At 34.0% G+C, this 72,089-nt stretch overlaps 2 protein-coding genes and 1 pseudogene across 2 annotated transcripts; 1 reads left to right on the top strand and 2 right to left on the bottom strand.

The window, feature by feature from the left end:
- Positions 1 to 7,208: 7,208 nt before the first annotated feature.
- Positions 7,209 to 7,919, bottom strand: LOC149567270 (pectinesterase inhibitor 4-like). The gene has a single exon (XM_089816623.1). The coding sequence runs from the start codon at positions 7,917 to 7,919 to the stop codon at positions 7,209 to 7,211; it is 711 nt and encodes a 236-aa protein (XP_089672749.1).
- A 26,796-nt stretch (positions 7,920 to 34,715) lies between these two features.
- Positions 34,716 to 35,246, bottom strand: LOC149567269 (pectinesterase inhibitor 10-like). The gene has a single exon (XM_089816622.1). The coding sequence runs from the start codon at positions 35,244 to 35,246 to the stop codon at positions 34,716 to 34,718; it is 531 nt and encodes a 176-aa protein (XP_089672748.1).
- A 191-nt stretch (positions 35,247 to 35,437) lies between these two features.
- On the top strand, positions 35,438 to 60,654 carry LOC149567268 (beta-galactosidase-like; annotated as a pseudogene).
- Positions 60,655 to 72,089: the final 11,435 nt, after the last annotated feature.

Raw genomic sequence — 72,089 nt, 5'->3', positions numbered from 1 at the left:
AGAAAAAAATTAAAATTAAGTGTGCTAACCCTACTCCATTTAAGAGTATTATGACCATATTTTTCAAAAATGCTAGGTAGGAGATAAAAGAAAAATCAGTTAGCATCTATGGTGGAAAGAAGTAGAGAACTAGAGGGGATGACAACTAAAATTGGGAAGAAGGGCATCGGCATTAGTAGGAGGAGTTGGAGGCAACTTCATAGTTTGGGGAGCACATCATTCTCAGGTTCTTTCATTTTTAGAGCCATTAAATTTTCTATTATTCCTACTGCAACACAAAATAAAATGATATTGTTCAAATGTGATTGAACTATGATGAAACTTCAATTAAATTATACATTAGCTTCTCTTTTATTTTGTATACTATGGCTGGGTATTGTTGTTCCGACTCCTCACTACTCATTTGCCATAACTTTCAGCCAAGGGATGACTTTTCCTTAGGGTGTGGTACCATGAGGGGGGTTGGAGGATCTATTTTGTGGAGTGGGTGAGCTTATGAAGCCAAAAAAAAGTTAGCTAGGAAATTAATGTAATGATCCCATCTTTTAGCAGTTGACCAAGTGTGTGTGCGTTAGCCTTGTTCTACATGGTCCCGAGGGCTAACGAAGGGTTTAATGGGATCCTGGAGTGTTTTGACCTAGTCATTTCCAGTTTGGGCCAAAATGAAGTTGATTTACTCAGTTTTAGGCATACTTACTATTTTTAGTAAGTCGGCAGGACACAGTGCAGGTCAATTTTGGTGATTGGATTAGATACTCCTCGATGAGAGCTTTCCAATGAGCTATCACTCGCATTATTCGGAGTCCGATTGCTAATACATTTTAATGCCTGAAGTTTTATTAAAGTATTGTCTAATTTAATTATAAAATATTAAAGTGTTACTTTAATATTTATTTTATGGGGATGTGTACCCAAGGGAGACATAAGGGGTATTTTAATATATGTTTTATATAATACACATCTTTTATCCCACATTGCCCATATGAGTTGAGTGGACCCTTGGAAATAGAATAAAAGGAAGCATTTGTGGCTTCATTAGACAGGTTGAATATGAGAAGAAATTGGTGTGTGAGTTGCAGCTTTGTTCTTGGCATTTGAGGACGTCTATCCTCTCTTGTAACATTTTAAACGTCATTCCCTTGGGGTTTGGCCTTTGGAATTCTTTCTTATTTGCTTCATTATCAGGCAATTTAGTTGCATTTTCGGCTACAGGTAGAATTGATATTTTGCTCATATCTTCTTCACTACTTGTCCGACGCTTATGCCACTTGGAGGGAATGGTATTATGAAGGTAGTGGATTGATTAGAGGACAAAGTATTGTAGCAGCAAGTTCGTAAGCATGGGCTGGAGTATTATGACAATATTGCTGAAGTAATTAGTGAGTTGATAAATCTGCCATGTATTTGGTTTTATGAATTCTGAAAATAACATTTTATTAGCAGCAGTTCATTTCCACTTTGCATATTATTGTAGTTTCTTTCTTGTTTATGTTGTATGATACCAATTCCATGCACGAAACACATAAACGTTTGATTTCCAGAGTTATAAGGGGTTTTAAGAAGTTGAATGCAAACTGTTTGACATAATTCCTTTCAGCAATTTGGTTTAGTTAGTTGGGACATCCAAGGGTGTCCATTACAATTAATTAGAATCTTCTCCTCAAAAGTAGCAAACCCTAACTGTTAGGGTGTAGATACAAATGGATGGAAAAGATGAGGGCTAGAAATTGTCCCACCAACTTAGGCTTTTCTTGTGCCACTTGTCAATCATAACCAATTTTCAATTTTTATCAATAATTTTTATAAACATTTTATTTATTCAGTAAGTGAATTGAATATTTTAGAATAAAATAAAATGATGAGACCACTATCTTCCATAGATTATGGGACTTAAATATTTTAAGAATAACCCCACTACAAAATTCATGGGACCTCCCACTTTAAAATAGTCCTAAAAACCTCTAGAGTACCTGTTGAATTCTTTTAGGAAAACCCCCTCCATGAGACCATACCCTTAGTGCACTTGTTAATATTCATTTTACTCAACCATCAATAGGAAGAGAAGGTAGTGTGGCACCCAAAAACAACTATGAGTTTGATTCCAAAACATGGCCTTTATGACTCGAACCAAGGCTTGACTAAATGGGTAATCCATTCCTTTCTAATTGATGCTAAGTAGTGTTTTGACAAAGAGCATGGCATCTTATTTTTTGTGTTATTTAAACCTTTAAGTCGGGTCTTTTTTGAAGGTGGAAATGTGAGAACAATTTGTGATAATAATTCTAAGTCTAATTTCTTAGGAACCATATAGTAAATCTAGTCAACACACCCGGTTGTGCATGACGTTCAACCCAAAGATGTGAATAAGGATTAGCTTAGAAGTATTTAATTTCACTTTATTTATTATTATTATTTTTATTTCTATTTCTTTATGTATGATAGAAATAAGTAAGTTAGGACAAAGGTAACTATATGTCAAATTTTTTAGTAGTGCTAGCTAGAAATTCTTTTGATTAAATTAGACTCTCTGTAGACCCTTTTCAATTCTATTTATAGCCAAAGAAATAATATCTCTACTCTAAATTATGTGAGAATATGGCAACTTGGTGAAAGGAGTTAATGGTAAAACATCACCCTCAACACTGATTTATTTTAACAAGTATGATGAAGAAAATGATGTAAAGTAATTGATCATGAATGTTGTAGCCATTTTTAATTTATTTTTCAATGATTTCATGATGTGACTCAAGCATTTTACTCCAATTGTATTAAAATTCTAGCTCATTTACTCTTGTAACTTCTTGGAATTTACCGGTAGAGTGCTTGTTAACAAAGAACCCTAAAAGCTTGTAGATACTAGGAGTACAAACTAAAATTTCTCTTGCCCAAGAAAAACACACAATTCTAGATTTTTGTAGAAGCTCATTTTGAGCCCTTGTCTCAATATAACTCATAAATGAAGTCTATTGCTGAATAAGAATTTGACACTGTTATGTTCATTGCTGTATAAATTGTCTGAGTTGTGAACAAAGTGTTGATTTTTGTTGAATATGAACTCTAAGATACAATGTTGTTTATTGTTGATTACAAATTCAAAGATAGATGGTTAATACTTATTGATGGCCTAAGTGTTGATGTTTAATTCCTTATGGGAGTGTGTAATGTGACATTGGGAGGGTGGGGATGGATGCATTATGTTCTTCTTCTCTCAACCTGTCAGATCATGAAAGTAGGATTCATCATGTTTTGTCTCTTCTTTCCAGTGATGCTGATGAATGTTGTACTTGGCCAAGCCATTATTTATTTCATTCAAGAATGTTGTTCTAACAATTAACATATGTGTGTGACTATGCTTATTTCATCCTGGATATGTGTTGATATGCTTAATTAAAGAAATGTACATGTGGGTAGATATGTTACAGTTTTTCTTTCATTGCATGTGAGTAGAATTTGTAGCATTCTTTTCTTTTTCTTGCCACATTTCATGATTAGGCTTCTAGGCACATAGATTTCATGTATTATGTTTCATGATTGCACCAAATCCATTCAATCCATCTTGTTCTGGGAAGCTAGGCTTCTTGTGCCAAGGTCGGGGTATTCTTCATATTAGGAAGAATCCTGGGGAAGTAAACACTCTATTTTTGGCGAGGTAAAAGTTCCTGGGCCACACTCCCATCTCAAATAGCAAATGGATGATGTTTGATGGCTTGAAGACTGGATACACTTTTAGGAATTGTATCTTCATCTTAACGATGATGTTCAATAACAATCATGATTATTGTATAATGTAAACTTAGAGATAGTAATAGCTCTTGTATATGATGAGCATGTGATATATATACATGGTATTTTTAGTGCCATAGCTCATATGATGCAATGTTCTTGCAACATAATCATCGAGTTTATTTTATGCTAATTTACTTATTAACTAATTGTACTCTTTTACAAACAACATTGTAATGTGAGTTTGTAGTTTGAGTTAACAACTTGTTAACCTTGATTAATTTTTATACACAAATATGCTTCACTTATCATATTTTAGTATTGTATGATGTGGCAATTTTATTTCGCATTTTTAGCCTTTTTTTGTGTGTTTTGGCAATCTTGTTGCAAGTCTAGTCTTTGCAACAGTTGATTTCTACACCCCAAAGGTGGTCTACTAAAAGAACACATTACATCATCAGGAGCAAGATTGGCAATGATAAGAAAGAGTGATAAAAAATCTTGCATATGATAAAAAGGTGGTGTTATGTTTGAACATATTATTATATTTAAAAATAATTATGATAGATTACAAATGGTGATAAAAAAATCTTTTGAATTGTGAAAAATGGTTCTTTCTCTTTTCTCTATTTTATTTTTCTTAATGGTAACTCTCTATGTTTGACATACATTGATTAAGACATGGGCTCTGGATTTGAGTTTCATTGTGAAATGGGTTATGTATTTCATGGAAGATTTTACCATCTCTATGTTTGAGTTACATGAGTTACATTGGCTAATAGATGAGTTTTGATTTTGGGATAAAGAGATAGAGCTTTATTATGAAATGGTTTATAATTTTTACTGACTAGATCTATACACATATATTGTGTTAGAGGTTTTAATTATTAGTTCTATATTATCATATGTTAGTCACATTTGTCAATAGATAAATTCTAGGCTTAGGGTTATGTGTGGAGTTTGATCATTCATGGATAGGCTTTGGACTCAATATAAAATATGTAGAGCTTTATAGAAATAGTTTATGACTTTACTAAAGGGAAGCTTTGTTTTATAAGAACATTTAGATTTTGACTCTTAGACTTAATTCTTTTTATTTTATATGGGAGGTCATCTCATGTGCCAGTTATATTCATCTATTTGTTGGAGGCTGAGTAACATTCCTAGAGAAGAGGGACCTAAACTTAGGATGAAGAGATAGAGCTTTAAAAATATGGTTTATACTTTTAATAAAATATCTTATTATCATTTTTTAAAATTAGATTATGAGATAAGGATAGTGGACTATCTATTTTTCAATATCAATCTCATCTATTATTATTATTTCCAAGGATAAAATATGTTCAAGTTTAATTATATATTTATTAGTATAGATAATTTAATACATTTATATAAAAGATGCTAAGTGATATAGTTGAAAGATGTTTACATGAAATCTATAATTTAATATAACATTTATTCAAAGGAAGCTAAAATATATCAATTAAAGGTACTTACATTGAGTTTTGACTTAAAATCTAAATTTATATCTCTTGACAAATATTTCAAGATAAATGCATGTATTCTTTTAGATAAATATATTTAAGAAATCAAAATTATTTCATGACTATATATATATATATGTATATATATATATATGTATATATATATATATATGTATGTATATATATGTATGTATATATATATATATGTATGTATATATATATATGTATATATATATATATATATGTATATATATATATATACATATATATATATATACATATATATATATACATACATATATATATATATACATACATATATATACATACATACATATATATACATATATATATATATATACATATATATGTATATATACATATATATGTATATATATATATGTATATATATATATATATGTATATATATATCTATATGTATATATATATCTATATGTATATATCTATATGTATATATATATATATGTATATATATATATATATGTATATATATATATATATATATATATATATATATATATATATGTACATATATATCTATATACATATATATATATATACATATACATATATATGTACATATATATATATATGTACATATATATATATATGTACATATATATATATATATATATATATATATATATATATATATATACATATATATATACACACTACAATAAATAATACATATTATTACTTATTCATTATTAGAGTGTTCAAATTATTATTCATATAAATAAAATAATCTATTTTCTTACTTTTTTACATATTTGTATACAATGTCAAATATATTTATATTTTAATTTAAGAACTTCTAAATAAGTATATACTTCACATAAGATAGATTGGATTATTCTTTGGCCTTGATAATTAAGTATATTGTGATGATGTATTGGAGTGATTGAAAACTATAATGCAATTAAAAAATCTTCACAATAAAATCTAGGAGCAAAGTAGTATTTGATTTTACAAAGAAAATAGCTACAAGAAGTAGCTAAGTGTAAGAAAATATTTCTTACATTCATGTAGAACTTCATGACTTCTAGATGCCACTAAGTCAATTGAAGAAAAATTCAAAGAAGCATCATAAAATACCATAAACCTTATATACCAAAAAATGACATTATCCATTTAGAAACCAAATCCTTAATAGGACTAAAAAAGAAAAAAAGAAAAAGCTTGATCATTTTAAAGCAATTGAAGAAACACCCAATTTAACCACCAAAGTTAAGGAAGCCAATCCATGTAACTCCACTTATCAACATTATTGAGAGTCCATCTTCAATCCACATCATTCCACATATAATATTAAATTAGAATCCCATTTAACAAAATAAAATGGTCTAAACTACTTAACAACATTATGAGTATGTGACAAAACAATTAACTACCATATTCCATTCATAAAATTATACAGCCAATGTTACCTAGTCTGCTTTAAAAATGTCCAATATACCCTAATAATTCAAAGAGAGCAAAACCCTAATTGAACCACCATTTCAACTTGCAATGAAGCATTCAAAAAAGGAGAAAACCCAAAAAAAAAAAAAAGGCTCTTATTTCGATGGAAAAGATTCTAAATAATCCTTTAGTCTCCAAGAAAAAATCTCATGGGACCTCTATTTCCTAAGCCCCTCTCATAAGACCTTTGCCTTATCAATAATATTATAGACACGGTTAATAAAGCAACCAAAACTCATCCATCCTAATTAACAACATTATTAGTATATGAGGGAAGCATATTACAATCATAAAAAAGACATCCAATATCACCTAATCCACTTTTAAAATTCCCAATATACCCTAATTTGAACCGCCAATTCAAAGAGACCAAAACCCTAATTGAACCACCATTTTAGCTCGCAATGAGGCATTTAAAAATGCAGAAAACCGAACAAAATCATTGTCATTTATTCATTCTTGAAACCTAAACCGTTCAAAACATCCAAAGCATGACACCATACACCAATAACGATCTTATGGGTTATATTCATCAGCAAGCTTGGCAGTAACAGCAAGTGCGTCGCTCATCAACTTAGAGAGATAGAGTGATCTTTTCTGAATGCGGCCATTGATACGAGGCTGACCAGACAATCCATTAAGGCAAGTGCCAGGGTTTGTGTCTGCTACAGTGAGCCAAAGCCTGACATCATCTACATCTATACTATCATCACCACCATTCATGGTCAACCCCTTCAACTCTGACAACGCTGTTTCCAGCTCATACACTGTGTCTTGAAAAAGCTCCACGCAGACCTTAAGCGCACCATTAGAACAAGAACTATTCTCCACTTTCTTCATATTCACAACATAGAGAGAAACAACTTTGGCTTCTATCAGGCTCAAATTCACTGCTATCACAGAGAGATTCTTCATGTCTGCCTTCAATGCCCCTTGAGCAGACGACAAAGACCCAATACAAAAGTGTTTGTCTTCGGCAGTGCTACAGGCCTTTACTATGGTGGGAGATGGAGAAGGAGGAGGAGGCGATAGCCTGCCTGCATTTGCCGCCATGATTGTGCAAGCGAGGACGATCGTAAGAACAAAGGGAGATCTCGAAGAGGAAGCCATCTTCTTCTTCTTGACCGTAATGTAATGTAGTGTGCCATTATAGTGCTTGTGTAGGGTTTTTATAGATGGAAGCAGACCAGCCTTTAAGCGTGGAGATGTATGGCGGTGTTTCCTCATATTAAATGATTGTCACGTAATCCCAATGTGAGCGTGTGAGTGGGGTCTGTTTTTAGGTTTTTGCAGGTATGAGTAAGTGTTCAGATGTGTGTGAAGGTATCATGTGTTGTTGGGATGTGTGTCATCAAAATCGGTAACGAAAAACTTTCGGACAATCAAACTTAAGAAGGGGATAAAAAGGAGGCGGCTATCCTCCCTATAAATAGCACTATTGACGGAATTTCAAAAAATTGAAAATATAATGAATTTTTTAAAAAATTTTAGCATTTGAGAAAATTGTGTTGTATTTTGGTTAATAAAAATAATGATGTTTGAATTTTATTTTTAATCTTATTTTGTATGGGAAAAAAGCTTTTGCAAGTTGAGAACAAAATGTTTGAGGATGTGCACGTAATATGCATTGGGATTAGCTTTCAAATCAATGGATTAAATTGTTTTTTAATATACAATAGAAACTGTTGTTTTTAGGGTTGAGCGACAACTATGCATTTGGGTTCTTTCCACATTAATTAATTGATATATTTTTTAACAATTTAATAATGAATCATAGAGTGTGAAAAAGGGTAACAAATCATTAATACAATCAATTTTTTTAAAAAATAACAAATTCTTTTATACTCTTAATTCTGAAGATAACAAGTAAAAATATGATAATGTTAACCTATTATTTTTTATTTCATTTGTGAGGATGAGATGTTAGTATAATTATCTATGGAAAAGTTACTTTTCAAGTATGAATCACATTTGTGATAACCTATAGATATGAATAATAAGGTCCATAGAACATAACATAAAACATAATAAAACAAATGCTTAAACTACACACTTTTCGTTTCCTTTTTTGGCCTAAAACTTTGGCCCTATCATCAACAAGGAACATATGTAATTTGTTTGAGTCCTCCATGCCAAAACCTTCATCTTCACTTTCCTAGTGTAGCACTTGGAGAGTAATAGTAGCAACATGGGTTGCCCTAAGAGCAATTTTAGAGAGAGTCCTAAAACTCTCACTATGAGTAGTGAGTTAGGTATTGAGGGCCTCCATCTCCTATTTAGTGTCACCAACCAAATCACATAGCTCCTAGTGGCCATCATACTTTCCTTTAGGAACCTCTACTTCCTATCCTACATCTCGTTAGGGTTACCAGAAAATATGTCCTTATCATTTTCTCCATCCTAATAGGGGAGGTAGCCCTCATTATTGAGGTATCCTTGGTAGTGCAGGGAAGAGGGATAGTAGTGGAGGCAAAGTTGATAGTGTTCACTATGAGACTAATAGACACATGGGTGGTGTCTTGGCTTACCTTCTCACTTTTCTTAATTTTTGCATCATCTGAGTTAGAGGTATTTTCTTCTATTTCCACCTCGGTACCCTCTTCCTTCTTCCCCATTTTCATTTTTTCACTCACCTCCTTCTCACTAGTCCCTGACCTTGAATCAACCTTATTAACATCCAAATTTCTTTAATCCTTCTCTTTCTATCTACCCTTACTTTTGGCCAACCTACCCAACCTCCTACTATCACCATCATTCTCTTCTTCAAAAGTAAGAAGATCGATTTCCATTGAATTATCTACTATACATTTTTTTTGTACTTTGGGACCCATCCAAAAACTTCTTTATATTTTCTGGACTTACTAGAAGGGGTGGGCAAAGGGAATGAACAACCCCACCACTAGTCTTAGTAGGATTTTGTGGGCCTTGGTTATTAGGTAAAGAAACACAATGGGGAGGACACATGGGTATATAAAAATTATAGAGGTAGAGGATAAGGCCTTGGTGTAGAATAGTGAAGCTTTTACTTTTTTCCTTCTAACTCTAACCTACATATTAGTGACTTTTAGATCATGTAAAAGGAAAAATAGAATGGAAACCTTGTCATGATGCCTAAAATGGTTCAAAAGTGAGAACTCTAAATAATTTCTTATGGTTAGGGCTGGAAGATAGGAAAATGATGCCTTTCATTGCATTGGACCAATTATGTAGACCTGTGAAGGTGGGAGGTCTAGGCATCCAATCTATCAAAAGTACAATAAAGCTCTATTAACCAAGTAGGTCTAGAAATTTTTTTTCCAAGGAAAGAGAATGTAATCTCATTTTGAAGAGAAAATACTTATTTTCTTACCCATCCTTAGGCAATTTTTCGAATGGTCAAAATATTGAAGGTGGTTCCTATATTTGGAGATCCATTAAGGGCTGTAAATATGTTACAAAAAGGGGGCTAGGTGGAAGTTGGGATATGGAAGAAGGATTCAAATTTTGGAGGATAGCTAGTTGATGAATGAATCATTAAAGAGATGATAGATAATATAGAAATCATAGCATAAGAAATTTGAAATGTGCTCTACAAATTTTGAGTGGGAGTTTGCTAGTGGAGGATTCAAAGAGATTTCAGTGCATCGATCAAAGAATGGGGGTTCTTGTGCTATAACATCAAGTTTAGGAGGATTATTGTAGGATGTTGGAAAGAAGTCTATTGGTAAGTTTTTGATGGAGTACAAGGCAAGAGAATCCCCAAAAAAGATTCCCTAACCCTAAAGTATTAACCACATAGTGGAATATAAATAATAATATAGATATTTAGATCCATAATAATACCAATTTTCATAATAGAATCATTAGATTTACATCCAATATGCCCGGTTGTAATGCCTTCTGAGTTATGACCAAATACAGAGCAATTATAGTATTAATTCTACAATACCTCACAAGATCTAAACCCTAGCTAGCCTAGACCTGTAATTTGATAGAAAGTCCAAGAAGAATCTAAATTTGTGCTTGCAAGCCACCAAGAAACCTCCTTGTTTCCCAAGATGCAGCTACTAGCTCTTCTCAACTTTTCTCTCTCATGTACTCCTTGTTGAATGATAACAATTCAAGACTCCACAAGTCCATCTACTTATACCCAACTAAACCACAAGTCAACCTAGTAAGCTACACATTAAATAAACCATTACATCAAATAATACTTGAGCCACAAGTCAGCCTACAACAGATACTAAATACAAAATGTCTTGGTCAGCTTACAACACCCATTAAATGCACATAAGAAAGATCAACAAGACTAAAATAGGTCCTCACACATCCTTGCAATCACTCCATGTCGCGATCACACTCCACATGCATTAAATGTACCAATTTAGTTGATCTAATCCACAAAAACACCATTTGTAAAACTACACTATTGACCATCAAGAAAACCTCTAGCCAAGCACTTCCAAGTTCCTTCAGGTGTCGAGTACCTTCAAGTGTGAAGAAAATTAAATGACCAAGTTCCTTTAGGGTCCAAGCATCCTAGACATTATCGAGCACTAGTTTACACCAAGCTCCTTAAGAGACTGAGCCCCTCATCCAACACTACAACCAAGAACTGCTCAGTAGAGACCAAGTATCAACCCACCTATGATCAAGTCCTCAAATGCCAAGGTCAAAATAACTCCAACATACAAGATTTCCAACATCCCTAGGATGCTTCTAAATTAATTTTGATTTCCTATATATCTTCTTTCTTATCTCTTCTTATCCCTAAAATCGATGTAGATTTAGATGGGAAGACCCTAAAGCTGCCCCCTTAGCCAATGGTCTTCAATACTATCCCCCTGGGAGACTAGAAATATATTTTTGGTTTGGTACCTAACCTACCCTAAGGAGGTGTTTTGGTTTCTAAATTAGTGGACAGGATGTGCATCTATCTCTAGAATTCTTCCTTAGATAAGAATCTGGCCAGGTTCACAACCTCGCTTGTTGGTAAATTTGGTGAGAGGACACCAGATATTGTTTTTGTTAGGAAATAGGCTCTCTCCTCTTGGGCTTTGAAAGGTTCGATAGTGTTTTTTGTACTAACCAAAGGATGCTTCTATTTATCTTCTGCCCTTAAGGAAGAATTCTTCTGTATCCTAGAAGGAGGCCTATGGTTTTTTAGTAAATTGCCCCTATAACTTTGTGAATGGCACCCAAAATCTGATCTTGTGGCCTGTCTTTCCAATGTAGTTTCTACCTGGATCTGCCTTCGTGGGCTTCCCCTTAAATATTGGGATGAAGACTTGTTAGAAAGTATTGATATCTTATTTGGGGAGTTCTTGGGTGTTGATGTTGTGACTTATAATCAAACCCTCTTTGCATATGCTAGGTTTTGCATGCTAGTGGTCCCTAGGACTATGCTACTAGTTTCTATGGACCTCAAATCTAGGTTGGGCTCAATTTCCCAACCTTTGAAGTATGAAAATTCTATGTCATTCTGATAACTGTATTCTTTGGCTACCCACCTTTTTAATGATTTCCCTAAGGTTCTTCCTACAAAGTCTTCTCCTAAGGTAGTTGCAATGGGTTCTGGTGTCCCTCCCTAGGTTTGTTGGTTGTCCTCCTCTTGGTGTCCCTTTCCCTTTACTTCCCCCTCATGTTTCGTTGTTAGTGACTCCCCTTACCCTTTTTCCTCCCTTTTTTCCTCCTATTATCTAGTGCCCCCTTGCCTACCTTTTTCCTTTTACCCCCTCTCAACTCCCTCTTCCCCTTGTTTCCCTTTTGAAGCCCCAAAATTTTGTTGATGTAGGTTTGTCCTAAAAGACTAGGAGGATTTTGGGAAAATATTTGAGAAATTAGTTTGTAGAGAAGGACATCACCAATGGGAGCCAAAGCACTCTTGAGCAATTGTGCTCCAAAAGATCTCAATTATTATAGGCTCATGGAATATAAGAGGCCTTGATAGTCTGCAAAAGTAGATGCTTAATAAGAATCATATCAAATATCTTAGCCTAGATATTGTCTTGTTATAGAAAAAAAAAATTTGCTAATTTTTTATCCATGGTTAGCAAGTATATTACGCCTGAGTCACTCAGTTTTTTCATAGACTCTGATGGTGCTTTAGGTGGACTATCCATTCTTTGGAAGTCAAGCCTCTTGTTTGGCTTTTCTTTTCGCCAAGGCAAGGAGGTCCAACATATGATATTCTCTCACAATAATATAGACTTGGTGTGGAATCAAATTAATGTGTATGACCCAAGTACCGTGGAAGCAAAGAAAACTTATTGGGAGAAAATCTTTTTGTTCAACATAGACAATATGTTTGACCATTGAATGGTGATGGAATATTTCAACACCCCTCTTTTCTCTTCTAAAATAATGGTGGTATCATTGATTTTTCTAACTCAATGCTATATCTACATTATTTCATATCATAGGGGAAACTCTTGGATCTAAACATGCAAAGTGGGAGTTTCGCTTGCTTCAACATGTAAATTGGAAATAATCCAATCTAGGTCAAGTTAGATAGATGCCTTCTATCCGTAAATTTTAACATCATTCATGATTGCTCACCAACATTTACGTATGCATTTTGTTAAGACCTCTTTTATTCTAGGAGAGAATAATAATTGTACTAATAAATTTGAGCAAAGATGCTCAAGAGTGCAGTGGCCCCCTGTTGTAACATTCATGTTTGCAATTCTTTGATGCATATCCTACCTAGAAAGACTTCCAATTATCTATGAAATATCAGTTAAAAGGAGAAGGAAAAGATATAGGTTACTAGAAACATCACGAATTGCTAAGGGGAGCTCTACCAAATAATCAAGGATAGGAATAACATAAAAAATGTTTAGTCTCTCTTTCAGTTTTAGTTTTAGGTTCACTTCTTGTAGAGGTGTTAAGACTTTTATTAGTTTTAAGTCTAAAATGCTTTATATTTTTATGAACTTATGCTACTTTAATACCTCTAAGTTTTTGGTTGCTAAAAACTTATGGAGTACTAAGACTTTTATGTTGTTACAGCTATGTTAGTGGTAGACAGTTAATTGGGTTCTACTTTTTGGATAGATTTTTGTGGTTGCAAGATATTCCTTTTCCTTTTAGTTTGATGCAATCTTCAATCAATATAATTGTTTCCACTCCCCAACCTGCATCAATACATAAACCAGGTTAGCTATCACTTATTCGAGGTGCACATGTGCACACTTCTACTCATAACATAAAAAGATAACCTAAACCTAAAACAAAGATCTAAGACCTAAAACCTAAAAAAATAAGACTCTATACACCATGGAGCACACATGCATACCTCCATAAGGTGCACATGTGCACACCTTTTCTTACACTTAAATAATTGTAACAAAAATAATACACAAACATTCAAAAGACACCATGAAGGTGCACACATGCACAACTCCATAAGGTGTGCATGTGTGCACCTTCATGCTTTTAAAAAGCTAAGTTAAGTCTGCAATCCTCAGTTGTTGTGCACATATGAATATGCACACCTCACATAGGTGTGCATGTGTGCAACTGTGCACAAAAGACCATTTATAGGCTAAACGAGCATATATGTGCACCTCTAAAGGTGTGTTGAAGTGTACAATAGTGCATTTTGGAGGGATTTGATTGTTTTGATCTTGTTTTGCCTAATTTTGACCTATTATGGAGTCAATTAGGGTTTGTCTTAAGTCAAATTTCAAATTTCTAACTAATGTTTGTTTTTCTTGTGTAGATAACACGGCATCATCATCCTCTTCAATGGAAGAGAAAATAGCTCCTAAACTAGTAGCATTCAAGTACCAACTAGCACCTAGAAAGTCAAGACTTCAAGATGGACATGCTGAGATCAAAGATACAAAACTTGGGCATATAGACAGGAATATGTTCCTCACAATTTGCAAAAAGTGTAAAGATATCAACACTTATGCCCTTAGGCCTTGTGAATGTAGCATCTCACCCAACATCAGGGTATGTGTAGGATCATGGTCAACCAAACTATGCTCTTAAGTAGCAATATAAAATCAACAAATCAGAGTTATGTCAACTTGATGTGCAATTTTCTACTTGTTGTAGACTTTGTATCAAAAAGTTGAGAGAAAAGAATCTCTAGGAAATTGAATTTAGATTCTAAACTACTATGCCTTATCTGAAATTTTTTCAATTGATTGGTCAACATTTTAAATTTTAATGCAATAATACAAAAAAATTTAGGACAAGAATAAGAAGTAGATGTATGTCTAACCACCTTAACCAAAATCAAATGATACACTCATGCCTGGAGGTGACACATATAAATTTGGATAATTCTATTTTAAATAAATAATTAATTATTAATTTTCTACTTTATTACTTTTGAAACGAAAAAACTCTCATGTTTGACCACCTTAACTAATTCAAAACTCTACAGAATTTAACTTTTTTTTCCCTTATGATAGAAGAAACATAGAATGTGATGCATCTTTTGGATTTCAAAAATGTTGTACCATTTGAAAGTTATAGTTATTTTTCAAGTAGTGTGTTAATCAACACTTTATATGTAACTCGATTAGAAAATAAATAATAAATAGTTACTGAACTCATAATTTGACAAACCTTACATTTATGGAAAGCTAAGAACATTCTTAAGGAACTCTTTTCATTTCATCAAATTTTGGTGAAAAAAAGTTGTTAGCTACACATTTGAAGTAAAACACACACAAGAATAGGTGAAAAATAAAAATTTTGGGATGTTTTTGAAGTTGACCATATAGGATTGGTATTGAAAGATATAGTGGGCCTTATAAATGTATTAATTATTTTTGTTTAGTATCAAGATGGGTGTGAAAAAAGTTGTAATAGATTTTGAAATGCTTTGAGGCACTTCAAAACTACATATTTTTTTGATTGCCACTTTTTGGCACACCATGATCCTGTACATACTCATCAATCCAGTCCTCAGAACTCATAATGACCCTTACAGAACTCTATGTCTCTGAAGAAATGGTTGTCAAGAGTGTCATATGAGAGATAGTCTTGGACCTCCAACCTCAAAAAATTGAGAAAGTATCCCATCTCACAAGGGTGGATCACTATTTAAAGATAACATATGATAGAGTAGAACGATGGTACAAGTAAAATCTCAAAGAAGCATAAGAAATAATGGAATCTTCCTTCTTGATTGACAAAACACAAGTGGGTTGCCGAGTAGGCAAAGTTGATATGATAAGGGGGTATATGAAGGATGACATCAGATATACAATTATATTATTGAGTGAAGCTATGGGATTTCCTACAATAGGACACCTTCAAACGTAGGTGGTCCACTTTATAGCAACTATCAGGACAATAAAGATGCCAAGTGACTGGGATACCATCCTAAGTGATAACTTGGATAAGAAACTTGTAATGACCAAATTTGATCCATAATTCTACATGACATCATACATGGTGTAGTTATTGGTGGCTCAAACTATAGATTACAATTGGTGAAGAAGAAGCTTCCACTACAAAGTGTAGAATACAGGGTGGTGAAAGATGGGTTCATCTTTGCAATCATCAAGTTCATAGAGGGTGATTATGCCAAAAGAATATCACTAGAAGCAATGGCTAAGATCATAGAGAATGAAACTTACTACATTTAGTTTAAAACATTCACCTATCTTAGGGTAGCCAATGCTCTAGAAAACCCAAGTGTAAAAGCACAAACCTATGTGCAATATCCTCCCCTGATTTGAACTTTGACTTGTAGAAATTTAACTTAAGGAATATTGTCAAACACTTTGTATGAAAACTCATAAAGCTGATTTCCTCAATAAATTGCTTTTCAATGAGTAGATTTACGAACAACTATGAAGTGACATTAAAATGCATAATACACATCATAACATTTTCACAAACACTTGGCACACATTCAACAGTATATGAAAAATCTGGAAACTCTTTCAATCTGCTGATAAAAGGGTGATTTTTAAATGTAGATGTGCACTTATAGCTGTCTTAAAGGCTGCGACAACTATTCAGACTTGTATTCAACAATTATTATGCAAAGTATCAAAATTTGACAGAAGAAACCTGGAATTAGTTGTCGTAGTATTTTGCAGATGTAGTCGGCAGCCCTCCAAACTTCTAATCAGCCAGAAAAACAAGTAAACTTGATACCAACACTGTTCAAGCCGTACTGTAGCAAAATACTGTTCATGCCGACTGTAGCAAAATACTATTCATGCGGCACTATAGCAATAACTAACTTCAGATCTGCACCTCAAACCCTTGTAAATTTCTTTATGCGAACGCCCCAAATGAAACCCAGTGTATTTCCTAAAGTGAAAACACCCTTGATCCTCCTGACTGTGTCTTCCAACAGCGAAGAGAATGCTAGCAAAGAGGGATTCCGTCCTCCAAGCCCGATAATCAGATATCTAGCAACATAACATTAATCTTCATCCAAGCATACAAAAAAAAAAACTCTTCCATTTCTTTTATAGTGTTCTCACAAGAGCGCAATCCTTCGTTTTCTCAATGTGGGATAAAACATAACTCCCTTTATGTACCTTATGTCTCCAATGTGTTATAAAAATAAAGGGAACTCTTTTAATTTAAATATTTCCCACAAACTATAGTCTATGCATTAATAAAGTTAAATATTTAAATTTAACTTTATAAAATGGCTTTATCAATGCATAACAAATCTTATCAATGATAAATAAGTCTTCTTGTCAATTTTAAACAACTACCATCGACATACCACTATGATTGAATGTCCGGCCATGTCCAAGATGACTTACTATAAATAGTAAGTATGCCCAAAGTTGCCTCAGAACCCCTCAAAAAGACCTACAACTGAAACTGTCTAGCCAAATGGCCTCTAAGCCCCTTTAATGTCCTAATTAGCCTATGGGACTATGGGGAAATAGGCTAACGACAACATCATGCTATGAATGCTAGAAAGGGGACATTACACTATGTCACCTTTTATAAAGAAATGAGATATCAAAATGTGACAGTTCAACATTAATGACCAAAAAAATGGTATGTGTTTAGAATATGAAGATGATGTAAACTAATGAAATGTGTAGAATTTGATGAATTTTATGCCTATAATTTTTATAATTTTTTTTGAGTAAGAATTTATTCATTTTATTTTATTTTGAATTCCCTTTTTTAACTGTATAAAATATAGGATGTAGTTCTCGTCAAACAAATATATGAAAATCATCTTTTTTTGTTTTGATTTGAAAATATCTTATAGATGACATGTATAGCTAGGAAACCAAAAAAGAAATAAGTATTTTTTATGTATATTTTCTTTGTTATAAGTACTCAAGTCTGACCTTATCAGAATCCAATAGTTTTTTCCTCCTGTCAAAACTTCCCTATCAAATCTATACCTTCTTGAAAAAAAATTACATATTCATGAAGAGGATTCTTTCCTATAGAGATCAATATGATTTTTTAATTTTCTTGATACGATTTACTATTTTTTTTCCTTTTCTGAGGGAGCATCTTTTGAAATGTTAAAATATCAACCTATAATATTTTGAGATTATAACATATTATAACTAATCAAGAGACTCAAAAATTTATATAATGATGATATTGAATCTGAGATCTATAAAAGGGTATTTTTAGTTTTTGAAAAAAATTGAGTTTTGATAGAGAAATGGGATTTGACCAAAATAGATTTTGGTATCCTAAATGGTGATATAGATCTGTGCTTTTACCACCAAAGAAGTTCCCAAGATACCCATCTAATAGGCTAATCCTACTAGAGATTGCATGCCAACTCACTTCTACATACGACAAAGTAAGAAGACAACATAAGAAGATATGAGTCTGGCTAGAACAAAAGAAAGATATTATAACCTTTGATTCTAAGTGGGGTAAATATCCCTTGGAAGAGTACAACTCCCCTCACACCTACTTTGAAAACATTGGGATGGTATAGCACTAGGTAGGGAAAGAGTTCGTACATGAGGATGCATTAGAAGACCACCGGATGAATGCAACAAATGACTATGATATCCAAATAAAGGAATATTGTAGGTTGACTCTATATATAGTAGAAAAGGTGTTGAAGATGAAGATTCATCTTAAATTCATGGAAAATTAAACCAAAGATATCATGGATCCTTTATACAAGAGGGAAAAGATCTATGACTGGCTAATAATCAATGTAGAAATAGGGAGAGATGAGAATGCAGATATAAATCACCAAACTAGGCATATAGTCCAATTGACAAAAGAATGGATCAAGAAACCTTTGAGAATGGATCTAGTTCCTGAGCCTATTCCACTACAAGCCACAAAAAGGCCAATCAAAGGAAAATGTGTGTTAATCACTAGGCCAACCTTCCCTGCTTAATGCCTAGCAAAGCCAAAAATGGTGCACCAGCATGAGAGGGAGGTTGAGTACTTTGGAGTTGATATGGGAACAAAAAGGAAAAGAGTGCCTTCTAAGACTAGGAAAGTAGCTCAATCCCAAGTGCCTCAACAAGAAAAGGTATGGCCTAAACAATCAGAGCCTCAAATTGACCCTCAAGCTCAAGAACCTGCATAAGAGCCACAAGCATCTCCATAACTAAAATAGGTAGAGGAAGAGTAGGTAGAGGAGCAGAGGATACCACTAGTGGAAACACAAGAGGAAGAAGCCTCCCCCTTGGCTCCCAAAAAGGAAAGGGTTGCATCAATTGTGACAGGAACATAGAGGAGGAGATTAAAGAATAAAAACACTTCATTCGGGCCACAAGTGCCTTAAACAATCCCAAAAGTGGAGGTAGAAGAAGAATAAGGGGGGGAAATTTAATTTATCCCCTTAAGACAAAGAACCCACTTGGCTAGGGCCACAAAGGAAGAGAGGAGGAAAAGTTCCACAGTGACACCTCCATCTCCTCCAAGGGAGCCTATCTAGGTATCGACATCAAAAGATGAGGAACAATAATGGATAGATGATATTGGAAGGGCAAGAGACTAATGTCTTTGACCTCTCTAACTTTGACTTCATGCTAGTGGATACTGAGATGATGGGGGAGAAAATAAGAGATACTCCCATGAGTGAACCCTTAGGAGAGGACTAGAATCATATGCTGCCTCTACCTCAAGGACCTCTGGGTATTCCACCATGACCATCTCAAGAGTTGGAATTTTTGGATAAGGAATTAGTGACTCTACTTCCTCAAACTACAAAATAAGAAGAAAAAGTGACAAAGGAAAGAGATCCCCAACTATTAGATTGTGGTGACTAATCAGGAAAGTACTATACATCATAAATTCTTTGTGGCTTAGGGCATCGCCCTAAAAAAAAATAAAAAATTGGGCCCTATTTTATTTGGATTTTGGGCCGACATGTAATTATTAATTATAACCCTAAAGCATTAAAAATACTTGTATAAAAGAGCTTAGGGTTAGGGATTGTTTCATAGTTGTGATGCAAAATTGGTTATTGTGGCGGTATTGAATTGTAAGGGATTACAGATTGTAATTAGGTTATAATCACTGGATCATAATAATATCAGACTTGTTGTTTGGTGGATGTAGCTTAGGGATTGAGTGAACTACATTAAATCTTGGTGTCTTGTGTTATTTTCTATGTGATCTATTATTTTCTATTATTGGTTATATTTGCATGTAATTGTTATTTATGTTCATGGTTTAATCCTAACACCAACAATTGCATGTCGATGAAGTATTTGAGAAAGGGAAAGTACTTGAAGAGCCTCAAAAAACTCCTTAGAATAGAGAGGCTAGGACCTTAGCCAAACTAGATATAGAGACTCAAACTATAGATCTTTCTCAACAAGAAAAGACTCTAGAGGAGATTGATAAAGGGAAGTAACCTATAGTAGAAACAACTTTTTTAATGAAATACATGTCTCCTATGGGCACCACATAGGCATGGCTAAAGAGGGAAATCATTTTTTGCCAAAAAAGACAACTAGACTATTAGCTAAGGAGGAAATGAAGGAATTAGTGAAAGTAGTCAAGAAGCTTGAGCCACTTATGAGTGATGCACAAACACTAGCCTTCATAATGAAGAACCAAGATTAGGACTTTTTTTTACACATAGTCATTCCTCCTCAGTACGCTAACACCAAACAACTACCTCCTAAAGACTACCAATTCAATGAGGTCATGTTGGGAAGACCCATAGTAGACACAACCAAAGTGATGATCACTACAGGTATGAAAGAGGTGTTCAAGAATATGGATTAGGATGAGTCTGAGTTGATAGAACTATGAAAGAAAAATGAGATATTAAGAGGCTATTTGTATGAGGTTTTGGGCCTAATTGACCCAAATAATATAGAGATCACTCTTGTGGCAACATTACAGAGAAAAGGAATAGGGTCAACATAATTAGATCCATTTTTGGAAGCATGTCAGTGATGGCATGACAATTTTCAAGAAAAAGGTGTGCAAATCATATAGAGAAATTTAAGTCTATTACACCAAATCCAATTGAGTGCCAAAAAGCTGGTATCCATAGTGACCCAAGATTTTGGGTTAATGGATGAAGTTCATAGCTAGGAAAATGACCTATATGCTTTGTAATCAATCAAAGGTCAAAGGTATCTAATGTTAATGGAGGTATATGTAGCTAAGGAGATTGATAAGTTAGATGATTAGATAGAGAAAATATCAGCAGGCAATAAGGTTATGGAGGGATTGCACATAGAAATCCAGTGGATTAAAGATAAGGCTCAAGAGCATTTTTTGGAAGTGGAGAGATACTACAATGCCACTAGCCTTGAGAATTTTGGGATGAGTCAAAGACCAAGATTTTTGTGGTGCAATCAGTTATTCAATAGTTTAGAGGTACATTTGGAGAAGCTTCATCAGAAGATAACATTAAACAAGAGTTCAAGACCGAAGAAGCACTATTAGATCTAGACACCAAGCTTGAGGATTTTATGGAAGCAAGGATTGAAATGAGTAATTACCAGAAAGTAGTGAAGAATAAGTATAAGAATCTTGATTTGTGAGAGGCTACCCAAGTGGTAGAAATAATAGCTCAAAGCTTAAAAGAAAGTATCTAGACATCATTTTGGTCTAAAGGGGAAGAAAACCTAAATGCTAAAAATTTAGTTTGACACTTAGAAGAATTTTTTATTTTTGGAACTTGTCACCAAGATGCACAGGTGTGTAGATACACTTTTCATAGAGGTGCACTGCTAATTAACTACTAGTTCCTAATTTAGAGCAATCCATGCACTAGAAATGCATTTTGACTATAATTTAACTCCTAGAAATTCCTAGGGAAGGTCAAACTTCTAGAGACTCCTAGATCATCTTGGAGTTGCATTCTTCTTATCTTCTCATTATTTTATTCTTTTGTGTCATGTAAAGGCTCATTAATGAATACAAACAGGGGTATAGACCTACTTAGCACCATTTAGAGAGTCAATTTGTATATAATTAGATTTATTTTATTAGTTTTTAGCATATGTTTTCATTTTAAGAAGTCTGACTCCTAACACAAAGGGAGGAGATGATTTCTTATAAATACATGGATGTAATATGTACTCTAGGCCATTATTTTGATGTAATAATATATTCTATTGGTGCTCTCATTCTAAGTGTAGTTACTCTTGTCGGAGTGTGTTATTTTTATGAATTCATGTTGATGAATAATAATTGAGCCAATGGTTTTATTGTGTTATTATGATTGTGTGACCTTTTAGTTCTAGTGTTTGCCTTATGTTAACAAATTCCACTAATGTAACAAATAGGAGAAAATATCACATATTGTTCTTACATAGTGTTTTGTCTTGCATGAACACACTTTCCATGGCCTTGTGATTTGATGAAAGGTGAAACATCTTTTAGTTATTATTGAGTTCCCATAAATGATTTCATCATTGGAGTGGAGGAATCACTACTCCTAATTTCATTGGTTTTCTACCCAATCTTTTTAACAATTTAATTCGTGGATGTCTTGTTACCATAGTTTATGCCCATTAGGAATTTCCCTTTGAAGTTATTTGCTTTAATATCTCATTACATTGTCTTTGTTATTTTCTTTTCTAACACTTGGTTAAAATAGGAATTCATATAGTTGCATTGATGAATTGCATTCATCATGAAATATAAAATATCAAAAATATATCTCTTTTGTGGTTACTTTTCAAACAACAATAGATCAAATAGATTATCCAAAATAGTTCAGAACTAGAAAAGGCCTCCTCATGAACATACACATTTATCTTCAATTGAGAAAATTTTAGCAGGTCCCAATATCACCAAGAACCTTGGAATTGATACTCGATTAGCTTTTCAAGAGAGGAGTTTGAAAGGATTCATGTCATTTAGTATTTTGCAAAATGACATCTCAACACAAGTCCCACTCCGTGTACAATATCTAACCTAGTACATAACATGGAATACATTAATCTCCCTACAACTAAAGAATAAGGTACCTTGGACATCTTATTATCCTCTTCTTGTGTCTTTGGATGTGCATCTCATTAGTCAATTTCAAAAGACCAGGAAATTGTGTGCTCACAACTTTGGCATTCACTATAGAAAAGCATTACAAAACCTTCTCAATATAATCATCATGGGATAATATCAATTTTATATTCTTCATATATCCACAAATTTCATTTCAAGGATTTTTTTCTTTTCCCAAATATTTCATAGAAAATGAATGTGCTAACTATTCTTCTAACCCTTAATGTGATTTATGTATGACCTAGTAAAAGCATATCATCAACATATAATCATAAAATAATATAGTTGTTATCTTCTAAGCTCTTAAAATAAACTCAATTATCTGAATGACACTAAGCATAACCATGCTCATGCATAAAATTGTCAAATTTAAGATACCATTTTTTAGGTGCTTGCTTCAAGCTATATACATTATTCTTTAATCTGTACACTAAATTCTTGTTACTTTTGACCTCAAATCCATGTGGTTGTAGCATATTTATTTCTTTATCCAAATCACCATGAAGAAAAGCTATTTTAAATCAAGTTGTTCTAAATGCAAGTCTTTAGTAGCTACAATACTTAAAATAGTGCAAATAGAAGTCATTTTAACAACATAAGAATATTTATATCATCAAAATCAATGACCTTTTTTAGTGCAAATCCTTTTACAACTAAACTAGATTTAAATCTTTTCTTACCTCAATTGTCTTATTTAAACCTATAAACCCATTTATCTTATAAGGCCATTTTATCTATAGGTAACTTACATACATCTCAAGTCTAATTTTTCAGCAAGGAGTCCATTTCTTCTGTCATTGCAAAATCCCACTAAATCTTAGTATATACCTACATAGCTTCATCATAACATTCATGTTCATCAACATCTGTTAATAAAATAGAATACAAAGAGGGTGAAAATATTTCTAGAGTTCTACTTAGCCTTGTTCACCATTTAACATTCCTTGGGGTGTGTGACAATTTTTTTGTGGAGTATGAGGGACCACTTGAACATGATCCTTTTGACTATCATTCAACACTACATAATCATTTTCTTTCTTTTCATGCTACTAGAATAGATCTTTGTACTATAGTTTCTCATTGAATATGACATCCATACTTCTTATAATTTTATGATTTTCAAAATCCCAAAGCCTATAACCAAATTCATCAATATTGTATCCAAAAAATATACATTTCTAAGATTTACTTCTAGCTTGGTTATGTTTTCAAAATCTATATGTGTAAATGGTTCACAACCAAAGGATTTGAGAAAATGATAACTCACCTCCTTACCAATCCATGCTTCCTTTGGAATACCACAACCCAAAGGAGTAGAGGGACCTCTATTAATAAAATATACAATAGTATGGAAAGCCTCCATCCACATGTTTGAGGGTAGCCTATCATGCAACCTCATTCTCCTTGCACACTTCATTATTGACCTGTTCATGTGTTCAGCCACTCCATTTTCATGTGGAGTCCTTGGAATAGCTTTATGCCTATGAATACCAACAGTGGAAAAATAATCTTCAAATTAATTGCTACAATACTTACCACCATTAATTAGATCTGAGACATTTTAATCTTTTACTAGTCTCATTTTCAACCGAGCATTTCCATTTATTATAAGTATTAAATCATCATTTTTTTTCTAAGAAAATAAATCCATATTTTTATAGTCTCATCATCAATGAATGTAACATAATAATGAAAGCCACCAAGGGAATATACTTGACCTAGACCCCACACATCTCTATGGACAAGCTCTAATTTCTCATTTTTAATTTCCTTCCCATTATTCACAAAACTAACTCTCTTTTGTTTTCTTTACACACAAATATCATAGAAATCCATATTAAAACATTTTAGACCCAGTAAAACTATCTTTAAATGAAGAAATTTCAGACCTTTCTCACTCATGTGCTCAAGTTTGTTGTACCAAAGTGCTATATCCAAATCTTTGCCATCTATTTGTTCTCCTTGCTCACTACAGCAACTATTCTGAACATTAATTTTTCTCTGAAACAATTAAAGTAGAAGGAACAGTATGACATGTACAAAGACATAAGGTGCCTACTTTCACACATTTTTCTACTACTAAGGAACCTTTTGAAACCATCCATTTTTTATCATTAAAACTAACTATGCAACCCTCATCACCCAGTTGCCGTGCTAAAATTAAATTCCTACTCATCCTTGGACTATATCTTACCTCTTGTAGTAGCGAATGATTACCATTCTTCAACTTAATCTTAATTCTATCCTTTCCAACAATCTAACAAGTTTCATTATCCCCCAAATAAACAATCCTAAAATTCACTTGGACATAATCAATAAAATAATTTCTGTGGGGTATAGTACAAAATGAAGCCCCTAAATCTAAAACCCATGAATTATCAACATTTTCTAAGGAAAGAAGCAAAACATCCTCTTTGGATTTATTAATTACCACATTCACCTCCTTATTTCCATCTTTTTTGTATCCTTCATTATTCTTTCGAGTCTAGAATATTTCTTCTTATTCCTTGGTTTTTCACAGTATTAAAAATTTCTTTGTCCTCTAGATTGAGTACTCTTTCCCTTTGACTTTCTTCTTGATTTCTTATGATTTATAGAATTTTTTTCTCTATCATTCATTCTACCTCTACTTTGGGCATTTAAATCATTTCCTAATGTAGATCCACCTAAGGTTTTCCTACAAGTTTCCTCACTAAGAATAACACTAAGCACATCATTAAATTTTAGAGTATTAGGTCTAGAAACAAAATTACTCACAGTCATTCTAGCTTTTAGGCAAAGAACTCAAAATCAAGAGAGCCCTAGTTTCATCATCAAAATTAATATTTATAGAAGATAATTGACTAGTAACTATATTAATCACATTAAAATAATCTACAAAAGATCCACCTTCTTCCATATTCATAGTAAAAAAGTGCTTCATGAGAAATACCTTATTTGAAGTGAAGGGATTTTCATACAACCTTGCGAGAGTTTGCATCAACTCTTTTGTCATCTTTGCTTTTGTAATACTAAATGTTATTGATTGTGTTAGGCATAAACATGTTAGAGTAATAAGATATTTCCTTATTAATTAAACCATTTTAATTTAATTATTAAGTCACTTATTATCTCTAGTTTACTTAAGCTAAACTTTAGGCATATAATAATTAACTCTTTTATTAATTGTTATTATACAACCTAGGTGTTACCTATTAGGGTTTTGATCTGCTTTATATAGATGATCCTATAATTTATTTATTCAGTGCTTCACTTTTGATAATAGTAATTTCTATTTTTGCTCATCAAGAATGTCTCATCTATGGACCTCAAAATTCCAACCTCCATAGTTTTTCGCTTCACTCTTGCTCTATGACAGGTATTTGCATGCAGGTGATTCTTGGGAGGTGTGGGGTTGATCTTTCATCAACTTCAACATGGTATCAGAGCTCCAGATCTTCATGCCCCTATTTTGTTTATGAGAATTTTGACTTGTCTTTCAAATCTATGCTTTCTATTCAAAAGATTTAATTTTTAGAGTTTATTTGTATTGAATCATGGGGTCACAAATTTTTGGTGCATTTCAGCCCAAACAAACCTCATTGTTGAGCTCAAAGCACCCAAAAACTCTTATTTTAATATAAAATTTGTCAAATTTAGAAACAGTTGGAATTTGAGGCTAAAAATTATTGCTCCTAGATTGAGCACATTTCCTGAGGCAATGATTTTCAAATATTGTATGTAAATCAAGATTTTTGTTTCTAAAATTGATATTTTGGCACATTTCCTAAGTGGTAGTTTTCAAAAATTTGGCACAGAAATCAAGATTTTTGGCATGTTTCCTGAGGTAGGGCTTTTGTGCTTTTTGGCATGAAAATTAAGATTTTTTGAGCACGTAAATTAAGATTTTTGGACATGCAAATCAATGTAGAATTGGTATGGATCTATCATGCTTCTCGAGGTAGTTTCTAGTAATGGTGGGCACAGTTTTTGAGACATTTTGGCCCGTATCCCGAGGCAATGATTTTTTGCTTTTCGATCTATTTTTTGGACATACACATGGTTTTTTGGCCATAACTTGCTCATTAAAACTCTATTTTTTAATCTAAAAGAAGTGCCAAAAAGATGATTTCAAGCCCGTCATAATGGTGCAATTTATTTAGATTTTTGATGTTGTTTAGTGGCCTATTTTTTCTGTCAAAGTTAGAAGTTATTTTTTTCACTCTAAGAAATATATTTTGAGACATTCTATTTTCAAGATTTTGCTCCAGGCACATCCCATTCAATTTTTTTATTTTTTTGCATTCTGATGGATATCTTGGTTGTTTAGGTTCGGAGATCAATTTTATTGTTTTAGATAATTTTTCATGTGTTTTACTATCTATTGTATCAATCTTATATCTCTTTTGATCTTTGTTGACATCATTTTATAGTATTTTTGCAAACACACTAAGATAAAGTGTCATTCTATTACATTTTGGGATCTTGGACATCTTTGTATTTTGTTATACTTGCACTACATTATAAAGTGTCTTAGGGGGTTTTATGTTGGCCATATTCACCATCTTTCTTTGTCAAGCAAGTGTTCTTTCCATGACATTAGCCTCATGATGTGTCAATGACACATGCCAATATAGGTATTTATACTTCTTTTGCACTCTTGATGTTCCTAGTACTTCTTTCAACATGAGATATTGCATTCAGTTTTACTATTCATGTCTTACCTCTCAACATTAGAGGGGGGTTATGTTGGTTCTATTTATTTCTTAGTTTTATGGAGGGAGCTATGTATTTAGTATTTGATCCTATGTACTAGGCGATTGCAGTGGCTAGATACCTATGCATTTTGGTGAGATGGGTCATTTATCATAGAGACATTCTTTCATTTCTATTTTTGGAGGCCATGAGGATACCTTCCATCTTTGATTGATCAGCTCTTCAAACTTATTCTTCTCTTCCTATTCATGTTCTATATAGTGGTGGAGATTCTTTAGATCAATAGTTAGGTAGTGTTTGCAGCTTCATGCTTTAGTGGTGTTATTCATGATCATCTTTTGTTCCTATAGAACATTCTTTCCATCTCGTTTTGGAGTGGGGTTTTTCCCATGTGATTTTCTCTATTTCTCCTCTTTACAAAGATTTGGTTGTGCTTGGGTACCTCATTAGGCCTTGTTGATGAGACCCAATTTTCTTTCAACAGTAGTTTCTAGGTTTTTAGCTACTCCCTAAGTTTATCTTAAGGGAGGGTGTTAGAGTAATAAGATATTGCCTTATTAATTAAATTATTTTGATTTAATTATTAAGTCAAGTTTATTATCTCTAATTTACTTAAGCTAAACTTGAGGTATATAATAAGTAATTCTTTTATTAATTATTATCATGCAACCTAGGTTTTACCTATTAGGGTTTTGATCTCTTTTTTAAGTATGATCTTTCTTTGTAATTTATTTATTAACTTTTGATAATAGTAATTTCTCTTTTTTCTCATCGAGAATGTCTCATCTATGGATCTAGAAATTCCAACCTCCATAGTTTTTTGCTTCTCTCTTTCTCTATGATAGGTATTTGCATGCATGTGATTCTTAGCAATTGTGGGGTTGATCTTTTATCAACAAAACAAAACAAATACTTCTAAGTGCCTTTCTATCCAGCATATCTTAGCCCTCATCTATCATAACAGTCAATTTCTTGGATTTTCCTTCCAGTGGCCACCATAAATCCTTCTGATAAAGATAGTCCTCCATTTTCATTTTCCATTACTTAAAGTTTTGCCAATTAAACTTTTCAACTTTCATCTTACCCTCGTCTATCATGACTCCCACCCAACCATGAGACTCTCACTCAACCATGAGACCTTCCTTCAAAGCATAACTAAAAAAAAACTTGATCTTATACCACTTATTAGGATTAATGATATAGAAATCATAATTACATGCAAACATAACCAATATTAGAAACTAATAAATCACACAGAAGAGCACACAAGACACAAAGATTTAATGTGGTTCACCAAATCCTTGGGCTATGTCCACCAAACAACGCACCCAATATTCCTATTATCTAGTGATTGCAACCTAATTACAATTTGTAATCTCTTATAGTTCAATATTGTCACATGAAACTACAATATCATCATGCATTATTAAATCCCTAACCCTAAGCCTTTTATATAAGGCTTTTTATCTTACAAAATTATGGCTAGAATAAGCAAACCAATAAAAATAATTAACTCCTAATGCCTAGGGTCGCTTACCCTAGGACTCTACATAGGACTCTGCAAGGGGCTCTTCCCCTTGTCTCCACTTAGGGTGCTACCCTAGGAACCTGCAAGGGGCATTTCCCTGATCCCTAGAGCTTGGGGGTGTTGCCCCCAAAGCTGCATAGTAAAATATAGAAGGAAATTACACCAAATAAAATGGAGAAAAATTAGCATCTGAGTCTTAATAGGCTCTACATCATAACATCCTTGACATCCTTCTTGAACAGGTCTTCCTTGATCTCCTTTATGCTCACACTAACCTCTAGTACTATATTCCTTTGCAAACATTTGAAACCTCCAATCTCTCACTTAGAAGTTGCAAAGCACATTTCAAAAATATTAGTTCTTCTTAAATTGATGTCATGCATTGTTGAGTGTCGACTATGAACATATATTCCTAATCTAAACTAAAATTCTATTGAAAGTAAACTTCCTTGTTTTAAAATATAAAAATTATAAAAAAGGATAATTAATCTTGATGGGTGTCTTTCGTGTTTTATAGACTATTGTAAAGAAGGAGAAATAAAAGCACATATAAGATCAATTTGATTTTAATTAATAGGTTCTTTGAATACTTTTAAATGTAAATTACATCATTATTTTACTTCTACATCCTACATACTTTTACACAAGGCATATATTCTAATTAAATTCATTAAAAAATTTACACAAAATGTCTAAATAATAACACATACACCATGAAAACATCATAGAGATGAAATGAATGAAGCTTTCTCTTATTATACTATAAATATCTTGAGTAGAATATTTTGGAAATTTTTTATTGTTAAATTTTATATTTGAGCATTGATTGGTCCAAATTCTTCAACAAATCTAGACAATAAAAAATTATTATCATCGTTTAGTCGATTTGTAGCTTTGTGGAGTTATTTTGACCAATCTATCAAACACAAAATTTTAGCTATAAAGAAAGGTTGAGATAGTATTTTTCTAATATTCTCTCACTTGTTAATACTCTAAAGAGAAAATAGTGTATCTATATTGTAATTGAATTCCTGGGAGTTATCGATGGGTACACCAAAATAGTGTTAAAAAAAATGTTTATCCACCTAAAAGAAAGTAAACACCCTTAGTACAATTGAATTACTTTAAGTTCAAAGAATTCAATTAGGCTTAGGGGACAAGGCTTGTTAATAGGACAGAATAACAAGACTAGGCTAAGGTTTCAATCACTATGGAATCCAACAATGGCGATGGTGGGGAATCAGAAGATGAGGAGCCAAATCGAAGGAGGGATCTCCCTATGCCTACCCCTCATTGACTTGTTGTGTTTTATAACAATCTTTGTGTGGTTTTCATTTCTAAGGGAGGGGTCTGGGTGTTGTTTCCCTACAGGTTTTTTGGGCCATGGGAAGTTTGCTTCTCAAGGGCATTTCTTTTTCAAGGGAGCTCCATTTTTGAAGTGGTTGGGGTTCCCTCATATCAATGAAGCACCTTCCTTAGTGGTTCCATCTCTACTTGTGCACTTGGGACACCCATTTTATGCCTCACCATGATGCATCTACGGGTGTTTTATTATTGGGTTTGCCGGATTTGGGAGCCCTATTTTGTTGTAGTGATATGTAGTTTTGAGTATCTTCATTCTTTCTTTTTAGCAGTTTTTTATGGAGTTGTTGGTTTTCCCTTGGAATAGTGGTGGATCTTTCACGAATGATTTTTTTTTCTTTTGGAAAACCATATGTTTGTCCCTTCTTGTTATGTCTTGGGGTGTTTAGCTTATGGGTTTGCCTGATTTGGGGGCTTTATCATGTTTGAGTGGTTGGCAGTTATCGATCTCTCCATTTTTTCTTCTTATCAAGCTTTGTTTCTTCTTTCATGATTTTGCAGGTGTGTATCATCTAGTTTATTAAGTGGGCTCTATTTTTTGGCCTACTTTTTGGTTGCTAAGTGGTTAATAGAAAGTTTCAAGGGCCATCTTTGGCTCCTTTTTCTTGGTTAAATGTTGATCTTTTTTGGGGGTTTCTTTCCTGCAATAAAATTTGGTGCTTTCTTTTTCTGATTATCTAGTGGTCTCTATGCTCTCTTGCATTCCTCTTGGAGATTTTTATAGAAATAAAGTTTCACCTTTGGTTTCAAAGGCACCTTCAACTAGGATTTTGATTTGAGGTTTGGTTCATGCTTCTATCCATTGGGCACACAACTCTTATTGAGGTGGACATATTACCTATTAATGTGGTGATATGATGTGTGGGTTTTGTCGATAGTGGGTTAGACAAACCTCCTCATAAGGTAGATTTTTTAAAGGTGGGGTAGATTTAGAAGAATGTTTTTTAGGGGATTATCTTTATCCCCATTATCCCTATTGAGGTGGGTTCCATTTTTAATTAAGGTGGAAGGAAGCTTGGCTAGGAGGTCAATTTATGTCTTTCTTCCTTTGTGGGTTGGGGTATTCCTTCAAAGTGGACTTGAAGTTTGTTGGTTGGTTCCTCCATGAGTTTGACTGTAAGATTGACTCCTATAGAGGTGGAGTTTACTCTTGTGATTTTGGTGGTGGAGGTGATCTTTATGGAAGGGGAAGGTATCTAAGATTCCATTAGAGATAGTGTTGATGCTTGTATGTTTCTCTCCCCGACCATTAGTTTTGTGATCCTTCCTCCCCCTTATTCTATTGAGGTGGATCCCTTTGTTATGGAGGTGGAGAGGGAGTATGTAGGGGGGTCAAAGATTTTTTTTTAATATTCACCTAAATTGGTGGTTATGTTGGCTATGGACCTATGGCTACGAGGGCGAAAGAAAAATATTGACCTATTTCCTATGATTACTTTTAGGGCCTTTTGAGGATGTCATTGTCTGCCTCTCTTTGTTTCTTTTCTTCCTGTGATCAATTGGTTGTTGTTAATTTTAAAAGGTTCACATGGATTTTTTGTTCTTGTTTTTTGTTTAAGAATGTAGCTTGTATGGGGTTTTGTACCATGCTGGTCCTTAGCAATACATACCATTGTTGGTAGGTTTTTTGCATTCAAACCTTTGTTTTTTTATCGAGGTAGACGTTAGTTGATGGTTTTCTAAATGTTAGGCACTAGGTGTTGTTAATATGTTGTTTAACAGTGTCTAGTGTCTATTGTTTGTACCTTAGGCCATTTCCCTATTGTTGCTTTTCTTAATAAAAAACAAGACTAACACTTAAGCTTTATTTACCTCAATTTCCCCTTTTCACATGCTTTTATTTTCAAAATAGATTTTAAAACTTTTATCTCTTTTTTAAAAAAAAATGTACTTAAACTTATATTACAATTCTAATTTTGTCTCACCTTATAAATTTTGATAGATGAAAAAATATTATTTAGTAAGGAATCATATTGAGTGACAAGCCATACCAAACTCATTTTTTTCTCAACATATACTTTGATAAATTTAATTTGTGTTGTATATTTTAAAGTCTTTGTATGGTAGTGTATTAAATTATAAGAAGGGGCACATGCTTCATGAAGGGCCCATCTTCCTATTTTTGAAGTAATATAAGGCCCATTCCCCAAACCAACAAGGAAAAGCATTAAGAAGGGAGAGCACATTCATGCAGTGGGTCTAAAAGAAAATCTGTTAGGCAGGGGTCACATGGGAGGGGCTTGGGCTCTATTTTTGTGGAGCGGGTGGCTTCATGGTAATATTTTAGAGGGGGCTAAAGCTTTAATTGGAATCTTCCCTACAAAATAGGAGCCCCAAATTTTTAACTCTCTCAATTTAGCCCATTTCTACCATTTGTCAATCCTACTCTTCATTTTCCCACCAAAAATGAAATAATCTCACTAAACAAATTTTTATTTTCAAAATTGATGAGACAATTATCTTCCTTGAATTTAAGGGCTAATTTTTAAAGCAAATTCACAAATAAATCCGGACCACTTCCCTTTTTAAATAAGCCTAAAAAATCTCAGCAGCGCCCACTCTAATTTTAAGGAAGTAGGTGCCCATAAGACCCCAGCCCCCAGCCTTACTGGGATGGAAACTAGCGACAAGGCTGAAGATTTATTTGAGGACCTAAAATGGGGACGAGGCTGGAGATATATTTGAGCATATGCAGGAAGATAGGGATACAAAGGACATCATGGAAGACAAGCTGGAGGGTATGCAAACTGATGATGACTCCCCTAAATCTAAGAATAAGACCGTCACTCTATCCTCTGGTAAGAAAATAAATAAAAGGAAAATATAAATAGGAGGGGAATATAAAGGAGATTTGTAACAAAAAGAGGCCTCTACTATTATCAACAATATTGATTATCCTGTCAGTCAGGAGAGATCCAATTTGTGCATGAAAAGGAATACTCGGTGCTTTTGGAAGCTAATACTGTCCCTGCCTCACTGGAATTTCTCAGTAAAGCCAAGGACAAAGTTGATATGTCCTTCATTATGGACAAGTAGATCTACGATGAGATCCATTCTCTGAGAAATAATACAAACAGTTTGGAGAAGCACCTAGAGGAGAGTTATTAGGAAGAAGATGGAAGGGAAATATGATGATATATCTGATCAGCTCAAGGTGTTCGAGGAAGGATTAATAATAACCTTAAGGACAACCATGACAGGATCAATGCTTCCATGTATGACCGATTTGTAGATTTGATTGTTTATCACCGTTTGTAAAAGTTGTATGGTATAATCTAATCATAAATGTTTGTTTGTAAATGATAATCCCAAGACAAGTCCCAACGCATGCACATTATCTGTACAACCCTAAAAATACATTTATCGTATTACAGATTTTTCGTCAAACTATTTTAAATTTCATTGTGTGTCACATTTTCTAACCACACTAGAATCCATGATCACAAGAACAGATACCTCCACAACCCCAAAAACATGAGACGCAATGCATGCCTACATTGGGATTACTTGCAGAAGCAATGGTGAACGCGACAGTCACCAAACACCGCCTTAGATCTCCACAGTCTATATCCATCTATAAAAACCAGTACTAAGACAAGACATTACATTATCACCAGCAAGCTTGGCAGTAACAGTAAGTGCATCGTTCATTAAATTAGAATATGAATGACGGACTTATCTCAGTGCAGGTGACACTACAAAATAAAGAACCCCATTTAACAAAACAAGATAATATGGTAAAAAAACGCAGAAATTAGACGTGATAACGATAGAATATTTGAAAAAGCAATATAGATTTAGCCAAGGATAAAGAAGTTTTATTAAACAATCAACTACCATATCTCATTTATATATAAAAATACACCCATTATACCCTAATCTACTTTCCAAGTAAAATCCAATAAACCCTAATTGAGCTGCAATTTCAAAGAAAAGAAAAGAGATTTGCACTGAACAAAAGAGAAGAACAAACAAAAGCATTGGCATTTATTCATTCATGATTAAACCAAAGCCACACATAACATCCAGAGGAACAGAATACATCAATAACCATCTGATGGATCGTCATGATCACCAGCAAGCTTGGCAGTGACAGCGAGTGCATCTTCTATCAACTTAGAGAGGTTAAGTGATCTTTTCTGAATGCGGCCATTGATGTCTGGCTGATCAGACAATCCATCAAAACAAGTATCAGTGTTGGTGTATGCCGCACTGAGATAAGCCCTGGCATCATCTACATCGTCCTCCACATAATCATCATCGTCTTTCAATTCTGACAACGCCGTTTTCAGATCAGCCACCGCGTCTTTGTAAAGCTCCACGCAGTCCTTCAGCGCTCCATTAGAACTACTCACCAATTTCTCCATATTCACAACATAGCGAGAAACAGCTTTGGCTTCTTTGAGGCTCAACTTCACTGCTATCACAGCCAGCTTTGTCATGTTCGCTTTCAATGCGCCTGGAGCAGATGACAAAGACCCAATACAGAACTCTTTGTCTTTGACACTGCTGCAAGCCTTTACTATGGCGGAAGATGGAGGAGGAGGGGATTTCCTGCCTGCATTTGCCGCCATGATTGCACAGGCAAGGAAGATCGTAAGAACAAGGGCAGATTTGGAATAGGGAGCCATCTTCTTCTTCTTGATTGTAATGTAATGTGTTCATCGAGTGCCTGTGTTGGATTTTAATAGTGGAAGTAAATCAGGTTTAGGTGTAGAAATTAAATGTGGAGATATAAGCCGGTTTTTAATGATGATAATAATAAATGGTTGTCACGCCCACCGTTGCTTCTGCAAGTAATCCCAATGTGAGCGTCTATTGGGGTCTGTTTTTGGGCAAAGCAAAACTAAAACGCGTATCTTACAAGGGGGGCACTAAATTTCTTTTGTCTACAATCGTCTATATATAGTTAAACTTTTTGTCTACTAAGCAACTATCCTGTTTTTAGGGTTGTGCATGTATCATGTGTTGGGATATGCGTGTGATCTAAATCGTGAATCAAAAGTCTTCTAACACAATCAAATTTAACAACTTCTGACTATAAGTCTCTCGTGCACATAATCTGCATTGGATTAGGTTTCAGATTAACTTGGATAATCTAATAAATAGTTTAATCTAATCTTTTTCTTCCTTTTTCTTTCAATTGTAAGGATTGAATAGCTATGTAGTTCTTTAATGTGTGAGTCAGTAGATTGGTCAATAAATGAGTGGATTTGGAATAACCAAGTAGATCTTCATTATAAAGATTTTAAGATGATGTGGAATGTCATATTTTATGTACTAATCATATTTGTTAGCCTCTAGACTTAAGATAAAGAGATGGGTTAATAGAAAAGATTCATGTTTTCATTCAAGGAGAACTTTATAGAACACTTTATGTTCTTACTAAGAGATTTGTTATCATCCTTTTCAATTTAATATAAGAAGTCATCTTCTAGTGTATGAGTGACACTTCTAGTGTATGAGTTACATTTGTTACTTCCAGACTTAGAAGAAGGAGGTGGAATGTCATGGTCCATGGGTAAGCTTTGGACTTACGATAAAAGAAAGTTTTATAGAAATTGGTTTGACATTTACTAAGGAAGGTTTCTCTAAAGAGTTTATATATTTATTCTAGATCCTTATCATCCTTTTGGTTTGATATAAAAAGATATCATCTCATGTATGACTTACATTTGTCAAAATATTAGCTCTAGACTTAAGATTAAGAGGTAGAGTTTCATTTTTATTTGATATGAGAATCTATCTTATGTGTGTACTATATTTGTATATTTATGGATAAGATTTGAGGTTAGAAGATGTACATAGCTTTACATGTTTAAATTAGAGGATTGAGTCACATTCTTAGATTAAGAGGTGGATCCTCAAAAAGATTAATATTTTAAATGGAGGATTTTACTATCCTTTCCATTTGATATTAGAATACAAGCTAAGAAAAGTCAAGAATCTCTTTCACTTATATGTTATTTACTATATTATTGTGAGACATATATTTAAAATATGTTTACTAATATTAAGTTGGATATGCTTGCATTGAATTTTTAATATATGATGATAACATTGATTTAAAGAATGCTAAGAAGTATCAAGGTGAAGAGATTACATTGAATTTGTTATTTAAGATATAGATATAAAAAATTGATATATTTTTATAGTTTCTTTAATATAGACATTTCAATATGAGTATCATTTTTATTTTAGATAAATATATTTAAGATGACTATATTAATAGTTTATTTATTTCTATATAAGTATATTTCATTTATTGAAAATTTATACTAAAATATAAATATATATAACAACCATCTAAAATATATATAATATGCTTTTTATAGGCATTTAATTTAATAATGGAATAAAATTCGTGATGTTAAAGTGATCTAAAGTATCATCTAAATGTGTTTATTAGAATAAACATTTAGATACATATATTTTAAAAATATTTAAATATTTTGGGAGTATATTTCTTTTGTTTTGATTGGGTAGTATTTTTTTGATGAATAGTTCCTTATCTATTATTAAACTATTAAGGTTACATATTCACAAAAAAAGGGTTGTGGGATATAAGGATCACCCCGTGAGAGTTCACATGACAAAGTTAAAAAATTAATAACTATTCATAAAATTTTAAAAACTACCTTCAAGTAGCTAATATAGTGCCAAAAGAGGGATGTGGATCATGATGGTCATTAAAACCCCACCCACCATTAGGAACATCTTTTTCTTTTTCTTCTTCTCCCTCCACCCTGGGAGGCAAAATCACTAGGTCCAAGCAAGGGAATGACCACTTCGGATCTCGATTGGAAGAAGGCCAACCAAAGCAAACAAAATTAGCAAGAGGAGCAAGTAGGGACCAGCTAGAACCCCATGGAAAAGAGGCAGAATGGAGACACGAGTCATCAAAGCCACCACTAGCAGAGTGAGAGGTAGCCTAAGAGTTTCATGTCTATGAGTGGCAAGTAGAAGAACTATGACCTAGATGATAGCCACAGGTCAGAGTCTGGTCCATGGAAGTAAAATTTAGTAGAACTCAGGAAACTATGCATGACATGTTGCCACAATGATTGAGAAACTCCTATAGGTGGGCCCTTAAGGGACACCTTGTTGGTTTGTACTTGCATCTTCATCATTACATATACAAGGTTTAGTATACATAGAAACATTTATATCTAGAAAGTTGTGAATAAAAAGAATAGCATTTCTATCCTTCCAAAGAGTGACCAAAATCTTTGTCCTAAAAGCATACCAAATTTGGGTATACTTGAATAGGATTCTAGGAGAATCTTCTAGCAAGATCATGTGCCAAAAAAATGGCTCCATCCTAAAAGGCTTGAAAAAGTCAAGAATCTAGAGCCAATAATATTGGGCTTTATAGAAAAACCAAAAAATATGTAGGAAAGACTTAGGTTTCCCCAAAAGTGGACAATGAAGGTAAGGAATACCTAAGTGCTTGAGCTAAGGACCTAGAGGCAATCCCTAAAACAAAGCACACCAAGAAAAGTGTACAATCTTCAACTCGATGATGGCATTCTAAATAGTTTTAAACCTATTTCTCAAATTCTTTTGTGAAGAGTAGAGGTGCCAATGTTGGTTGAGAGTATGAACCATAGGAAAATGTGGCACTAGTCAAAGGTATCCCATCTTGGGCTTGTAATTGACAAGAGGAGTACATGGATACCACTTTTAGTCCTTCCATCATGTCTTAACTAGCTAGATACCCAGCTTGTCGAGCAAATGAGAAGGAAAAGAAGAGACTAGTAGGTCAAAAATATGATGATCTAGTCAAGTTAAACAAAATTGGAATTGCATATATTCCCATGTTTTGAGGCTCATGGTGATTTTGGAGAATAGATCTTTGGGAGTTTTACTGCCACATTTTTAAAAATGTAGTGCACTAGCACCTTAAGTTTTGACTAGTGGAACTCCTTATTCAAGAAATAGGGAATACCACCAAATTGTGTATTGGTTCATAGATAGCCCATCCCCAAAACCATCACTAGCCCAATGAAGCCAAGGTTTGATGGCTTACTTGGCTCCCCAGATACTTTTAACATGAAAAGTGTCCTGGATTTTCACTAGTTTGCCATGATGAGAAGGGTTTGAAACCCAATGCCCTTTCAAGAAAGCCTATGGACTAGGAATTTGGAAGAAATACAATGACTATGAAGAATTTTCTAGGCTTCACCTCTAATGAGGGCACGAATGATCCATTTAACACATAAGGCAATACCCTATTTCTAAGTGGACAAAAGGCCAAGGTCTCTAGACTTATTGGGTATTTAACAATACTCCCTATTAGGATAAACCACGGACAGAAATAAAAACTACATGTAAATATAACCAATAACAGAAAATAATAGAACACACAGAAGTGAACACAAGGCACCAAGATTTAACGTGGTTCACCCAATCCCTGGGCTACGTCCACCAAACAGCAAGTCCGATCTTATTACAATCCAGTGATTACAACCTGATTACAATCCGTAATCCCTTACAGCTCAATACCGCTGCAAGAACCAATTTTGTATCACAACATTATGAAAAATACCCAACCCTAAGCCCTTTTATACAAGTATTAAACCGCTTTAGGGTTATAACATGTCGGCCATATGTCGACCATAATATGTCGGCTACCATGTCGGCTACTGCCCAAAAAAATGAACCCCACTATTTATGAAGTATGTACAGTACTTTCCTGATTAGTCACCACAATCTAACACTCCCAAGTGACTATGTGAAAACCATGTTGGTCAGATCCTAAAGCCTAGAGGAAATTTTTGGTAAGCTTCCCTAACTTAAGATAAGAGGCTTTAGAAGGAGCCCAACAAGATCAGTAATAAACATTGGTAGCTGTCAAGATCTTGAACAAATCTAGAATTTTCTAGCCAAAGATAGAGGCTTGGTGAACCAATAATCTAGCTTTTTGGAAATCTTGGCAAGTAAAAAATTCCAAAGGTCGACAATCAAAGCTTGAAAGGAAAAAGGGATGTTGAAGATGAAAAATATCTCTTTGTGTTGAATCCATGTCCAACTATTTGAGAAAGCCATGGTAGACAAGGAAGAAATGACTTCCTATAGCACAAAGTTTTGTGCCATTGAATTGTAGAACAAAAGCCAAACAAAAAGTGTAAAGACATAGGAGAGAATTTAAAAAAATTTCCTCATCCTCAATGAGAGTGAAAAATGAGTCATAAGAAAAGTATCCATTGACAAGCTGAGTAGGAAACTCAAAAAGGGAAACTCCTTTGACATGGCCAAAGGAGATAGCATTGGTAAGAAAATACCCAAAACCTTCAATAGAAAGAACATAAAAAGCTGAAGCTAGAGAACTTCCCTAGTGGATGGACTTGAAGAGATCAAAGGCCTTAGATTGCCTTTAATTGATGGTAATGCAACATGAAGTATCCCTAAAGAGCATTTCCATCAGCTAAAGAAAATAAAGACCAAATCCTAAGGCTCAAAGCATAGCAAGAATGAAAGGTCATTTGATGTAATCTAAAGCCTTGGCAAAATCAATTTTGAGAAAAAGGGTTTTCTTATTATACCTACCAACCCATTCCATACCTTCCCAAATAGAAATGATGTTATCAAGGATATATCTGGATTTGACGAATCTAAATTCCTCTAGGCTCACAATCAAAGGCAAAAAAAGGTGAATCTCTAGAGCCGTGGATTTCGCTATGATCTTGTAAAAGACACTGAAAAAGGTGATAGATCTCCAATTGGAAATATCTAAAGGATCTTTGACTTTAGGTATGAATTTAATATTTCCTTTGTTGATAATATTACCAAGGGATTTAGAATGAAATTATTCAAAGTATATTTTGTGTAGATCAGGCCCAATGGAATCCCATAAAGCTTTATAAAATTTATAGGAGAAGCCATCACACCCAGGAACCTTGTCATCCACCATAGAGAAGATAGATTCCTTGAGGTTACTAAGGGTAAGAATTTTCTCACAAAAATCACATTGCTCAATTGTAAGCCAATTTGGAGTCACAATAGTGCATTCCTTCAAGGCTTGGGCCTTGTTAGGTAAATTTCCTTACACTTTGAACACATTCTCGTAGTGTCAAACAAAATCTTGAAGAATGTCAGGAAGTGCACAGAAACTTTGTTTGCCTTCCTTAATTCTTTTGATCCCCATAGAGGTATGATGAGCTCTAAGAACTTGGAAGAATTTCTTAGAACCCTGGTCTCCAACTTCAAGAAAGTGGAAATGAGCCTTTATCTAAGTACCCCTAGTAGCATAATTATTAACAATCTTCCTTTGGTGGTAGAGATTTGCAAGCCAAATTTGTAGGTCTAAAACAAATAGATTCAAGGATAGTACCTTAGAATCAACACACAGATCTTTGGCGGTGGATTCATAGGATCGTGTGCAATAAAAAGTAAGTTTCCTACCATAGATGCACATAAATATTGTCATAAAGGAAATGGCATCATTCCCCCATTGAATCCATCCAATGTGGGTATGTGTTGAGGTTTTAAATTCTAGACACACAAAATATGTGTCGTAGTAGGTTCATGATTCAACAATGAAGTGTTGAGAAAAAAATGCATTTTACAAGGACACCTCTAAGTTGTTTTTCAAGTGATAGTAAATAGGATGGGATAGTAGTCTGGAAAAGTCACATCATGTAGAGGAATGACAAGAAATTCCCTTTAGAAAATGAGAAAAAAATATTGTGTTGGAAACTAAAATTGGAGCAATTATTATGTTGTCATTGATGTCAAACCTATTGGTAAGACAGAGTGTCAAACCTACTAGAGAGGCATTTTACTAATAGTGTAGAGTGCCATATTATTATTTTTATGAAGAGGATATGAAAATAAGAGATTATGAGATGACCTATTGAAAGGTTGAGTTGAGATGTGTTAAGTATCATGGAAATACAATGGGCACTTGATAAGTTAGTAATTGACAAGATAATGTGTTGTTCAATCAATACCTAAAGTAAAGAAGATAGCTAGATGGAGCTAAGAGTTAAAACAAGTCAAAAGGGTAATCTTGATCGAGTATCAGTATTCATTGGTCAATGAAGGAGTTGAAGTAAAAGATTAAGGAACTTAAGTAGAAGCCAAACAAAATAGTTCAAGCCAAGAGTTAGTTATTATCAAGCACATATATGAAGAAGTGTTGTAGTGATCAAGCATAGTTATGGCCGAGAGAGTCCAGTGATGCTAAGTGGGACAATATAGTATGTGTCAAGCTACACAATGATGACCAAGCTAAAGAACACAGTGATTGCTGAGTGACAATAAAATTTATAATTTGAGAAAGATTTGAATTTGAGGCTAACACAGTTGGAATTTTGAGTTATTCAAAGTGTGTGGAAGATAAGGATTGATGAGATAGCATATTTAATGCATGAGGAGAATTTTTTTAAGCAATCAAAGATAATGATTTGACTAGAAGTTTCTATAAGAGGAAAACAAACAAAAAGATTCAAGGTTTTAATGAATTTGACCTTACCCTAAGATCAATGGTGATGTTTAAGCTGCAAAAGATCAAAGCTACCTATTTAAGGAGGCATAAGGAGTGAATTTGAAGGTTAGCTCATGGTTGATTGGTGATTTTAAGGAGAAGATATGAAGAGAAGAACAATAGAGGTGAAGTGTGATGAGAAGGGTGAAGAAGGGATTTCTTTAGTAGATGCCAAGAATATCAGTGATGGAGATGATAATGAAGGCTAGTCAATGAACTAGCATATGAGAAGATGTTGTAAAGTGAGTTGTACTTTATAGATCAAACCTACTCACTAGTACATTTGACCCTATTTTTTGACCAAAATTTTTGACCATCTATTAAAATGGTTTAGATTGATTGCACTACGCAAGGAAAAATATGTTTGTTTTAAAATCCATGCCATTGTTGGTCGAAATTTCGACCAACATGGGCTTCATATTGTTTTGAAAATGAAAAAGGTCGATTGCCTATTTCATTGTCAATGTGGTTGTTTGATGTTTTACTGTTGGGGTTTCAAGGTTCAGAGAATAACATTTTGATTGTTTCCCTCGTAAGATCCAACGATGATAGAAATCTTGGATATCTAGCTAAGCAAAATAGGCTATGCATTTCTGTATCGCGAGCAAGAGGAGCACTATATTTCTGTGGCAATCACAACTTGTTGTTAGATTTCAAAGAACGGGATTGTTTGAGTGAGGAAATATATTTTTGTTTGAAATGTACCTTTTCTGATTTTATATGATATTTCAAGCCTCAAATCAGATCTTTAAAATCAAGCAACCAATATTTCAAAGATCCACCAATTTCTCAAAAAAAAACCCCAAATTGGGTATGCCAGAAATAGTGCCAAAAGCTTCACAGCTTCACCTATTATTAATAAATCTGAAAGTGGAAATTTTTACATAAATTTGAGCAGCATAACAGCCTATAAAATGATATTTCCATATCTGTATAACATGCACACAATAGCTCCCAAACGGAGGACAAAAACAATGCTCATCGAGCTCCCGAAAATAGCACAAAATAGCCCGAAATTACCACAAAAGCTTAATAATCTATCACAGAAGTATAATCATATCCAAATACATATATTTAACTCTATTTTAACATTTTAAAGTCTGATATACAGAAGCAACCCAAACTGATATGAAATACTCAACCAGAAACACCAAACTTTTACAAAAAACACACTCGAAAAACCACAAATCTGCACTGTTCAGCACAAAGAAAAACTTTGTATGAGCATGCGCATGGAATGGCTTCAAAATCCCATCCTTAGCCTTCCTGGAAACCTAAAAACTCCCATTCTTGGGTCTCCTTCTCCATAGGTTTGGCAGCCTCTGAAGAATAACAAAGAAATGAGCAAAGATCAAGTTCTAGAATGAGCCCAAAATGCCTCCAAACTCTTTAAAAGAGGGCATAACCCTAACTCACGTCCAAGAGGGGTTAATAAAACATATTTTAATAATAATTTTCATTTATTAGTCCATTAGCTTCCAAAGATTATCCCCTTTTTGCTGAAACTTCACCTTTTTGGGCCTGCCTGCCTTAGAAACTTGATTATTATTTTTAATTATTTGAAAAGGGGACATGATAAGTCCTCCCCTCCCAAATATTTCTTGTCCTCAAGCAATGGCTGAACAATAAAACAATCAATCCACCTGGATCCCAGATGTAGTCATGAACTATACTACTGCCAATTAACACAGGCTTCTGCAATATCCTCTGCAATATGACCAAGAGGAATCCATAATCAAACTAACAATTACAACTCAACTAGACTCCAAAATCACCACTGCCACAGTCAAAAACCCACGAGATACAAACTCTTAGAACATCAGAACCCAAGTAAAGTGGACAAATCAAACTTCCAACATAGTAAATACCATCAACGCATCCCACTGGCCTATACAGAATGTACAATCCAACTCTGCAACAATGGTGAACACTCTCGAATGAAATTGTACCAAGTATGGAGAATCCACACACTGTACAACTCCTGTAGTCAACACAACTCTGTAGATCACTGACCACTGTCTCATAACCATAACTCCCATGCACCCCTGATGGTGAAAAGCCATCACAAGATAAACAACAAGAATTGGAACCCAAACCAAATTTTCCTGCCATCAACTCCTCAACACAAGGATCAAATGCTAACTGATGTACATACCTTGCAATATAATGTTGATAAAAAAAACCAACCTCAATCAATAGCTCACCATGAACAAGTGATACAACCCACTGTGACTGATCACCAACTAAGTCAGGAGATGTCATAGCCAAAGGAGTAGAATCAATAACAACACCCGCTGAAGCATCACTCCAAAACTCCTGCTCTAAGTCATGTATTATCAAGCTGTCAATTGTAGAACCTATCACCATGTCGTGCCCATCACAACTCTCATCTCGAGGCATTAAACTATCCCATAATTGATGATAAGCACTAGGAACCAAAGTACATCTCTGTATCATCATCTCATCAACATGGTCATCAAAGGTAAATTGATGAGCATACCTCACAATGTAATGCTGATAGAATGCGCCAATCTCAGTCAGTGGCTCAGACTGCAATCCAGATGTAGCTAACTACAATCGATCACTAACCAAGTTGGAACTGACTTCTACCTCTAAAGACATCACCAAGGGAGTAGTATTACTAGCAGGAACCATGCCAACTATCGGCTCACCAACATCACACATGGTCTTTGATACAGCATCTCTAGTCTTCGTGCCATTAGTGCTAGAGGTCACCACCATGTCAGGTATACCACAACAATCTACTGCATCACCCAACTCAACTGAACCTGACTCTAGTGGGGATGAACCCAATGTTAGTATCAAGGATGGATGCATCCCCATCTCCACTATCTTTGACAATCTCGACCATGGACATCTTTGGATCATCAAACACCACAGCTTGTGACTGTATAGAATCTAGTAAAGACTGTAGTTGCTCTAACTCCATGGTCACCTTAGCCAAATGAAACTGTGACTCCTTGAAAGCCAATTATGTACTCTCAAGAATCTCAGAAGTCACCTCAAGCTGCTCAGTAAGCTCACTCACCTCATCTTCCTTGGCCAACAATGCATCATATGCTATACTACCCCACTCCATAAGATAATCTCTGTCAGCTACCAACTGCATATAATCCTATCTCAGAATCTGGATAGCCTCCCATAAAGAGTGGAACTCTGTTAAGGAAAGATAACTGCCTCCCTGCTCATCACTAGTAGGAGAACCCCATCCATAAACTGCTAATAATTGACAAGCAGCATCAAAATTTTGGCAAGCGATAGCAATGTCTCATTCACTAACTCTCAACTAATTAGACACATGATGGTACCGGCTTGACTGTCTCCTACAAACCTCCTCTGATGCACTGTCTAAAGGAGTATCCTCAAAGTTACTAGTCTCTAGATTATTACCATCCATATCCTATGAATCAACTCTAAAGCTCAAATCAACAAACGAAGTATCAAAAACTGAAGCACTGCTATCCAACTCCTCTGTACCAAAACAAACCGCCAAGGAAACTAAGTCTTCAAAATTGCCCACTACATCCTCCTAGATGTCATCAATGCCAATATGACCTTGGGACTCATCTATACACACTACCAAATATGAAAGATCATCAACACATTCCAACAAAAATGGTCAATTAGATATATGAACAAAGCCCAACACCGGTGTATAAAAACTAATACCAACATTGGACAAGCTGCTATCACAAGAAAAGACAACACCATGCAATCTACTAATCAAATCCATGATAGCACCCAAACAATCACTGCTACCAAAAAGTGTTAAAGATTTCCAGTCAACTGAATCCCAAATGCTAATATAACAATCTCGAGTCCACATCTGTAAACTAGAATCAGCTAGTAACTCAAGAAAATTCCTCACCTGAGTAATATGATCAATACCAACTAACTCCACATACATGTCATGATGAGATAATGTAGTCACAATACTGTCTTCACTCACCTTCAGCTGGCAGGATAAATCATGTGAAATACTACTAGCCTCAACCTCATGTGACGAAGCATCTAACTGTGCCTAGTACTCTCTCTCAGAAAAGTCATGAATGCTCAATGTCTGCTCGTCTCTACCAGGTATCTCACCATCATGCACAACAACATCCTCATAATCATCATCCTTGAGGTCAAATCTATCTATCACTCTTTGACTAAAATCATCAAATGTAGTTACCTAATCATGACCTTGAGTAGTCATTCCATGATACCACCAATCATAGGCTACATCTTCCAAGTGTAGACTTGCAATTTGAACAACATCACTCTCCTTCATGGGGTTAAGTGTGAAGAAGGTCTGTAATTTTTGTAGCCATGCTCTAGCTGAAATTTTATTTGTTCCATCAAAAGTAGGTGCTATAAACTTGCTTATTTTATTTTTGATCTCTCTTCCACTTATGTCATGCTCCCTTCTGTACTCTTTCTTGGGCATCAAAGTGTTCATCATATCCACATATTCTCTAAAAGTAACTAAATTGTGAAAGTCATCATCTAAACCATTGTAAGTAGCTCTTAATGCAATCAAGTTACCTGTAACCTCTTCCATGGGATTAAGGGTTGGATTTGGCACTGGTGGCTCATCTGCATGCAGAAAAATAATTTTTGTTGATTGAGAGGGTGTGATTTTCATGTTTCTTGACTCTTCTAAAGTGCTCCCTTTCTCATTAATAGATGCAACTCCTTGCAATTTTTATGTCAATATTCGCAAAGCCTCTCTAGTTTCTGCCAAACTATCCACTATTTGCTTCTGAGTATTTTGGATGTCTTGGAAGAATTTCTTTGCCATATCATCTAGATTAGCCATACTTTTTCCTTCCTTGGATTTTATACTTTTAATTTCAACTAGAGGTTTGATCAAAATTTCTTTATTCTTTTCTCGCTGTCAATATCTCTTTTCTCTTTCACTTAGTTGCATGCAACCATAAATTTTGACATGCAGCTGATTAGAAGCAACATGCAACCACCAAATTCACCAAGAACTAACATGAAAATTATTAGAATTATAATGCAACCATAAATTTTGACATCCAGCTGATTGGAAGCAACATGCAACCATAAATTATGACATGCAAGATTTGGGTAGTTATCAAAACTGACATGCAAACTTCTAAAAACCCTCAGGCTGGCAAGATCATAGCTCTGATACCACTGAAATGTCCCTTTTCTGATTTTATATGATATTTCAAGCCTCAAATCATATCTTTAAAATAAAGCAACCAATATTTCAAAGATCCACCAATTTCTCAAAAAAAACCCCAACTCGGGTATGCCAGAAATAGTGCCAAAAGCTTCACAGCTTCACCTATTATTAATAAATCTGAAAGTGGACATTTTTAAAGAAATTTGAGCAGCATAACAGCCTATAAAATGATATTTTCAGATCTGTATAACATGCACACAATAGCTCCCAAATGGAGGACAAAAACAATGCTCATTGAGCTCCCAAAAATAGCACAAAATAGCCCGGAATCACCACAAAAACTTAATAATCTATCACAGAAGTATAATCATATCCAAATACATATATTAAAATCTATTTTAACATTTTAAAGTCTGATATAAAGCAGAAACCCAAACTAATATGAAATACTCAACCAGAAACACCAAACTTTTACAAAAAACACACCCGAAAAACCACAAATCTGCACTATTCAGCACAAAGGAAAACTCTGAATGAGCATGCACATGGAATGGATTAAAACTCCCATCCTTAGCCTTCCTATAAACTTTCAAACTCCTGTTCTTGGGTCTCCTTCTCCACAGGTTTGGCAACCTCTGAACAATAACAAAGAAATGAGCAAAAATCAAGTTCTGGAATGAGCCCAAAATGCCTCCAAACTCCTTAAAAGAGGGCATAACCCTAAATCACATCCAAGAGGGGTTAATAAAACATATTTTAATAATAATTTTCATTTATTAGTCCATTAGCTTCCAAATATTATCCCCTTTTTTTGAAACTTCACCTTTTTGGGCCTGCCTGCCTTAGAAAAGATTATTATTTTTAATTATTTGAAAAGGGGACATGACATCATTATCCAAGACATTGCGACCCTCCTTTTGTTTTGCACATTAAAGATGCATCTTCTTTCAATCCTCTATTCTGCACATGCCTTGTAGGGCTCTTCTCCAATGCGATCACCTGTGTGAAAGCACTTGTCATGATGGTAAGCATCTGCTCTATGTCAAACAAGTTCTTTTTCACTTCAAAGATTGTGGTCACGAAGCAACAAAGAATTGCTCACAAGATGAGGAAACAAAGCTCTGTTTGGAGGAAATAAGCTACGCATTTGATAAGTGTGGATCTTCATCAAATCTCTGGTTTCTCTGGCTGGTTGCTGGAAGCAGAATCCAGGTAAGTAGTTTGGATCTTCTTTTATTTTTCAGGCCAAGGCAAAAGATATATGGTAGGATGGAAGATAGTACCTAAATATCTAATGTCAAATGTACCTTCAAATCAAACAACTCATAAAAATTATTGCATGCACTTGAATTGCAATAAATCTTCTCTTAATGCATTAAGTGTAGCTGGTAAATGCTTTTATCTACTATACTGTAGATCACTGCCTTATGTGTCAACAAATAGAATCAATACCATGAGGAAAAATACAAAACCTGCAGCAGACCCCTCAAAGAAAAGTACCCAAAGGAGATACCACTGAAAAGAATTTGAAAAATTTGCATTACTTTCCTATAAATTTTTCCCATCTTTTCTCATGTATATACATAGACGTAGGAAAGGAATCATTCTCTATACAAAAAGCTTTGATCTATTGATCTAATATATTGACTTTAAGATTGGAACTCGTTATCTTCTTTTCATATTATCTAAATCGTACTGTATCTCCCAGCAAGTATCCAGAACTTTATCCCAAATTTTTAATCATATTTGCTACAACCCATGTGAAAAAAATGAAATTGTAGATGGGCTACTCAGATCCAACACTCTGTGCAGCCATTTTAGAACAAGAAGCATTTTCATATCTGCATTCTATCTTGTGTTGTGTTACATTTAAGGAAGCCTTGCATATGATAAATTTTCTTGTGCGAAAGCTCCACAAATGGTTATATAGGTGTGTCTATGACATCAGCAACACAAAACAAAACTCAATGATAGCTCTTCAAAGAGCAGAGCTAGCTACTCACTATACAGAAGCATTTTCCAAATGTTTTTAAGTTTATCAGCATATCCCTGCATCCCCTCTATGTAACTACTACTATTGAAAATAGATAAGATTGACTTAGAATCAATTGAAAAACAACACATGATAATCTGATCAACTACATAAGAACTTCATTCAAATTAGGTCAAGTGACTTACACAAAGATTCTGCACGATTTTCTATTGTTGAGAATGTCAATGGGAAAAAATGATCATAAGTTTCTAGTTGAATATTATGACCCAACCAAAGAAGAACTATTTTTATAATGAAATGAACCAAGACTACTTTCTTGCAACTGCCACTCCAATCCATAATTGCCTATGCATAAACAGGTAGCATTAATAAAATGTATAATATATGTTCAAAACAATGATTGATAAGATACAATCCATAAGTAGGAGGTATTTTTCCACAACAAGTCAAATTGTGATATTGCTATCAAGGTATAATTGTGTGATTTTTGAGTCAAAGTCATTGACCCATATTTCATGACTAGTGGTTCACCAAAACCATCTCTCATGAGAATGAATAGAACACTTAGCACTCATTAGATCTAGGTGGTGCTCACAAAGGTGAAGCACCAAGACTTCTTGGGAGGTTACCCATCCTAGTACTACTCCAACTTGAGTGCGCTTAACTATGGAGTTTCATCGATGGTTAAACCCACTCTACTTGCAACCCCATTTGCAAAACCTTCACCAACTGTTATGCCTTATGAACCATTCATTAGAAAGCCCCTTAAGAGTATCAATTGATAAGAGTTATTTTTGCACAAGTCAAATTGTGATATTGCTATCAGGATTTAACTGTGTGATTTTTGTGTCAAACTCATTGACCTATATTTCATGACAAGTGGTTCACTGAACCCATCTCTCATGAGAATGAATGGAACACTTAAAACTCATTGGATCTAGGTGATGCTCATAGAGGTGAAACACTGGGACTTCCCCGAAAGTCGCCCATCCTAGTACTACTCCAACTTGAGCACCTTAACTACCGAGTTTACTCTATGGTAAAACCCACTCTACTTGGAACCCTATTTGTAAAACCTTCACCAAGTGTCGTGATTTATGAACCATTCATTAGAAATCCCCTTAAGCTCATCAATTGATAAGTAGGAGATATTTTTCCACAAGTCAAATTGTGATATTGCTATCAGGATTTAACTGTGTTTTTGAGTCAAACTCATTGACCCATATTTCACAAGTAGTGGTTCACTAAACCCATATCTCATGAGAATGAATGGAACACTTAGCACTCAATGGATATAGATGATGCTCACAGAGGTGAAGCACTAAGACTTCCCAGGAGTTCACCCATCCTAGTATTACTCCAGCTCTAGCACACTTAGCTATGGAGTTTCCTCCATGGTTAAACCCACTCTGCTTGCGACCCCATTTGCAAAACCTTCACCAAGTGTTGCACCTTATGAACTATTCATTAGAAAGCCCCTTAAGCTCATCAATTGATAAGTAGGAGATATTTTTCCACAACAAGTCAAATTGTGATATCACTATTAGGATTTAACTGTGTGAGTTTTGAGTCAAACTCATTGACCCATATTTGATGAGTAGTGGTTCACCAAACCCATCTCTCATGAGAATAAATGGAACACTTAGCACTCATTGAATCTAGGTGATGCTCATAGAGGTGAAGCACTGGGACTTCTCGGGAGGTCACCTATCCCAGTACTACTGCAGCTCAAGCACGCTTAACCACAGATTTTCCTCTAGTTAAACCCACTTTTCTTGCAACCCCATTTGCAAAATCTTCACCAAATATTGTGCCTTATGAACCATTCATTAGAAAGCCTCTTAAGCTCATCAATTGATGAGTAGGAGATAATTTTCTACAACAAGTCAAACAAAGGCAAGATACTCCTACAATGTATGCATAAACCCACAAGAGAAAACAATGCTCAAGATGGGGCCATAACATAAAGAAATAATTTCTCAAAGATTGTTTACTTAAAATCTAAGTTACTAGCCTTCGTAGTGTTTTGGGTTTAGGTTCATAGGTCTGGTTTGAGGAGTTTACCAAAAAGAATCTGGTGTTGAGTTCATCAATACAAAAACATTTAAAATATAAAATATACATATTTGCAATAGTATTTCAGTTCAAAATACTAATGATATATTAGTGAAACTCAAATGTTATAATATATATTAAAATTAAATAATAATAATAATGTCAATTGTCAACAGTGAGTAATCATTTAAAAAATAATAATATGGGACTTATAAAATATCATCACCATCTATATTAGATGATATAGGTAGTGGTAAATTAGAAGAACCACAAATAGGGCTCCACTAGCATTGGCATTCGCACTAGCACTCCAATGCCCACAAATTTTCCCATAGTCATCATCAACATCAAGTGCAGCAAAGTGGGAAGTGGAAGATCCAAGTCAATATGTTATGGGCTTATTATCTCAGTCCCTTGTGTCCCCTCTTAGCCACTTTGTTTAAGGAGCAGTAGATTTGAATGCATGTAAACCAAGTCCTTTTCCTTTTTCAATCACTACTACATTTGACCTCATTTTTTGACCAAATATTTCGACCATCAATCAAAAAGGTTTAGATTGGTCAGATTGTAAAGGAAATTTTTCATTTTTTAAAAATCTAAGCCCGTGTTGGTCAAAATTTTGACCAACATGGGCTTAACTTTGAAATGAAAAATCATTTTCAATTTGATTGTTTCACGAAGCATGCGCGAAGGAGGTGGAGCTGGAGCATGAGCATGGTGTGAGGGTTTTCTTAATTTGGCATTTGATTCGCATTATTTTCTTCTGCATTTGTCACTTGTGCTCCCCAACTTCTCCCTTTTGCTTGCTTTTGAGGCAGTGGTGTGCGTATCACTAGAAACATTCCTTCATCTTTTAAATCAAGCAAAAATGAAAAGTCACAAATAAGAGTTTCAGGGGTTTTAGTAGATCTCTTCTATTTCCAGACGATAAGATGAGAGATCTAATTGAACACTTTGCTGAATTGAACTTGAGTTGGGTGTATTATGCCTTAAGAAAGGCAGTTTTCATTTCGAAAGTTGACCTGCAGGTGGTCTATGCCAAACCCCCATGAAATAGATGACAGGGGTTGGACTCCTCTTCATATTGGAGCATGTAAAGGCGATCTAAAATTAGTGAGTTTCTATTCTTTTATAGATATCTTTGTTTCACTCTGAAAGGGTTGATTTTGTTTATGTTAGATAATGGATTTTTCGTTGTATTTGATTTTCCATTATTTATATATTACTCAAATTTTGAAGACAAATATATACACGTAAACAAGTATGCATAATTTTGTTTCTTAGATTTATAAACATAAAAGCATCCTTTCAGACTTAAAAAATGTTATAACCACACATTATTTTTTCTTAAGAAGATATAGATGTAGTACAGGGAGGATCCCTTAGTACCAAAGAAAATCACACAGTCAAAATTTTATTCTATGCTATTGTAAGAGTTTGGAGAGTAGTTCAAACCTTGATAAGAAGTCAAAAAAGCACTTACAATTTGCAAATTAACAGTTAACCATATTAATTCCATAGAAAACAATTGCCAGTATGTGAGTATGTGTGATTTCATATTCTTGATGATCATGGATTTTCTGCAGGATTTACTTCCCTTTCCCTGGAGATACTCTCTTTCTCTCTCTCTCTCATTTAGGGAAAGCACTTCTCCTGCATCCACTGCATTAACCCAGTATATGGTAGTCAGATAACATAACGTGTATACATATATCAACACATTTTTTGTAAAATATAATGCTTGTTATTAAAGATCATCAAAGGTATAATTTTATCATTTGACATAATTTATCCTCCTAATATAATGACTAACCAACGTCTTAATCATTCAACATTCATGTTCTTGAATCCCGAAAAGAGACCATAATGGAAAAATGGGATGTAACACAATCTAGTCAGGAAGGCTATCCATTCTACCGTTGTGATGTGGGACACAAACTCAATAGAATCTCTTATTGTATTCATTCCACCATTGTGATGTGGATCACAACTCAACTTCATCCCTTATTGTATTTTAGACCTTCACACTTGGCAAGCATGGATCGTTGGAGGGATTTTTTGAGTGAAGGATAGGAGGCGTATCCATTCCACCATTGTGGTTTGGGAAACAAACTCAACTTCATCCTTTATTGCTAAGTTACCGATTCAGATGCGGATTCCAAAAGTAGGGATTTTTTTTGGATGCGGATGCGAGAGGAAACATATATATAATTTGTACTAATTTTGTGTACAAATAGTACATGAAGAATAGGATCACAAGGCCAACTTTAGACAACCATTACTTCCTTTGTGCTGCTGCAAATATTTACCATAACCATCTTTTAAGAAGCTTTTGAAATTATCTTCCAAATGAATCTAAGATCTCTTTGACTAAAGGCCTATCTAGGTGTGTAGCCTTCTTCAACAATATGAGCTGTCTGGGAAAAAATCAATAGGAAAAAATGTTCCAATTTGCTCAAATCATAAATCTAAAATTAGATGTCACAGAACTGGCTAAGGATGATAGAAATACTCCAAATTGTAATGGAAATGTACTCATTAATAGGATAAGCCCTAGAGATAGAGCAACACCACATAATGCTCTCCTTATTGGAAGAGGGCATTCCACTTATATTTGCAACATGAGATCTCAAATGTGTAAAATCAGTTCCTATTTTTTTTCTTACCTAAGCTCCACAAGATGTAAACATCCAACTGCTATGTGTGAGAAAAGTGCTTTTAATTTCAAACTATTAAAATTTCAAAGTTGGCATACACCCAAACAGTTAGGTACAAGTTCACACATGACCAAAAAAACCAACATAAGGGATGTGTGCTACATGTTGGCATCTTCATAAACCAACTTGTATTTTAATATCATTATTCCCAGATACATCTCAATTTGCTTCTATAGTAGCACAGTATATTGATGATGATGATAAAATGAGTTTCGACTTTAACTAGCAAATTCAAATGTAAACAACAAAAACAAGTTTCAATGTTTATGGATTAGAAGTTGACCATATTTCAACATTTCAAGAGACAACCAAAACTTTAACCTGATGTATATGATTTCTCACTCACCTTACTTTCAGTTGGCCACCAGGATATCCATTTCTCATTTCAATTTCATATTTTTCCTAACATGTTGGATATTTGGATTGTTGTTCATCAGTAAAGTGGATCTTCATGAAATGGTTTTCCTTAGTTGCTTAATTGGCAAGGACGCCATCAAAGCTTATATAAGCAAATGGGTAGTTATTGCTTGCATTGAAGGTTAGATGCAACCTTTGTGCTTGTAGAAAACCCCCCTCCTAGTTAAGGTATTCCCTTCGCATACAGAAGCTCTTTGTGTTAGGTAGGTTCAAGGGGTCATTTTGTCACATGCTTAGAGGGTTCATCGGCTATAAGTTGCAATTTGTGACCATAAAACCAATGTTGCAAGTTCCAAAGCTACTGAAGTTATTTTTGACTCTGTATTGCTTTATTGCTTTTGTAGTACTATTTTGAGGGGAGATTTGATCTAGTAAAGTTCGTGAAGATAGTGCAACAGGAAGGATTATATGTCAACCTTCAAATTGGTCCTTATGTCTGTGGCGAATGGAATTTTGGGTATAATTTTTTGTAACTGATCTATATTACATGTGAGATTCTCTTCTTTCAAACACCCAACATGGTTTATTAAATGTGGATATTAATGTTATTGATCAATTTGCAGGGGCTTTCCAGTTTGGTTAAAGTTTTTCCCTGGCATCAGCTTCAGGATAGATAACGAGCCTTTCAAGGTGCTTCTCTATGAAATGATGACACTTTTAAGACTTATAAATGCCTTGTATCTTTATAGGATTTTAATGCATAATATTTGATCCAGTTTCTCATATTGAATAAGTGATGAGTACTGCAGATGGCAATGCAAACTTTTACATCAAAGGTTGTGGACTTAATGAAGAGTGAAGGGCTCTTTGAGTCTCAAGGTGGACCTATTATTATGTCCCAAGTGTGTGTGTTTCTTACAACGTTACCATGAATCTGTGTTAAGGCAATTTTTTCTATCTTAAGGCCACTAATCTTACAAAAGATCAGTGAAACAAGAAGAGTTTTAAGTGTACATCTGTATGGAATCAATGAATAGCCTGACCTGCTAATTCATCCTCTTCACAAGTAGAAAATGAATAAAAACCTAATGAAGTGATGTTTGGGCCTGCTAGGGCATCATACATGAACTGGGCTACACAAATGATTGTGGGATTAGGTACGGGTGTACCCTAGGTTATGTGCAAACAGGATGATGCGCCAGATCCTATGGTGAGTTCTATTTCATACGACCCATTTCTATTTTGAGGCTTGGGGACTCTAATACCTCTATTAATTGTGATGGTCAGTTTGGATTTATCTTGTGTCCTTGCAATTACACTAAATCCATTTCATCAGTTCAGTTTCCTAGCATTTAAGTTTTTGTAGTTTAATGTAATGTACACTTATCCAAATGATTGAAGAAGTGGTAAATAATGTAATGTAAGCTTTTGGGTTTTCAAGGTGTCTACATGTTATTTTATGTTCCTATAATAATTCTTGTTGATAATCTGAGTATTCAACACTTCAACCCTTTTGTTGAATATTGTTGACAGATTAACACTTGCAACAGTTTCTACTGTGACAACTTTGTACCTAACAAACCCTAAAAACCATCAATGTGAACTGAGGCATGGAGTGGCTAGTACAAATCATTCCCTCTTCTCAATGCTGTTGAATTTTGAAAATTGCTTATATAGTGCTATTTGCAGTAAGTAGGCAATCGGTCTTCTTGATGGCTTGCAGATTTTAGCTTTTTAAGAAATGATAGTAAAGTGTTTTCTTTTTTAATTTTTAAACAGTGGGTACACTGAATGCCATTAACATTATAATTAGAAGTTCACTGTCTACTATTTTTGTAGGTTTACAGAATCTGGGGGTACTACTTCTCATAGACCTGTTGAAGATCTGGCCTTTGCAGTTGTTCGCTTTATTCAGAAAGGAGGATCATTTGTGAACTATTATATGGTAGAGCTGACCTTGAAGAAAATGGGTTATCCTAGCACATGCCATTCTTATATGGCCTCATTTTTTATATTAATTTAGTTTCTCTTCTTTGCAGTATCATGGTGGAACAAATTTTGGTCGTACTATAGGAGGGCCTTTCATTACAACTAGTTATGACTATGATACACCTATTGATGAATATGGTATGTTTTGTCGGGCATGAGATAAGAATTGTGCTGATATTCTTCTTTGTTAGCAGTGTCAAACTGGAACAAATAATTTTTTCTGAATTACATAAAATTCTTAAAGAGCAATACATTTGTGTATCTTTATAAAAGATGAGGTTTATATCCCGCTTTAAGTTCCTTTCTACCTTAGGGTCAAATTAAATCAGTTGGATCTTTAGTATTTTTAAACATGTAAATTGTTTTGAGCTTGGTATTTTTATTGTATCTCAAAAATACTATAAAGTCTTCAGGAATTAAAACATGAACTATTGTTCTTTTCCTTTCTTTGCAGGGCTTCTCAAGAAACCAAAGTGGGGACATCTTAAGGAATTACACAAGGCTATAAAGCTTTGTGAGGCTGCTTTAGTTAGTGGTGATCCTCAAGTTAACTCTCTTGGCACTTATTAGCAAGTAAGTTGAGCATGTTGACTAGTTTGCTACTTTATAGACTATTTTTAGATTAAACTTTAAAGTATCATTTGAAAAAGGGGAAAAAAAGAATTAAGAAGTTGATAATGCTATTATAAACACAATGAGCTGACAACATTGTCTTTTCAGTCTTATGTGTATTCTGTAGGGCGTGGAAGTTGTGCTGCTTTCCTTGCAAATTTTGATGCAAACTCTGATGCAATAGTCTTTTTTAACAATCGGCACTATCACATCCCTACTTGGTCTATTAGCATTCTCCCTGACTGTAGAAACTCAGTGTTCAATACTGCCAAGGTGATAGTTAATTTCTTTAAAATGCCAATGTGCTTACAAATTAAAACTATCTACGCCCTTTATTTTTGAACTGTGATCTACATGTTCTTATTTGATCAAGTCCTAACAAGATGAAGGTTTCATTGTTAAGTATGAATATTTTGGAATGATCCTTGCTACTCTTATTGTTGTTTAATCTTGATACTTATCTGAGAGGAGCAATGTGCAGGATTTCTCTATACTTTTTTGTTTATTGATTCATGTCATGCTTCTTTGTTAAACTAGAACCTCTCTCAATAATATAATAAGTGTAGGGGTGCCAGTATCTTGTTTAAAAGAAATGTTCACACTTGCCTATGAAAATTTTGTTACTGTTTAATCGCAATGCTTATCTGAAAGGAGCAATGTGGAAGGATTTTCTGCATTTTTGCATCTTCACAATGAAAATTTATTTATTAAAATATGCTCTCTTCTAGAGTGCATTATATTTCTTCTATACATGGATAGAATGTATTTGAATTACTTCAGTTGCACATGAGTTGCAGAATTTATGGCACTAATAAATTCACATGCTCTATGACAGGTTGTTGTTCAAACAACTCAAATGAAAATGACACCTGTTAAGGGATTTTCTTGGGAATCATTCCAGGAATATGTTACCTCCAATGCGAATAGCTCTCTCACTACACAATAGGTTTGTTGGAGCAGATAAACACTACAAGAGATAATACTGACTACTTATGGTACACTACAAGGTGAGATATACCTTTTCCACATCTTTTTTTAATGTTGTAGTTTTGTAAATGGTTACCGAGGTGAATATTTTATCAAACATTCTTACTAATTAGAATGATTGTTTTCCGTTGGTTCTGATTTTCACATTGTTGAGATTTGTAACTATATCTTAGAAAGGTTAGAAAATTAATTCCATTCTAATCCATAGATCACAAGATAACTTTAATTGATCTCTTGCATGCTTATGATTTTTGCGGAATAACTTAATTCAGTGTCTTGCATTCGTATCTTTTCCATTTTTGGAAATATTTTTCTTGTTGTTCCTTGCTTCCCATTTATGCTTCACATTTGACTTGTTTTACGGTATCTGTATTGATTGTATCTGAGCTCTGAATGCTCTTCTGTTTTAACAATTTAAGTTTTTGACTCCATTAAATATTAACATGTTACTCTTGATAATAGAGGAATATTTAAGGAAATCATAAACAATTATTTTCCTTTTTCTTCCAAGTAGATCTATTATTTAATGCTTCCTCTAGATTCTAAATGTTTAATGTTGAATTGTGGATAGGAAGACTACTTGATGAATAGTCATATGGTTAGTTTGTAACTTTTTTTGTTGAACACGAATCTAGTTTGTTAAACAAGAATCTTGAATCAATTCAAACCTAAGATTTTTCTTTTGTTGGGCAAAAATTTGCAATTTCACATATTAATACATTTGTTGTATCATGTATAGTATAGTGTTGAAGTTGGTGAGGATGAGCCTTTTATAAAGAATGGTGGTCTTTCAGTTCTTTCTATAGATTTAGTACATGATGCATTGCATGTTTTCATCAATGGAAATTTGCAGGTATAAGATCATCCAACATCCCTGAATTTAGAGTGTGTTTTCTAATTTAGTGATGTTGAGTCAGACAATCAGAGTGGACTAATAATTGCTAGTTTGGTCTGTGTTTTTGTTTTTGGTTTTCGGATGTTGAGACATAGAAATTGAGAATTGGGAGGACTTTTCATGTTGGATTTATGCTTTTGACAGGCTCTCAATTTGGAAGCAAGGAAAACTCTAAAGTGAGATATCCATCCAGTGTGAAGCTTAGGGTTGGAACAAACATAATTGCACTCTTGAGTATGATAGTTGGTTTACAGGTTTGTTTCAAACCACATATGTGCAGTTGCTTCTATATTTTTGTCTTATTTGGTAGATGCAGAAGTGAAAATAGTAGGTGTAGTGATGCCAGTATCTTGTTTTATGTCGAATTTCATGTATAAGAATTTAGTCACTAGTTTTTTATGTGAAATGAAATCAGATATAATATTACTGGTTGTCACTATAATAGTATAATGCTTTTCCACATTAGATACTAATTCCTGATTTATCTATTTATGTTACAGAATATTGGACCCCATTTTCAATCTTGGAATATAGGGATTCTTGGTCCACTTACCCTTAGTGGCTTTAAGGAGGGAACACGAGACTTGTCGATACAAAAGTGGTCTTACTAGGTATGAACCATGTTAATGCAAATTTGTTATTTTCTTTTCTTAAATAGGATAATATAATTTGGAGTAGAAAAGAATAGTTTATATACATTTAAATTTTTAATTATTGATTAAATTATTTAGATATGATACATGTTTTCGAGAGCACAAATGGATCATAAGTAATAAAACACGGTTGAAGTCATCAATTTTGGATCAAATACGTCATTTTGTGTCTTCCTGCTAAGCTGGTGATATTTTTACTTTGCTTAATATATCACAATTTGAACTGAAATAGATTATTTTTCTTTCCAAACATTCCAACAGCACCATATTTTTTCTATATATGTCTTCGCAAATTATAATAACATGATGACTCTACACATTTTACCTGTGACCAGTGGACCTAGGTGTCTTTTAATTTTTTTCTCTTCAGATTCTAGAACAACTTAAGTTTCTTCCTTAATATTCAAGAATATGAGCATTAGTTTTTGACATAAAGGATGTTTTTTGGAGTTCAAATGTAAAAGGGTGAATGGTATTGAATGGATTACAAATGTGTGGTACAGATTTTTGGGAGAAATACTTGTTTGGAATCTTGTGATTTATTATGATTGATAATACAGCTCCAACTCATTTTGTAATATTTTTCTATGTATATGCATGTCTAATTTTTTGTGGATGTAGGTTGGTTTGAAAGGTGAATCAATAGATCTCCATACAATAGATGGGCATTCCTCTGTTGAATGGATGAAAGGAGTAGTTGTCCCTCAGAGACAACTACTAACATGGTACAAGGTATGCTCCTGATGTTAAATGTTAAATCTACGATTGTGTCAACAACCACGGGAACCATGAAAAGGTTTGCATAGTTACAATTTGTGTACTTTGTTTAACATTTTTCATTAAAATTTAAATTATTACTGTACAGGCAACATTTGATGCACCAACTAGTGAAGATCCATTAGGATTGGATTTGAGCACAATGGGTAAAGGCAAAGCATGGGTAAATGGTCAGAATATTGGATGGTATTGGCCTTCTTATCATGTCAATGTTGTTTGTTGAGATGGATGCAACTATCAAGGAACTTTTCATCCAAAGAAATGTGCTGAAAATTGTGGCCAACTATCTCAACACTGGTGAGATTTCTTATATTTTTTGTGTTCAACTTTCTATTTGATGCCAGCTTATGGATAATACTGCAACTTTTGTGGTAAAATTTGAATTTAAGAGCTTTAAAAACAAAGAAAGAGCTACTAAGAGGAATATGTAGTTGATAGACAATAATTTTTGTTTTTCAGGTTCTATTAGCCATCCAATTCATTTGTCGCCAAACCCTTGGTTCTAGGGTCACTAAACTAGGGCCTATTCAATGAGACCTCTAACAACATCACCAAAACAAAAGGACTACACCAACACTTCATAAATGTCCTCCCCATACATATTCCTTCACCAAATATCATTATCCTTGAAGGAAAGCTCATTCATGTTGATTAGTGCTCACACAGGCTCTTTCACAATCAACAAATAAACACTCAACACTGCTTCTCCACCAAGATTCTCTATTCTCCTGTAGAAAAAATAATAATATACAAGTATGTACAACATTGTGGAAATCTTCCACCAATCACATAGATCACAGAGGGTGTAAGAGTTGCCACATTGTAGAAAACTTCAAATCTAAACCTGACTGTGCTCTGCTAATTACTGTCTTACAAATACCAGCCCGATTATTTGAACCTAAAAACTATGAAATAAGGAAGAAAATGCATGAAAAGAATAAGACAAAACTTCCTTAAGACTCCTACATCATGATCAATCAAGAGCCAAACTCAACTATCATTTCAGAGGTATTGGTTATGACTGTACCGGAACAGTGGCTAGTTAATAGAGAAAAAACTTGTTTTTATTGCTTCTAGAGTCTATTACATGTCTTATTATTCCAAACACCAACTCTCCATTTCCTTTAAAACTTGACCACCTTCCACTAAATAGCCAAACAAAGCCAATACCCATTGTTGTCTAACCGTAACAGTAACAGTCAGTTATAAACTAAAATTTGTTGTCTAAGTTGACACAAAGTGTCAACTTTGACAACTTACAATCATATATGCCTTTAATAAATTTCACTAACCTTTTCAAAGGTTTTATAACTTCACTAACCCTTCCAAAGACACCTAAACCCCTTACAAGCCTTACTAGACCTAAATTGCCAACATGGCAAAGTACAATTTTTGAGCACTTTTAGTGCTTTTACAATATTTAATGGCTTTTAGAGACCATATTACATTGTTCCTATACCATATAGGTCTTTAAATCCCATAACTAGGCTAGGATCCACAAAATGACCCTTAACAACCCCTTAGGTGCATTTTAATCTTTCAATACCATTTACCTCTATTACATTGCCTTTATAGTTTTAGGCTTCATTACATCAAAACATCAAATACAAAGATGGATCGTAGATCTGATTACATTTAACTCTTAATCTTTCAAGCTCACTTTAATCTTCATGAGTCTAAATGACTCTCCTCTCATGCTCTTGTCAAGGTGCCCTGCACCATGCATGGTGGTTGCTGGAGTCCATTGAGAACATATGCCAAGAATATCTTCTTCCTCCGAACAGCCCCTGAACATGCCCAAGTGACTATGCATCAAAATGAGATCTCCTTCATCTTTACTAAAATCAATCTCTTATGATATCCACTATGGGTGGAACTCCAACATTTACCTTCGGTGTGAGGACTTGTTTTGTGGTTAGAGTGTAGTTTTTTTCCATATCTAAAACTAACTCTATCCACTAATGTATAGGAGGGAAGACCGCTGCTTGTGCGATGCCACTCATAATGATCATCTTGATCACATTGGATTGGTTGACTCCATACATTCTATCTCTTATAAAATTTCATGTCAAATTCCCCAAGATTGGTGTCTCCAATTTTCTCCCATGTAGAGGTGAAGTTGGACTGATGTGTCATTTCTTGTGTATCAGCTTTCAACTGTGCCAACCTTCATGCCTCAGCACTTTCAGCATTTCTTACTCCCTTTCCTATAGTTGCTTGCTCATTTCTTTCTTTCTCTCTTAAGGTCTATTTTTTTGAGTTTTGGGCCTCATTAAGCCTATTTTCTTGAGCAAGGGGCAAGATCCAAGGCCTCAGGTCTACATGTTAGATGTTACAAAATGGTTTTGAAAAAGTAGTCACATTTCATTATGTTCTATAAACATTTTTTTGGAAGCTGAAAGAATTATTTGGGATGATAAATGATGAATGCAGATGGTGGACTAAGGATACTATAGCTATGGTCACAAGGGCAAACAAAGGAATAGGTTTTGAAATTATATGTCAATTGGCAAAAAATGGTTTGACGGTTGTTCTCACTTCAAGAGATCTCAGCAGAGGATTGAGACCCACCAATACCCTTCATGATGAGGGTCTTAACAATGTTGTATTCTGTGAACTAGATATAGAGAGCTTGCAGAGTATTTCAGAATTTTCAATATGGCTCAAGGATAATTATGATGGTCTAGACATCTTGGTATTATTCTGCCTTAAATAACTCTCATTATCTTCTCTATTTAGTCCTCTAGAACCTCAAATTACACCAAACTTGTGTTTCTACTTTTCAGCAGACAATATGCCCACTTCATTTAGGAATATAGGACTTTTAGTTGACCTTCTCAAATGATTTATTGTAGGTGAACAGTGCCGGCATCTTCGATACCACTATTGATAAGGAAGCTGCAATTCAAGCTGGATTAGTTTCACAAATGCAACATGATTTGATGGTAATTTTTAACTTTGTAAGAATACATTTTCTTTTATCTGAAATCTATACTCAGTGGGTAAGGCGAGGTAAAGTTATAATATGTAATTTTCTTTTGCATAAGTTTTCTTCCACCTTGAAATCAAATATCTAGTAGGATTTGATGAAATCAATATCTACAACTTAATATTATCTCCTCTTTAGTTCTATTAATATGAATAACTCTCCATGCTGGAATCAATACTTAATATATTTGATATATTATAGTAGCCTCCATTAACATGAACTGGTAACCTAATATATTGTCTTCTTAAACTTTGTAATAGTATGTCTTTTTTAGGTAAGGTTTTAGTTGATGGGCAAGTGGTAGGCAAGGCTGGGATGTCTGTTTCAGAGAAGGCTTCCATTGATATCACTGTTGAAGTTCCAAAATACGTATGTAGGTGATTATCCTTAATACTCTTGACTTTAGTAGTAGCTGACAACATATTTTCATTGTATATGCCATGGGATTTTCTCTTCACATCAAACACCCTTGTAACAAGAAAACCATTGGCAGCGCAGGATACAAGTTGGAGGGAGCACTCGAGAAATTAAATATTGATGATGCTGGAAAAGTTGCATTAGACTCTGGTGTTTCCATAGGTGGCTTCACAGATTGCTTGCTTCAACATGGCACATCTTTTGTTTATGGAGTTGATGCAGGCTATGGGCGGTTGAATTAAAGCATCAGTTTGACAGAATACATGCACATTTCTACAATAAATATATTCAGTTTCATTTTCCCTTTGTTATTAGGAAGTCACATCAAATTTATGCAACTGTTGGATAATGTGATGTCTTACAAGTTAGCATCATATGTTTTATGATTACTTTGTTATTATTTTGATATTTGGATTGTCTTAAGACTCATGTAGCTACAAGGATACAGTTTTAAGATATAAATTGACAAACCTTGTGGAAGAGATGCATGTCTTCAACTTTGCCTTGTTGATTCAAATTCTATATGTACATTACTAGAAAAACTTAGTGAACTTCTAAACTATTGTTCTTGTCAGAATCCAAAGAGTTTCCACATGTTGCCTCCTTGGATGTTTAAATGGACAGTAGGATTAGGAAGGATTAGTTACAATAGTAAAAAGAAAAGGTGGAAATTATTTAATATTGGTACCCCAAATTTGTGCAGTCATAACTCCTAGTCCATTGGGTGAAAATTGAATTTATTTGGTATTAAAAAAAGTTAAAATAAAGAATTGTATTGGGTGAAAATTGAATTCATTGGATATTACAAAGATCTAAAACACAATTTTTACCAATATATTTAAATTTTTTTTTTAATTTTTTTTTTTTTTAATTTTTAATTTTAAAAAAAAAAATTTAACCATAATTGGTTGAAATTTTGACCAAAAACATTGGTCAAAATTTTGACCAACAATGGACACAAATGAGGAAATAAGAGTTCGGGCTGGACTAAGAAAATCGACAAACCTCTTGTCAGTAAGTTGACCTTTTTAAAGTCAAAATTTTGACAAAAAATTACTTTGATGAAAAATTGATGAAAAAATACTAATGACAGTTTTAGTTGTGTATTTGACCTTTTCTCGTCGAAATTTAGGGCTAAATTTACTAGTGGTACTGTTACATTCTAACCATTGTATCAGTCAAAATCCTTTCATCAAGGTTGACCTAACAGTCATTTTGTCAATCCCTTAATCAAGGTGACATTCTAATAGAATGTTCTAAATTCCTCTAACAAGGCCACTCCTAATAAGGTGATTAAATCCTTTAACAAGGTCACATTTAATAGTGTGTTGTATAACCTTTAATAGGGTTGGCTCTTAACTAAGCTCACTTCAAAAGAGTGAAAAATTGGTAGCATATTATTTGGTGGTTTGTCCCAAATTGGGTTTTCACATTAAATCTTGGTGTCAAAGTGTTATTTTCATCTGTGGATTTTATTGATATGCATGCTATATTTTATAGTAGTTTATTTGTTATCATTCGACACATATAGAGACAAAGAGTTAAGATATTTCATGTAATGTTAAATTGTTGATGATATGCTATATAGACTGAGTGGCTATTAGAGATTGATTAAGTTGTCTAAAGTTAGTAAAATTAGAATTGGTACATCTAGACTTAAGGGTATGTGCAAGATCATGGTCAACCAAACTATGCCCTTAAGTGGCAATAAAAAATTAGAAAATTAGGGTTATGTCAACTTGACGTGCAATTTTCTACTTGTTATTAACTTTATATCAAAAAGTTGAGAGAAAAGAATCTCTAAAAAATTGAATCTAGTTTCTAAACTACTAGGACTTATATCAAAAAAAATAAAATTGTTTGGTCAAAATTTTGAATTTTAATGCAATATTCCAAAAATTTCAAAACAAAAATAAGAAGTAGACATATGTTTGACCACCTTAATAAAAATCAAATGATAATATTTCTTAATAATATTCTAGATATAAGTAGTAGACTCATGCCTGGATGTGACACATATTTTTGGGTATTTTAATTCTAAATAAATAATAATTAATTAATTTTTGACTTTAGTATTTTTGGAATAAAAAAACTCTTGTGTCTAACCACCTTAACTAATTCAAAACTTTGCAAAATTCATTTTTTTCATTTTTTTCCTTATAGTAGAAGAAACATAGAATGTGATGCATATTTTCGATTTAAAAAATATTGTACCATTCAAAAGTTATAGTTGTTTTTAAAGTAGTTTGTCAGTCATCACTTTATATGTAACTCCATTAGAACATAAGTAATAATTACTTACTAAACTCATAATTTGACAAACCTCACATTTATGGAAAGATATGAACATTCTTAAGAAACCCTTTTCATTTCATCAAACTTTGGTGAAAAACATTTGTCAGCTACATGTTTGAAGTAAAAATCACATAAAAATATGCCAAAAGCACATTTTTATTATGTTTTTAGAGTTGACCATGTAGGTTTCATGTCAAAATATATAGTAGACCTTATAAAGATATTAATTGTTTTCATTTAGTATCAAGGTGGGTGGGAAAAAAGTTGGAACAAATTTTGAATTGGCTTGAGATATTTCAAAACTACAAATTTTTCAGATTGCCACTTTTTGGCACGCCATGATCCTACACATACCCTTAAGGGTAACTTATTCATGCACCCCCACCCCCCCTCAGTTATTCTAAATCATTATAAAAATTAGTATTAGAGCTTTTGTGCTTGTAAGGAAATTTTGGAAGGACTAAAACTAAAGATCAAGGTGTATAAGAGAGATATACTTAAGCTCAAAAAGGAGAACTTTGTAGCATGAAAAAGGCTAATGAGATTGTACTTATTTGGAATTGGAGATTCTACATCTTACTACCAAGACAATGAATACATTGAGGTGCCTAGACCTATGATAGTTGAGAAAATGAAGTATAGGTAGGAGCACAACCAAATGATGATTGAACTTGTAGCAACCCTGAGTTATGCAGAATTTGATGATGTGAAGGAATGCAATAGTGCTAAGAAAATGTGGGACAAGTCGGCAAAACTCCATGGAGGAGACAAAAATGTGTTGAGAGTTAAGGAAGAAAGCTTAAGAGGAAAGTTTGAAGACATGAGAATGAAAGAACATGAGATTGTTATACAATACTATGCCTGAATCAAAGAAGTGGGGAATGTTATTAGAGGAGGTGAATACCATATATCTAATGAGGTTGTGATAAGTAAGGTATTAAGGACTTTACCTCCAATCTATGCAATTAGATCATCTACAATTCAAGAACAGAGATGTACACCTAGTAATGATCTAACCTTGGATAGTCTAATTGGTGGACTTAATGCATTTGAATTGTCAAATTTTGATAATTATTCCCTTGCTAGTGTTGAATCTGCATTCAAAGCACAAATAGCCCTTGATGGATCTAAGAAAAAGAAAAAGAGAAAGTATGTAGACAGTAGATCTAATAATTACCTTGATGAGCTTGAAGCATTGTTGACTAGAAGTCTTCCTAGAGGAAAATGCAAATACAGAGGTAAACTTCCTATTATTTATTTTGCATGTAAAAAAGTTGGTCATATTGCTGCTAGATGTCCTAACAAGGGTGAAAAAGATGAAAGGAAAGACTTCAAGTACAAAGGAAGGAGAGATGGTAGAGACAACAAAGGAAAAAAAGATAGAAGAGACTACAAGGACAAAGTTAAGAAATCTTGCTATATTGCTGAAGAGGATGGTTTTGATAGTAATTATGATGATCATGACAAAGAAGTTGTTTATGTTGAAATGAAAGATAATTTTGATGAAGATGAGAGAATTGTATTGATCTCACATGTGAGTAAGAATTATATATGGATAATTGATAGTGGTTGATCACATCATATGACTAATGATACAAGTAAGTTTGATAAGCTAGATCATTATAATGGAAGTAGTGTTAAGTTTGGTAATGATGCACCATGTTAGTTGAAAGGTAAAGGATCAATTAAACTGAATGATAAGATCAAATGTGACAATGCATATTGGGTTGATGGTTTAAAATATAATTTTTTGAGTGTGCCATAGTTGATAAGTCTAGGCTATAGAGTTGATTTCCTAAACAAGAAAGAAAAGATCTATGATGCTACTAGTGTACTAATTAGAAGTGGAGAGAAAATAAAAGGTAACTTGTTCTATCTATACCTATCTGAAGACACTTGTTAGTTTGCACAATGTAAAGATCTTTTCTTATGACATAAGAGGCTAAGTCACATGAGATTTGATAATTTGGTAAGCATTAGTAAGATGAAAAGAGTTAGATGATTACAAGGACTAGCCAAACCTAGTAAAGTAATGTGCAAACAATGTCAAATGGGTAAAATGAGAAAGTCTAGTTTCAAGAGCAAGACCTATTCTTCTAATGATATTTTGGAGTTGGTTCATACTAACATCTGTGTTCCTATTGGAGTGAAAATCTATTGTGGTGATAAATATTTCATTTTATTTGTTGATGACTTTTCTAGAATGATGACTATGATATTTTTTTAAAGAAAAATATGATGCATTTCAAATGTTTAAGTGGTATCTAGCTAGAGTTGAGAAAAAAACATGAAAGAGTTTGAAATGGTGAATTCATCTCAGATGAGTTCAACATATTTTGCAATGACAAAAGGATCAAGAGACAAATGAGTGCACCAAGGATTCCATCATAGAATGGTATAGCTAAGAGAAGGAATAGATCAATTATGGATTGTGCAAGAACACTAACGATGAAGAAGGATGTTTGACAAAAGTACTTGAGAGAGGTTGTAAGTACTACAATCTACACTCTGAACCAAGTTCAACTGAAAAAAAAGAACATAAAAAACACCTTTTGAACTCTGGTATGTATATACACCAAATGTGAATTATTATAAAGTTTTTGGAAGAAAGTGTTACATATTAAAAGATACAAGAAAAGGTAAACTTGATAAAAAGTGATGAAGGCATATTTCTAGGTTATTCCATGAACAAAAAATATTATAAGTGTTTGAATTCTAACACTAACAAAATTATAGAAAGTGTAAATGTTAGAGTTGATGAATTTGCATAGAAAAATGAAGAAGAATGCAAGAATAAACCTCAAGAATATTGAAAGTTTTTCTATATCTATGAAGGTGAACCTAGCACCTTACCTAAACCAAAGAAGGTGGCTATTGAGCATCAGCAAATAGACATTGCCAAGGTTCTCTAAAAGAACCTTGTCAAGCATTAATAGATAGTTGATCATTAGACTATAGGAGTCGATTCACAAATTGTGACTATCGACCAATAGATAGAGGAAGATGAGTTGTAGATAATGACAACAAAAGAAGTTGAACATGATGAATCTAGTGAAAAATAACAAGAGGAACCTAGACCTGAACTTGTATTGGAAAAGTATGTGAGAAGACATCATGCACCAGATCAAATCATTGGAGAGAAAGATTAAAGTCATGATAAGAAGAAGAATGAAGAATTATTTATGCTTATTGTGTGAATTTGAGCTTAAGTATGTTAAATATTCTTTGGACAATGAAGATTGGATCAAGAAAGTGAATGAAGAAATTGAGAAGATTGAGAAGAACAAGACATTAACATTGGTACCCAAACCAAAAGATAAGAATATGATTGGAACTAAGTAGATTTTCAAAAGCAAGCTAAATGAGAATGGTGAAGTCACAAGGAACAAGGTAAGATTAGTTTTTAATGGATATGCACAAGAGTAAGGGGTTGACTATGGTGAAAATTTTGCCCCAGTTGCAAGGCTAGAAGGAATGAGAACTTTTCTTGCATATGTTGCTTACAAAGGATTCAAAGTGTACCAAATGGATGTAAAGTATGCATTTCTAAATAGAATTCTATAGCAAGAAGTTTACAATGAAAAACCTAAAGGATTTGTTGATCCAAAAAAAAGGAATATAGTATGTAAGTTAGACAAAGATTTATATGGTTTGAATCAAGCCACTAGAGCATGGTATGAAAGGTTACACAATTATTTGGTGAAATTTATTTTGCAAGAACTAATAACAATAGTAATTTGTATCTAAAAAGTGAAATTGACAATAAGATATTGCTAGCAAAAAAAATTTATGACATCATATTTGGAGGAAAAGATTTGTTGAGCAAGTCATTTACTGACCAAATGAAAAGGGAGTTTGAGATGTCAATGTTTGGAGAGATTAAATTCTTTGTTGGTCTACAAGAATATCAAATGAATAAAGATATTTTCCTTACCCAATCAAATTATATCAAATAAATTTTCAAGACTTTAAGTATGGAAGACTCGAGACTAGTTGGAACACCTATGATGACTAGACACAAATTGTCAAAGAATGATGATTCTGTTAAGGTGAATGAAACAGTATACACGTAAATGATTATAAAACTATAATATATTATCCATAGTAGACCTGACATTGCATTAGCTATTGGAATTTTTTGTTATATTCTTTGCTAATATTAGAGAAAATTATATGATAGCAGTAAAAAGGATATTGAGATACTTGAAAGGAATAAAAACCATGGCTTATGGTACAAGAGAAGTGATAAATTTGAGTGTAAAGTTTATATAGACATGAAATGGGGAGGAACTATTGATGACAAAAAGAATACAAGTGGATGAGCTTTCTTTTTAGGAAGAAGATTGATTTCTTGGACAAGCAAGAAGCATAACTGTATTTCACAATCTACAAAAAAGGTTGAATATGTTGTTGTTGCAATGAATTGTTAAAAAATTGTATGGATTAAGCAATTGTTGAAAGATATGAAGGGAGAAATAACTAATATAATGGTGTGTGCACCAAGTTGGTGTACAAAAAAGTGGACACCCCCCAAAAAAAAGAAAAATTTTGAATAACCTGATCGAGTTATTTAAAAGTGGAATGTTAGCCAAGCTTGGTATCCAAGCCTAGCCATTATACCTTTTAAAACCCAATCAAGTTTTATTAAACCCAATCGAGTTATTAAATAATATATTTCAAAAAACCTAAATAACTTGATCGGGTTATTTAAAAGTGAAATGTTAGCCAGGCTTGGTATCAAGGCCTGGCCATTATACTTTTTAAAACTTGACCGAGTTTTGTAAAACCTAGTCGAGTTTTGTGTGTGTATATATATATATATATTATGAATAGTCCTTTTCTATTAATAACTAATATACTTAGTTACAATTCACAAAAAAGGGGTTGGGGGATACATGATCACCTCATGAAAGTTTGCATGGCCGCAACTAGAATCAACAACTATTCATCAAAATAAAAACTATAAGAAACAACCATTGAGCTTCTAAAGTACTACTAGCCAAGGGTGGTGGTTCATCCTGATCATGAAATCCTGAGTCATCCCTATGATTGGCAAGTGGGCTAGGAATAGTGTAGCCATCAGTAGCATCATCGGGAGCCTGGGCTTCATCCTTGCTATCAATCTGCGGGGACGAGATAGCCAACTCCAAGAAAATGGGCCATTTATAAGGTATAATTAGTCAAGCACCAAGAGGGGGAGCCACCAGGCTCAAGGACCACCCTATGCCACCTCAGGGAAGAGAAACTGAGTGACGATGCCAACCACCATCACCACCACTGGGAGAGTGGTGATGGGAAGCCTATGAGTGTGGTGTGTGCAAGTGGCAGCCAGAAGAGTTGCACCCCTAGTGGTGGCTCCTAGGCAAAGTAGTGTCAGCCAAGACAATAGGTGGCACTTTGGTAACCATACAGGGAGCATTACCCCAATGATTGAGTAGCTCCTAGAGGTGGGCCACCTCCAGAGCCACCTTATTGGCTTGTACTTGAATCTGTATAATTACTTTATTACAAATGCATGCTTTAGAATACATAGCAGCATTTATGTCAAGAAAACTATGAGTGAAAATAACAGCATTCTAATCTCTCCATAAAGTAAAAAAAATCTCCATCTTGAAGGTATGCTAGATCTAGGTAAACTTCTTTAGGAAAGCTAGGGGAGTCACCAAAAATAAACATATGCTAGGAAAAGGGTTATGGCCAAAAGGGCTTTAAAAAATCATGAATCTAGTGCCAATATTGTTGATCACATATAAAAAACCAAAAAATATGCAGAAAAGTCTCTAGTTATCCACAAAAAGGACACTAAGGATCTGAAACCCCAATATGCCTGAGCCAAGGCCTAAGGGGAAGACCTCAAAAAATTAGACACCAAGCAAAGTGGGCAAGCTTGGGCTCCGTAATGGCATTCTAAATAGTGTCAAAATGCTTTCTCCACTAAGAAAGAGAAGTCTACAAATGCTAGGGCTAGTTGAGGGTATACACCATCGATAGATGGGGAGAAAGCCATCAATACCCCAAGCTGGGCTTATAGCTAG

The sequence above is a fragment of the Cupressus sempervirens genome, chromosome 3 (assembly GCF_028749045.1).
Source record: "Cupressus sempervirens isolate cs-2001-9-10 chromosome 3, ASM2874904v1, whole genome shotgun sequence".
In the NCBI taxonomy this organism is placed as follows: domain Eukaryota; kingdom Viridiplantae; phylum Streptophyta; class Pinopsida; order Cupressales; family Cupressaceae; genus Cupressus; species Cupressus sempervirens.
This window is presented reverse-complemented; position numbering and strand designations above follow the sequence as displayed.

Bases quoted from the DNA above. Each gene is read 5' to 3' on its own strand.
- LOC149567270 (XM_089816623.1), bottom strand. From the start codon at position 7,919: ATGAGGAAACACCGCCATACATCTCCACGCTTAAAGGCTGGTCTGCTT.
- LOC149567269 (XM_089816622.1), bottom strand. From the start codon at position 35,246: ATGGCGGCAAATGCAGGCAGGAAATCCCCTCCTCCTCCATCTTCCGCC.